This window comes from Ipomoea nil, unplaced genomic scaffold, assembly GCF_001879475.1.
Source record: "Ipomoea nil cultivar Tokyo-kokei standard unplaced genomic scaffold, Asagao_1.1 scaffold1993, whole genome shotgun sequence".
Classification (NCBI taxonomy): domain Eukaryota; kingdom Viridiplantae; phylum Streptophyta; class Magnoliopsida; order Solanales; family Convolvulaceae; genus Ipomoea; species Ipomoea nil.
The window spans coordinates 119,598-179,977 of record NW_017618421.1 but is presented as its reverse complement, the minus strand read 5'-3'; the positions used below and the strand labels follow the sequence as shown (position 1 = coordinate 179,977).

Genomic DNA, 60,380 nt, shown 5'->3' with positions numbered 1-60,380 from the left:
ATACTCCCCCTTTTTGCCAATAAATTGACAATGGTGAACATCTATATTAGTGGATTGAGCCTGACGGAGTGCCCGATTGGACTGAACCTGGACAAGAAAAATTAGAAACGAGAAATGCAGAACTTGATAACAATTTTAGCAAATAACACATAAGCACACATGGACACAAAAATAAAGTTGGAGCAAATAAAGCAAATAAAGCATATCCAAGTAGAAAACACATTCAGGTAAAACACATTTAAGCACAAATTCATATAAAGCAGATTCAGGTACAAATTCATAACAGATAGCACGGAAAACACACACACAAAGACACATATGGTCATGATCGAACCAAACAAATAACACAGAGGAAAAGAAATCAGATAACATAAAAACAATCAATAATTTCTAATTCAGACATCAATCATTGGAGCAGATAAAAAGATACAAAATATTCGATCAATCGATAGGGATATTTAATGAACACACAAAAACATCCAAAACAAATATACACACATAATATCAGGAAAAATCATCTTAGGCACATTTAAATGAGCAGATAATGAAAGCACAAATTGCATACATGAACTTGAAATTGAATCAAATTGATAGAGCAAAAAATAAAAATAAAAAATTATAAGGGTTAGAAGTCAAAACAATTTAAGAATCCCTTAGTTGATAAAGTATTAATCCTATTCCTGAAAAACAAACAACCTTATTAGAAATAACAAATAAAATAAATAGTAAATTAACATACCTGTTATTTTCAATTGCAGATTCATAATTAACAAATTTGCCAATTATCATTTTCCCTTCCTTGAGATCATGGTTGAAAAAATCGCTAGGCGCTCGAGGAGCGCCTAGCGCCTAGGGCGCCTAGGCGCCCATGTTATTTTTATTTTTTAAAAATTTGTTTGAATTTTTTAAAGACTTGATAATTATAAACTATTTAATACTTTAATAGTTAATACTAAAATATTAAATATTAACCTAAAAAACATCTATAGTCTGAACAATTTAGGATTATTTCGCTCAAAACGATGTCACTTTGAGTGAATAAGCCATCAAAAAAAAGGGACCAATAGATAATCGGCCAACTTGGCGACCGAGTCAGTGCTTAGGCGGCGAAGTCGGTGCCTAGCCGGTCTAGTCGGCGCCTAGCCGGTCCAGGCCGCACTTAGGCGGCCTAGTCGGCTGCCTAGCTGGCCAGCCGCCTAGACCACCGATTATGGTGATACGCTAGGGAGTCGACCAACGCCTAGCACCTAGGCGGCGATTAATCGGTGCCTAGGCGGGATTTTTGCAACAGTGCTTGAGATGTTATTGGAATTGACCGAGATACGAAGTCAGTTTTCCTAACCCACACTTATTTTACAAACGGTGCAATATACTTATGGGTGAACTTCTCTCGTCTTTGATCTTTATAAAAGTAAAAGGATTCAGGTCTGATATGGCCGCGCAACCTGCAATATTGACAAATAGGGTTATAATACTTAGAAACATGCTTATTTTGCCATATTATACCACAATTTTGTCTTGCCGAACTGGGCTCAGGAATATCTTCTGGATCTGGTCCAGATGCTTTGACAAAGATGGTTTTGTCTTTGTTGTTGCTATCAGTGAAGCCGGGACCAAATTTAGTAGATGATTGTCTTCTTGAATCGAGAATCTTGTCAAGAGTTGAAGTAGTGTCTATCATTTGAATTTGCTTTTTGAGTGTGGTCAGTTCCTCCTTCAATGCCTTAATTTCCAACGTCAGTTTCTCTTCACGGTTAGCAGCCTCTTTAAGTAACAAATCCCTATCAGCTACTTGATTCTTGTGCACTTTTCTAGCGTTGTCTAATATCCCTGCTTCACTAGACAATGAACGATTAACTTTGCGTAAGGCTTCTCATTTGGGATACAATTTTTTATATTCTACTTCATAAGTTAAAGCAGGTAAATCAAAATCTTCAGCTGAGGTGTATTTGCCTCCTTCTGAGTTAGCGACATCTTCATATTCTGGAAGGATTTCAGTTCTGGCGGTGAATGCAACGAAATTACCAGAAATTTCATCTGCATCAGATCCAGCTACTTCTGACTTAGGTTCATCATCACTCCAGGTTAGAGCTGTCATAGACTTCTTTCGCCTTAGATAAGTGGCACATTCAGCTTGAACGTAACCAAAGCCTTCACACTCGTAACACCTAATCCCCTTATTGTTTGGTTTGTCTTTGGAATGAGCTGGACGAGAGGTAGAAGACTTGTAATTTGACGAGCCAAACTTGGAGCCATTTTTTGATGCATTCGAGCTTGATCCATTTTGAGACTTGTTGTTTCGAGAGTTCTTTTGTGAAACCTGTTTCAAAAATTTAGAAAACTGTTTAGTCAAAAACACAACTGGGTCATCACCTAGTTCGTCTGAATTAGAGGTAGCATCTTGTTCTTCAGCTGCAAAGACTCCATATTTTTTCTTTTTGGTGTGATCGGTAAGAATTTCCATTTCATAAGTTCGAAGGTTTCCCATTAACTAAGTCACTGATATATTTTCCCAACTGTCATGTTCTTGAATAGCGGTGACCTTCATTCTGAATCTAGGCGGTAGGGATCATAGAATCTTCTTGACCAGCTTTGGTTGGGGAAAGGGCTCGTCGAGTACCATTGCACGATTTGCCAATTCTTGCACACGACTATGGAAACTCGTGATGGTTTCATCTTTGATTGTACCAGTTGCAACTTCGATTGCTTAACTGAAGTAGTGCCTTCGTAGGTTGATTAAGTGCTTCACATGCACCTTTTGCTGAATCAATACCTGCAACTAAAGGAAATTGACTTTCATGAATTAATGAATAAATAGTGTCAAGGGCTTTATCATTATATCCAGCATTAGTTATTTTGATTGAGTTCATTCAGTTTCAGGTTTAGTCACTAGTGGATCGTCAGCATTAGCTCCGGCCTTAGTAGGATGCGTCAATCCCGTTAGAACAACACGCAAAATGAGTTCTCCTTGAGCTTTCAGGTGAGTTCGCGCCCGTGCTTTCCAATAGGCATAGTTATCACCTGTTAACTGGGGAAACACCTTAAGTCGATTCATCCTAAAATACTCAACACACCGTGAGATTGAACAAACTAATAAAATAAACAAATGCAAAAAAAGCCGCTGAAAACTTGAGTTCAAGAAGCACGGGATAGTCAGATCGATAGACTAGTAATTTAAGTCTCCGGGCTCTGATACCAATTGAAATTTTCCGTGAATCTTGAATTCAAATTACACCTTAATGTTCTACTTGATTTTAGATTTGATATTGCTGTATCAATTGATGAAGTCATTTAGCAGAATTAAATAACAAAATAAAAAGGCAAGAAATTGAATCAAGTACACCGGAATTGATCACGCAGTTCGGAGCACTTCTACTACGTCTGTGAGGCAACTCACATCTGCCCAATACACTAGATGTTCACCAAGGTTTACAAGGGGTTAGTACACACGGCTAACAGCCACTACAACCAACTACAACCTTCCTAACATCCTCCACGAGATTTGTAAGTGCATGCCTTCATTGACCTCAGTTGTTGATGTTGCTGAACCAGGTCCAAATTGACTGTGCTAAAAGAACTCTCACTTTCAAACCAATATATAAACCTGATTTAGAACTGTAGAGTGTTTGGAAATTATGTCTCTTAAAATAGCCTGGGAGTTCGTGAACTTCAATAAGGAATGCCTTTTCTTTTATAGTAATTCTTCTTTCAACAAACTTCTCCCAAACACATTCTTGTTCACTTGCTTGGGAAATATCACATCCATACAAATTAAATATTCCCTTATTTGTAGTGACCACTTCACTTAATTCATTTGCAGCCACTGAAAAATATATGCAGAAACTTGTCCAAGGTGGAGAAATAATGCCTTTGATGGGAGAGGTTCATATGACACACCTAAAAATAAGTTATAATTATTTTGTAAAATAAATTAGCCAACTTAATGGGTTTTAATGTGTATCAACTTTGTACACTTATATAGTAGCCGTCATCCTTTTCATTGTCGCCGCCTTCTGACCGCCGGGACACCGCCGATTGCATAACAGAGTCCTCCAATTTCGGAACACTCTGATTAACTATCTGAGTAGCGAGGGTTGATCTAAACGCATCTATAACCCCATCTATGGCCTCTTATCGTCCATGCAATGACTCAGACGCCGGAAAAAACTCCCGCGACGAAGTCTGGACCGCGACTTACGACTTCGCATGTGCTGCCAATCGCTAATCTTATATGCTGCCAAAGAACTATGTGGTTAAACGTGTTTGACTTACAACAGTCACAAGATGGAAAGTAAGCATAGTGCAGCGCTAAGATCCATCAAATAGATCAACCTTATTCACCTACTTGTCTTCACCATCGGTCACCATGTGTCACTGCCACGACCCTTCTTTACTAATAAGTATTGTTTATTGCATCAACTTGCATAATAGATAAGGTGGACTAGTTGGTTGTTATCCTAACAACTTGCAAATAAGGTTTGAGTCTTAGTGCCTCTTTCTCTTTTCTGTCCAGGCCCTATGACCCTATCAAGCAATGAACTTTGGTCCAAAACAATATCAAATTATCTAAATTTAGTTAACATATTATATATCTTTGGTTGGCAAATAATTATATAAACATTAGATTTAATTATATATATTATGTAAATACAGCTAACACACACACACACACACACACACACACATATATATATATATATATATATATATATATATATATATTGGGGTGCAATTTCCTTTATCTTCAATAATACTCCGTAGTTTTTAAGGAACAAAAAATATTAATATCGTGCATGTTCCTATTTTACATAAAGAAATCAACAACTAGCGCAGCATGAAATATCTAATACTCCAATTCCTCCGTTTCATTTTTTGTGTCTGATTCGTTTAACAAGATTTAACTGAAGTTATTTTTAATCAAATTTTTCATAATATTAAGTTTAGTATTAGTTTATAAAATTTATATATTTAGAAACTACACTAAAAATACTATTAAACATAAAAAATTAAATTTAAAAATAAGTAAAGAATACTAAAGAAAATAAACTAAGAAGAAAGAGTTGATTTGACTCATGAATAGTAAATAGGACTGATAAAATGGGACCAAGAGAGTATATAGGGAAAATGGTCAAATAGGCCCTCGAACTTTAACTTAAAAGTCAATTATGCCCCTAAAGTTTTTAAAGGTGCAATTACACCCATCAACAATTCATTTAGGTGCAATGAAGCCCAAAAACAAGTTAATGACCTACTATCACAGGTCATTAGGGTTCATGCCACCTTTCGGCGAAATTTCCGGCAAAAAAAAAAAAAAAAGTAACCGGCGAAATTTCCGGCAAAAAAGTGACCGGCGGCGACCGTTCGTCGGTCGCCGGTCACTTTTCTTTTTGCCGGAAATTTCGCCGGTCGGTCGGCGATCACTTTTTTTTTTTTTTTGCCGGAAGGTGGCCTGAACCCTAATGACCTATGATAGCAGGTCATTAACTTGTTTTGGGCTTCATTGCAATTGTTAATGGGTATAATTGCACGTTTAAAAAGTTTAGGGGTCTAATTGACTTTTAAACTAAAGTTCGAAGACCTATTTGACCATTTTCCCGAGTATATATTATCCCCGGCTCATTTAAAAAAAAAAAATCAAATTTTGCTTCAATTCAAGTCTCGAGATCAAAGAATGAGATGAAAAAAGTAACACTAGCTGTACATAACGTTATATATATAATGCAGGAGGCTATAAATGTGTGTGTGTGTGTGGCGGGGGGGGGGGTTATATTAAGCTGGAAAATGAGGAGGTAAGCATATAAGGGATATCAGCAAGGGGCCCTCGTTGTGCTGCAAGCTCATGGATGTCCTTCACAATGTTGAGTACAGCATTTGGTTGTGAGAGTTTGAGTGCGTTCTCAGCCATCCTCTCTCGCTCATCGCACTTGCTGCTAAACCATTCCACAACGATCCTCGCTGTTTCCTTGGGGTGTCGGCTGAAAACACCTGCACCGTTGTCAACTACGTGTGCAACATTTCCCTTTTCCTGCATCCATATGCAATATATAATTAATATCATAACACAATCTCTAAATTAATATAGGGGTGTTTGGCAAATATATGTTAGAGGATTGAGTTAGTGAATTTGGCTGGCAGATAGCATTAGCTAGTGGTAGAAAGATGTTTGGTAAATTAGCTGTTAGTTGATAGTTGATTACATGTAAAAAAGTTAATACCATCCGAGGTTCTCCGAGTATAGTGATTTTGCCACGTTTAGTCCTAAACTTTCAAATTGACCATCTGTGGTCCTTCGACTTTCAAATTTAATCATCCGTGGTCCAAGTTAACCACCCATGGTCCTTCCACTATTAAATTTTAACCAACCATGGTCCTTTTAAGAGGACTACGACTGGTTAAATTTTGAAACTTGAAGGACCATGGGTGGTTCACTTGGACCACAAATGGTTAAATTTGAAAGTCGAAGGACCACAAATGGTCAATTTGAAAGTTTAGGACTAAACGTGGCAAAACCACAATACTCGGAGGACCTCAGATGGTATTAACTCCATGCAAAATGACCTTTTGAATTTTAACGTTTTGAAGCAATAATCTGTTACGACAAAAAGCTTATTAGCTAAACACTCACAGTCTCACATTGGTTGTTTAACCAAGTCAAAATAGCTAATAGTGGTTAAACAAGTCAAAATTGGTTAATAACCTAACTATGTTACCAAAGAGGACCGAATTTAAGAAGTTTAATTACTAACTTGGCCAGGAATGTAATCGTTGAGAATAATGGGAAGCCCTCTGATTAATGCTTCTGCAATTGTACCAGGTCCAGCCTTTGTTATAATGCAGTCACAAGCTCCCATCCACCTTTCCATTTGTTTCTCAAAGCCTCTTATCTGCACACACACACACAAGTGTCAATTAACATCCTTGCTAATGATCACCTACATTATTAATGCTAGCTAGCTTTAACTTAATTGGAATGGAAAAAGCTAGCAGTAAAGTAATAAAGTTGTTGCCTTTAATTTAAATGAGTGCTTTAATTTGGATAGAAATATCTATATATAAATGGATACTGGCCTTAACAGGAATGTTCCATTGATGTTGTTGTAATGTGGAAACAAGGGATTGATTGCGTCCACATATGACCACCATTTGGCCAATTGGCTTCCCAAGCGTTTTATCGAACAATGCTTCTCCAAGTGCCTTTGCAGTTTTCTTCACAGGCCCCATTCCTTCACCACCGCCCATCACCAAAACTGCTGGTAATATTGGATCCATCTCCAGTTCTACTCTTAGCTCATCCTACACCATATATATATATATGTGTGTGGGCAAACATAACATTAACCCAAGGTAAGAGCTAAGAATGTAGGTGAAACTTTAATGGACAAATGGAGGATTATCGATCACCTTAGAGAGAACTGCACGGCAGAATGAGGGCCGAATAGGTAACCCAAAAACTCGTATTTGAGATTCTTCCAAGCCATCTAGCAATGCCCTCTTTGAAACCTCCTCGGAGGGACAATACAACCGATTCACATCTGGGTGGAACCTAAACACAACACAAGCATTTTCTTTTACTTGTTAGAATTATTGTAGTAGTATTAACTCATCACTCCAATAATGTGCCCAGATCAAGGAATGTGTTAAAAGAATTGAATTTACCATGTACGATGGCAAGTATTGAGATCTGTAATGATGGTGACAAAAATGACTTTCTTTTGCAGGCCTTGCCACTTAAGAACCCAGAGTGGAATGTGCTGCATAAGAGGATGGACACTAATAATAATGTCTGGCTTGTACTCCATTAACCCAGCTTCTACCTCCCTTCAATTCAATTCCAAGAAGAGTGGGAAACATGACAACAACTTTTATTTTTGGTGTCAACAATCTTAATTTAAGTTTATGCATCATAAGAAGATCAAAAGGGTGTGTGCGCGCGCGTGCGTGCGTGTGCAAAATCTTGTTTGAGACGGTCCCACCATCAGACGGGTCGGGTGGGTATGGAAATTTAATACTTATACACATAAGTGTCATACTTATATAGTCAAATGTAATATTAATCAGTAATAAAATTTTTGTTAATTATAAGGGTAAATGTAATACTTTTAAAGGAAAATGTAATACTTTTACATTTTAATTTAAAAATATTATATTTTTACCCTTATTATAGAAAATGTAATATTTTTGATAGAAAATTTAATACTTTTGCATCAAAATGTAAAAGTATTACATTTTCCCTTATAATTAAATAAAAATTTTTATTCTTAATTAGTATTAGATTTGAACATATAGATATGATATTTACACATATAAGTATGACATTTGCATATTGATTCGACCCGACCTGATCAAGTCTCACGAATAAAGATCTGTTAGACCTTCTCACACGTGACCCATATGTATATATAGGCGTGTATGTACGTACTTTGCATAGTAGGCGGCAATGGCAGCAAGATACATAGAATGTATCCAGCGAGGTGAGGTGCCATGAAATGCAACCTTCCACAGCTGCACGTGTTTAACCATAAACTTGTATTGTTGCTCCATGTTGTTCAATGGCCAACCCGTGTACTCCTTCCAAACATCCTTAACAAAAACCTGCACAAACATAAACTGTACTATTGACACGTACTATACGCTGGAAAAACAGAACATTTTAATTTAATAATAGAGATTTAATTTGTTGGATCCTAAAGCTAGCTAGTAGCTTGCTGGCATTAGCTGTCAGCATAACAAAAACAAAAGAAACAAAAAAAGACCTTAGCTTTTAGGTCGAAGACAAAGATGGTGTTTGGTAAATGACTGTTAGTTTATTGATCAAGTTAGTGAGTTTGACTAGTTTATAACATTAGCTGATTGTACAAAAGTGTTTGGTAATTAAATGTTAGTTGATTACATACAAAATGATTAGAGGTCCTGTTTGGTAAATGACTGTTAGCTGATAGCTGTTAGCTGATTGTGTCAATTTGATGGTATAACTAGTTGATAACATTAGTTGTTATAGAAAAATATTTGGTAAATTAACTGTTAGTTGATAGGTGTTTGGTATAATTTCTTTTTTGAAAAAGTTGTTTGGAGTAGCTTTTTGAATTTTAATCTTTTGAAATTGCAAAAAACTAATTAACCAAACACTTATATTGATATTTTAACAAAATCAAACAATTAATAGTTGTCAAAAAAGTTAAAATTGGTCTATAGGTCAATTTTTTTTTTTACCAAAAATGACCTCTCTAAAATAACTAATCAAAAAAATTACTTTTGAGTAACTTTTTGAATTTTAATAGATCGGAGACTAAGTCAAACAGTTAATTGTGGTTAAATAAGAAAGAAAGAATGAAAGATGAGAAGTAAAGTGAAACTTATTACATACATTGTATTCATCGCCAAATTCCAAACTGAAAGCATCACGAATGGCCTCGGCCGAAGCACGGTGGCCACCGCCGGTATCGCTCATGAGAATCAACACATTCTTCGTCCTCTCAGCCCCAATCTGTACCATCTCCATGGTGCTTCCATCTTCATCATCAATCTCATACTTGCACCCCTTCTGGCTCATACTCCCAAACACCCCTACTCTTTCAAACACGTTATGAAATGATTTCCTCGGAAAATCCACAGCCATCATAATATGTATGAAAAAGGGTGCCAAATTCCAAGAAAATTGTGGAACCGGCACCCCTTTGCAACCGGCGACGGCCTTTTTGAAAATATGTCAATACAGAGAGAAAATAAAAAGCAAACCCTTCAAAGGAAGGGGAGAGAAAGAGAAAGAGTTTGTTTTCTGTGGTGGGTTTTTCAGTTAAAATACTGAGCGGAATAATGTTATGGCAACAAAACAGAAATGCTCTGTATATATTCGGTGGTCAAGTTGAGGAGACAGAGTGGATTTTCCAGGCGTTGGATTCCGGTTTTCTGTCGGAACTCGGAATCTTCGAATGGGTAGATTCGGATCTTTAGAAACACAATTATGTGTGGGCCACATAGTTGACACAGCAAACTGGCATAGCTTACAGCCAGTTTGTGTGAGCTGGCTAGCTTACAACAAATTCTGTGTTGACCTCTGTTTGCTCTTGACCTGATATTGAAAAGTCGCTATATTTATAATAATTTATTAATTATTGATACATTAATTAATTTTATTACCAGTTAAATGAAATTTTAATTTTAAATGGAAAAAATTCAAATGTCTGTAGTAGTAGTAGTATGTATATATCTAAAGATTCAAAGATCTAGTGAATTTTGCCGTTTTCATCTGAAACTCTCATATTGTCTCTTTGATTATGGTCTAGTTTTTCTTTATTGATGGTTGAATGGTTTCATCATGGATTTATGTTTATTCTTCTTATTATTGTTTTTGTGCGAAACATTGGAGTGGCATATTGGGGGTGTGTGTATTATGGATCATAAGAACTAAAGTGTGGTTGTGTTGGTGTTTAGGGTTATGTTTTCGTTTGTGTATTATGCATCTGATCGGTGTGTTTGGGATTTATTGCATTTAATGGTAGTGTTTGCATTGGTCATGATTGAGGGTAGTGTGATGCATTGTTGCAAAGAGTGAGTGCATTGTTGCAAAGGTGAGTGCATCGTTGGTGAGATGGTTTTGCAACGGGATGGTCTGTGGTTATGGTTTGTTTCTGGATCGTTAGTGCTAGGGGTTATTCATTCTGTTGTGTCATGTGGTGCATATATGGTGTTAAAAAGGAATAAGGGTCAAATAGGCAATTGAACTGCACACCAAAGTACAATTAGGCCATCAAACTCAAAAACAATGTAATTTGGTCCCTGAATCACACAAAATCATGTAATTAAGTTCAAAATGAACTGTTTACCTGAAATGCAGGTTACCAATTTTAAAAATAATTTTTAAATATATTTTAAAATAAAATAATTAATTAAAATTATATAATTAAAAAAAAAACTAAAACTAAAACTGTCGGAGATGAATTCGTCTCCCGCAAGTTTTTTTTTTAATTAATTATTTTATTTAAAATTATATTTAAAATTTATTTTTAAAATCGGTAACCGCCACATCAGCACAATTTCAGGTCAAAATGTCATTTTAGACCTAATTGCATAATTTTGTATAGTTTAAGGACCCAATTGCATTGTTTTTTAGTTCGATGGCCTAATTTCACTTTGATGTGCAGTTCGATGGCCTATTTGACCCTTATTCCTGTTAAAAATAAAAAAGTGTAAATTAAATTTTGATGATACTAAAAGTTAAGAAATTTTAGTTTCTGTTATAAATATATCATAAGTAGACATTATTTCTATAACGGATGTAACGGTCATTATTAATACCATCATTGTGGCTTTTGTATTATATATGTATTGTCATATATTGTCATTTCTTTTTTTTCACAGTAATCACTACCTGAAAATTCTGACCGCAGTTTGGTTAATAAGAATATCTCTTGTCATTTCTTGAATTTTTTTTAGACATAGTTTTGCCCAGAAGGTAAACCAAAAGCACTAATTTATCTGTCACTCGTTATCTTGCCCATCAGTTATGATTGTCACATTGTACTCCAGTAGTAGTACATGACAAAATTATGCTAAGTGTTTGGTCATTGGGCTATTTTTTAATAAGGTCTGAAAGACCCTGAATGGGATTGATCTTTAAGGTGCCTAATGGCTCATGAATGAAGTTTGCATTTTCTATTTCTAATGCTTTGCTACTCTCTAAAAGTCAAAATTGACTCACATCATGTTGGTTTGCCTGAAGCAAACAAATTGTGTTTTTTTTTTTTTTTTTTACACAGTAATCACTGCTTGAAAATTCTGACCGGCGCAGTTTGAAAATTAAATTCGTGAAAAATACTTCTTGAACTCCTTTTGGCATGAAATTTTTTCTGGAGAACCTAGACTTGTGGTATTTGATGTCTGTAAAAAGATTTTGTTAAAAATATACTTTGGTGATTCCAGAAAAATTAAAGTTTTGGCACTGTGCTGTCAATTATTTTTCTGCCTGGAGTAATGTTGGGAAAATTTTTAGAAAAAATACTTCTAGACCTTGGATTGGCATGAAAATTTTCGTGTACGTTCTACTTGCTGAACTACATATCTGCAAAATTTTGTGTCAAAATGTGTTACCGTTTTTTCCCAGAAGATTCAGCAATCCAGGTCAAAATTCTGAAAATTTCTGCCATTTTCAGCTTGTATATCTTGCTATTTTGTGATGTTTTCATGCTTGTATGAAACTATGAGATAAAATGAGAGCTTGCTTGGAAATTAAAAGTGCTGTTTTTCTTTATGAAAATTTTCGTGTACGTTCTACTTGCTGAACTACATATAGCTTGCTTGTATGAAACTGCTGTTTTTGACTCCCCGGCAGCAAACATGTGCTCATTATTCTTCGGCGAACGGTACTTCTCTCATTTTTCTAATTTATGAATTAATAAACAATATCTCTTGTCATGTCATGCCTTGTGTGTACCAAACATGATACTCTTTATTTAATGGATGTGCATGACTCAATTGAGAGTTTGGTGTCCAAGACATAAGGGACAATTATATCACACATTGCATGTGCTTATCTTTAATTGACAACATTTAGCATATAATCTCTTGATTATGTTCATATAAGAGATTTTGCTATTTCTCTTGTTGCCAATTTATGATTTGCTATAGGCCATAGCTATTGAGATTCGTCGCCCAACTTATAAGTGTGGCAATAGTATGAATTCTCAATATGGTTAGGTTGCACCTGTCGTTGCTAAACCTTAGCTTGCATGTGATAACAATTAAAGACTATGATCTGTTTACAGTGCTAGTTTCTACTATAAAAACTCTTTGACATGAGATTTGGGTATATTTATAGCCCTCATTTTTGTATATTTATTTGCCCAGAAGGCAGATTAATGGCTTTAATTCTCTAAGTCACCCTTTAGGATGAACCTTGACGATGAATTCTTGACCAAAAATGGTCCACCTATCCCATCAATCCCCGAAGGATTGCTATGCCGTTACTATGAGTCAAGTTTATTTTACCCAAGTTTAACCCAAAGCATATCACAAATCAATCCCTCAAGGATTGCTATACCCCTTTTTTCACCTAGTACGTGGTTTCAGAAGTAACATTTCCCTATCTGCGTTATTTTTAGTGCGCAGTCTATTTTTATATATCACCACCACAACGTACCTCTAAAAGGGCTATCAGAGAAACCTCCGTCTATCGATTAAATATCAAAAGCCCATGATAGGGGATCAATACATATAATGGGGTACGTTGACTGCATTCCTAGGGGGAGATAATATACTACTCCGTAGCTTTTAATGGAATGCCAAGAAATTTCATAGAATGAAAACATCTTCATTATTTAAATCCACATACTAGTTAGTCTGAACTAGAAGTTCAAAAGATAATCTATTTGCGATATTAGCAAATAATCTGCCAAATACATCTGATCATACCGATCATAAAAAGAGTGACTAGGTCCCATGTACCTTCCCCGGCCAACATGGACCAAATATATCTACCGATACTCCTTGACGCTAGAAGTGTAGGAGATCTATCGACGAAAAAGATATGAATAATAATACTAGATCTAGTAAAGAAACATTGTCACTCTTGAAATAAGCTTGAACAATTATGTCCTGCAGACGTTCGTCCAGATGATGAAAAACCCTAGTAAAATTTATAAGTGCACCAAACAAACATAATACTAGGGATGCGGAACGACCAGATCAAAATATCTTTGGGAAATGTATAGAATCTGGTTATTTAGAAAATTGCCATTAACTTTTACAAGTATGGGAGACATTTATAAAAGGTTATATATAGTTGTCGACAACACAATTGTCATTACAAATTGCTCGTTATATGATAATCTGGATCCAGAGTTAAGCACCGGAAGTGTCATAACTATTTAACGTATAAAGGAGAAATTAAGGCACAGCTCGACTCGCTAAAATGAAAAATTCTCTTTATAACATTACACCATTGAGCGTTAACCCTGAATGTTACAAATGGGTATGAGCATGAAAGAGAAGTAAGAATAACGAGGTGATAAGATATGAAGCGAGTTTGTAAGCTTATGGGTTCACGCAGAGACCCTTAATTGATTTTAATCAAATATACTCTCCCACGGTAAATGGCATTAAGTTCCGCTACATAATACAATTGGCAGAATAATAAATTTAGATATGCAGTTAAATTTATTTTGAGAAATCCCTGATGGATTTATAATTCCCGAAATGAGAATTTATGTGTCATTATTTACTCTTTAAAGGGTTGCGAATGAAGTTAATATCATCATTGAAGGAATAATATGTACCATTGTGTGCTCGATAAAGGGTTGATAATGAACTTATTCATTATTTATTATCTCAGTCAAGATTGATGGTGTAAACATCAATGAAATATATAAAGAGCTTGATAATGTCAGTTCATGTTTAAAGACTGAGACTTTTTGAAATAAAAAGCTTGTGAAAGCTATAAGTATTATCTCGACTTGAAGATCGAGTTTTTCTTTGAAGATTTTTATATATATACACCAGTCAGCCTACATCTAAAAATGCCTTTTCACATGTCTTCTATATGCATATAAGTGTCATGTTTTTATCAAACTAAAGGTTGCCTAATAATCTCTTGAAGCAGATAAGGAACCTTTTTGGACTCGAAGTCCCTTACTTCATTATCGTTGGAGCATCATGGTAGAACCAGAAGTTCTATAATCGCAACATATTTGCGATGAAATTGCTAGCAATATCTAGTGCTCCCCCTATAAATGAAGTACTTGAATAATGATTAACATATCCTTCGGTATCTTCGAGATACAAAGACATGACATTTATGTAAGAAACCATGATACAGTTTTAATAGGCTACTTGGGTACTGGCTGTTTTGTTTGATCCCCGCAATGCCAAGTCCAAACTGGTTATACAATGAATTTCTCTAAATGTTAAAAATGAGGACAATAACACTTGTGTTGCACAAATGTTATATGAGTTCTAGAAGAGCCATAAGATTATTGTACACTACTCTAGTGACAATCCAGAAGATTTGTCCAATCCATCCCTTCAAATTTTGAAATATATGTAGAACTTGAAGATTGTTATCTTCAGGGGGAGACGGGAAGTACATTTACTCGAAGAAATCCGGAAGATTGAACGTAAAATCCTGAAGATTAAGTCATAAAAGACTAACAATTGCGCACTATTTGCAACACAACGGGAAGTACATTTACTTGAATCAATCCGGAAGATTGAACGTAAAATCTGAAGATTAAGTCATAAAAGACTAACGATTGCGCATTATTTGCAATACATAAATGCATAAATATCATGTACTCTTTTCCTCACTAGTTTTCTCCCATTGGGTTTTCTAGTGTGGTTTTTAATGAGGCATGAGTATGATATTAATGATGTAAATGGGAAAATATTGCAAAATAAGTGCTTAAATGGACAAACCTCAGAATCCTGAAGATGATGCAGTTTGCGCCCTGAAGGCTTATGATTGTACTCTTTTTCCCTTAACTAAGTTTTTCCCACAGGGTTTTCTTAAGTTAAGGTTTTTAATGAGGCGACCAAATACAATATATGTTTTTACATATATCATGTACTCTTTTCTTCAACTAGGTTTTTCCCACATGGTTTTCCTAGTGAAGTTTTTAATGAGGCATGAATATATATTTTATTGTACTCTTTTCTTGTCTAGGTTTTTCCCACAGGGTTTTCCTTGCAAGTTTTTAACGAGGCAAGATCATGGTCAAATAATGTCCAAGGGGGAGTGTTATAAATATATTCAATGGACATTTATTTGTAACGGACATAACAGATGATTTTATGGCTCATTATGTTTATTTATGTCATTTTGTATTAGTTATATATGGAAGTGTATTTCATGTATCATATAGCATATGATGAACACACAGATGAATACAAGAGATAATTCTCCCTTTCTCTCTTTCTCCCTTATCTCTCTATTATGATTTTACTTTTAACAGTTTTCAATTTATTGTAGTCTTTTACACTTAGAAATTTATTTCTAATTGAATAGTTTCGAGGAGTTCGAATTGTAATTCTCGAAAAGTTACAATTCGAACAATCAACTAAACTCTCTATGGGTAGTTCAAGCAGACAAGGAGTTACGAAGAATGGATGCTACAAAAAGTGGAAGGATCAACCTTGTTAAGTAGTAGAGACATGAAGAATATCAAATAATAAGGACAACAATTTGAGCGAATGGTTATAAAGTTGAACTACAAAATGTAATAATATTAAGAAAACATGTAGGTCCCGTTTGGTAAATGGTGCGCTGTAAGCTGTTAACTAATTGAGTTAATTAGAAGGTATAACTAGTTGATAACATTAGCTGATTGTAGAAATGTATTTGGTAAATTAGTTGTTTTATTTAATTTAATTCTTATATTTTTATTTTGTTCAATTTAGTCCCTTTACTTTAAAAAATGGTGCAATTAAGGACAATAATTAACGATGTTAATATTATCGTTAATTTAGGTTATATGGTGCTGATGATATTTATATTCCTACACATATATTACTTTATAAATATTCAAAATTTATTATTTTTACCACCAATATATTAAATTAGTATGTCCAAAATAAATAATTACGATTGTTTGTAATGAGATTTGGACAATTGTCCTTTGTTTTATCACTTTTTAAAATAAAAGGATTAAATTGAACAAAATAAAAATACAAGAACTAAATTAATCAAAACACTATAGTATATGGACTTTATAGGTAGTTTGACCAAGATTTGAAAGTTGCTATTTGCCTAAAGAATATTGTTAGGGTTCGATGTGGTGCGGAATTGGTTGAAGAAGTGTCAAGTACGATTCCACGAAAGATCATAGTTAGTTACAGTCTCACAAGCCAAGAGGATGAGGCATCATCCGTAACTTCTCTTGCTTCCATTTCTGAATTCCTCAAAATCTGATATTATATGTATCATGTTTTTTTCACCATCAATTTTAGAATTTCTTTTTCTCTTCTTATTAGCAAACGTAAATTCACCGAGTATTGATGTAGAACACATATACAGTTAAAATTTAATTGTTTAAGGACCATGAGTGGTTAACTTGGACTACGAATGGTTAAATTTGAAAGTCGAAGGACCATAGATGGTCAATTTGAAAGTTTAGGACTAAACGTGGCAAAACCACTATACTCGGAGTACCTCATATGGTATTAACTCTTCAATTATACTACATACACGAAGTTTTACTCCACTATAATGGAAGATTAAAATCAGTTGTAAGAATGACCAATGAATGAAATAAAATAAAAATTGAAAATTGAAAGGAAAGCAATTCAAAATTTTCTTAATAATGCCAAGTTGGTTCATAATATCTGTCAAGAACCCACCACAACTCACACCCCACAACCCATTATTAAAGAACTTTCCTCTACATGGCTGACAACTATGCATGTTTAATTTTATTTTATACTCCATATTTTTTGTACATAATTATTGAATATATAATCTATTAATTGAAAATACATAAAACGTTAAATATAAATAATTCAAATCCCTGCATAGCACATAATTCTCCTGATGAATCTTAATTCATAATATAATAATCGTAATGTTAAACATAAATTGTAGTTCAATAATAATAATAATAATAATAATAATAATAATAATAATAATAATAGTAGTTGTAGAGAAAATAGAATTCTTCAAATAAAATACACAGAGATATTTAACGTGAAAATCAAAACGGTGAAAACTACGAGCTTTTTTGCGCCAAGCCAAGCCAAAATCCACTATGTTGTATTGTATAGTAGGCGTAGTACATGTACATAGGAATGAAAGAGGAAGAAGAAGACATATGTAGAAGAGAGGTTATATATTTAGAACTGAATGAGCCCCGTTGTATGATCCTGAAGCTTTTATATAAAGTAATTCCCTGCCAGTTCCAACTTCCCTTAATCCTCCCTACTTTCTTGTCATGACTTCTTCCTCATTTGACTAATAATAATATTATTATAAATAATAATAATAATAAATAATAATAATGATATAGCATAATATATTATTCCATCATGAGTCCCCCACTTTCTTAACCGCAAGTATTTGTCGGCATAAGAAAGTATAACATCGATGCACGTAGAACCAAACCATATATAACAACACTCGGGAGTGTGACAGGTATAGTTTGGACTACATTTTTGTGCACGGAGCACCTAAAGCTCTGAGCTTCCTTGCTTGGAGCATTGAAGATCATAATGAGAGTCACAGTTAGGTGAGCACCTAGAAGTTCATGACGGTCATTTCTTGAAATTGACATATTACAAATGATTAGCGCAAAAAATACATGCTTTTATGGGTCCTGTAGGGGTTGTGATGTGCTTCCTTAGAGTCCTTTGTGGATGATTTATGTTGGAAATGCTTTGAAAATGTGCTAATGTGGTTGCAAGGCCCTATCAATATGCACACTTTAGTATTATGAAGGTTTTGAGCTTAAAGGAGGGCATTTCGGCGACAGTTCGGTAGTTTGAGCATATCTTGAGCTAGAAGTATCCAAATGAAGTGATTCAATTGGCATTGGAACGACAACTTAAAGGACACAACTTTCATGAAAACCATAAAGGCTAATTCGGACTGTTCTGCATCCACAAACGGATCCATGATCGTGGAGCGTTCGTGGATCGGGAACAGAAAGTTCCACGAAAATGGGAGCTCGTGGTCTGGGCACTGAAGCTAAATTTCAGCACTCTAAATGTGACTTGGTGGCGGGATTGGCTAACTACTTTTTAATCCATCTTTCCAATTAGAGTTTGGTAGCTTAGATATTTCTCTCTCTACGGCAGATCACGTTTGGAGAGATTTTCCATGGAACTTTAGTTCTTGTAGAGAGAGGAATTCCCCTAGAGAATCTAGATCTCAACTTGAAAAATTGATTTCTAAATCATTGGAGGATTCTTGCTTTGCAATTGTTGAAGGATTGGGTCTAGGTTTGTTCTTAATTCATTCAATCATAATCTCTTGCTTTCAATTGCTTTTAATTCCCTCAATTGTTTTCAATTACTTGCTTTTATTTTCTTTGCTTACTTCCAAATTACTTGGATCATGTTTTCATCTACATTCCATTGTTAGAATGCTAGCTATCTACATATGTGCACGCAATGTGTTTGATGAAATGCCTCTTCACTTTCTAGCGTACCTAGTGCTTATATTTCTTGTTATTTCGTTTGTGCTCTTATGCTCAACCACGCACAATATTCAATTCCAATTTTCCATCCTTTGAGAACGACATTCCCGGGAACCTTCATTCCCAACCTTCTTTCCATCCACCACCGCTATCTACAGCTTGTCAAATGGCGGTCTTAGATGTTGTGTTGTTGGCATGAGTTGCACATTTGCATAGGAAGCCTAGATTTTTTTTTACTTGCTCTTTCAATTAGACTTGCTTATTTCATTTTGTTCCATTGTGCTATTTTGTGAATCCATAGTTTTGTTTATATTTCACCATTCTATTGTGTTGACTTGTGACTCCATATTTGTTTTAATCATTGCACATTGTGTTCCTTACTCCTTCTCTTCTTGAACATTGAACTTGAAATTGTATTTGAGCTAACTTGCAACAACTTTTACTTGCAAAACCTTTCTCTTGTCTTTGAGATTGTGATCTTAGGTTGATTTGCAATGATGCATTTTCAACAACAAAGATGATGTTATGATGATTCCTTCCATGACCCTTATCCAACTCAAGCTCCACATATACAACGTGGGTACAACCCACCACCAAACCCCTACTCACAAAGGGCATACTCTCATAACTCCTACTCCTCAAACCTTCACCACCCCTCACCCCTACCATACTCTCAAGAGCCACAAAATTTCTACTGCTATCAAAAGCCTCATCACCCACAAGAAAGTGAGTACTTCATACCTTCTAACAACCATCCTTACCCCCACTCACCTTAATATGAACAACCCAATCATGGCCTCTATATACCACCCAGTGTTGAAAAAGACGCTAGGTGCCCCTTAGGCGCCCATGGGTCTCTTAACGCCCGATTTATTTTTTTTATTTTTAATTTTTTTTTTAATATTTTTTAGTTTTGTTTTGGAGTTATACAAAATGTAAATGTGAGTTTTGAATCTGACTTTGAGAGAGACACGTAGAAAGTAATTGAAAAAGAGAAACATCCCTAGCCTTACAAGTAGACAACGATCTTTAGACTTTAATATCACTATGACACCCCGAAATTTATTCTAACTTCCAAACCAACTCATATGAATATCTTTCTAAGGGAGAATTAATCCTTTTTATTTAAAAACCCAAATTCTCCTATTCAAAATAATCCTAGCCTAGCATTTACCTTAAGCTCAAATATTTCTGTCTTTTATATATATATATATATATATATATATATATATATATATATATATATATATATATATATATATATAATTGGATCCTTCTAAGATTCTTAGTATGGGCTTTAATATATTTCCCTTGCATAAATTTATTTAATTCATTTGACCCAAGCCCATGTAAATATTATTGAATCTCTAATAATCTCACCCATATTATAAAAGCCCATTATTCTAAGTCTTGCATTCCTTATTATATACACATGAATATATACATACTACCTCTTATCCATAAGACATAATAACCTAGACATTTCCACTACACACTCACTTTCCCTCCCACTACTTCTACACGCCATTTTCTCCTTCCCCAAGAATACAAAACTATCTTCCATTTTCCTACTTAAGAAATCAAGACTAAGGTTCCATCTTTATACCCTACAAAGACTAGGAGAGGCAAGACCTTAGTTCTTACATTGTTTTCCTTCTCTATTCCTCCACCTTTATCTAAATCTTTTCTCTTGTTCTATGTTGGGTTTTGGGGGTTTTAAAGATGATCAGGTTGGTGGAGGCATGCTAGGGTAATCTAGAGGAGCTTGGTTTGATTTTACTAAGCTAAGAAGGCAACCCTATGTTCATAATCACTATTTTAAACTCCATTGTATGTGTTCTTGACATTCTTGATGATATTGAGCATAATCTTATGTTTATGCTTGTTTTAGAACTTGTATCTTAGGTGTAAACTTGTGTTTGATGTGCCATTTCTTCCATTCCAAGTTATATTTGTTATTGGTATGTTATTTGTTGAGTTTCTATTGACCATGAAGTTGATATTTGCATTCTGGATATTCTCGCGAAACCTTACCGTTTCCTTCAGTATTTTGACCTAGCGGGGGTATTCAGCGGGCACGGCACACCCGCTTAACACACCCACAAGGTCACCATGGGGGTGTTTGGCGGGGATAGAGGTCCTGTCAAACCCCACCATTTTGTTCGTACGGGGGCACTTGGTAGGCTCTCTGGTCCCCCTGAACCCACCTGCTAGTACACTTCTGTTTGGCTCCTTGAATTGTTTTGTTGCCTCCCGTGCACTTTTGACTATTTGTTGATGTTATTCGGGTCTAGAGCTATGTGTTGTGAGTCTATTGACTAGAATTTGAGCCTTGATTCATTGTAAAGGCCCCATCTTTATATTCCTTTGATTTATTGTTGAAATCCAAGTTGAGAATCCTTTGTAATTCCTTCATGAGTATTCTTGTGAATATTCTATTAATTGCATGCTAGTAATGATTGATTCTTTGATGCTAGTATATTCCTTTTGATATCCATTGTCTTGATTCTCGTTGAGTCGTTGACTTGAGCTTACTTATTCGTTATATCCTTTCTTTGGAACTCATTTGTATTGAGTTATTACCTTTAGATTATTCGTTGTTGTATCCTTCCTTTGGAATCCGTTTGTTTTGAGCTATTGACTTGAGATTGGGCATTGTTGAATCCCTTTCTTTGGAATCCATGCTATTGTCTTTGCTATGTTGAGAATCCTTTGTTGAGTTGGAATCTTTGTTGAGTTTGTTATGCTGGAAGGGGACTGTGTGGGGACTTATCTTGATACTGATATGAGATATAGCGAGCCTCTGGCTCTGTTTACAATGGGTCATCTTTGATGTTGTAAGCCCTTGACAGATCGGTAGCGAGGGAGCTCCGGGTAACCATTGTAGTCTGATTCAGTAGTATTGGAAAGCTACTAGGTTGCTATTTGGATTTTTTGTTGATTTGCGGGGGAATCTGGTAGAAACGTATCATGGGTTGTCGAATCTAGTTCTACTTGTTGGGGCCTGGAGATCCCAACAGGGGTGTATACACTTAAGGATCTAGAGCTGTCTCCACTGGTTACTTGAGATTATGTTTTGTCCCCTGGGTGGACTTGATTGTTGTCTAGAAGCCCTTCACACTGGTTCCACGTTTTAATTATTGAGACTATGATGATATTGTCTCCTGGGTGGACATGAGACATGAGATTTGAGATTGAATACATGATTGAGATGAGAATTGTTCTATACTCAAATTATGTGATTTGCTCTATATTTCTTGCTGTTCATATCTTGATATTGTTATTCCGTTGGTTGAATTCAGTTATTGGAATCATTGTCCTATGATGATTATGTTCAATCATATCCTTGAGTTGAGTTTGGTTGGTGAACTAAGCCATGTCGTTATTGATCTCCATTGAGTTGATTCTGAACTGTCATTATCTTCACTGTTTTACTGAATTAGAGTTGAGTATATATATATATATATATATATATATATATATATATATATATATATATATATATAGTGAAAGGTTCCCGTGCGGTTGAATGCTTCCCGTGCGGTTGTGCGATTATTAATGTGCGTGAGATTTGTACTCAATGTGCGTGAGTGTTGTGTCTAATGTGCCTGAGATTTGTACTTAATGTGCGTGAATATGTAAAATGCAGCAGAAAATATGGATTTCAGCTTCTTCCCCATCCCCAGTAGCCATTGCTCCCTCCCCGATGATGATGATGCCCCTCCCAGATGATGATGATGCGGGGGCGGGCTATTGTGGTTAAGAATTATGATGATGCTGCTGTGCAAATTTCACTGTGAGTGCGTCATTTATATAAACATTCAACTGCACTGAAGGTAGCTGATAATCCAGAATCCATGGCCAAATTGAAGGAAGAAGTAACAAGAAGCTTGGGCGTTAATGTGCGTGAGTTTCTGTTCTGCTTCCTTCTGAGCTCGTAATTCTGAAATACTCACGCACATTAAGCACAAATCTCACGCACATTAAACACAATACTCAGGCACATTAAGTACAAAACTCACGCATATTAACATCACGCACATTAAGTACAAATCTCAGGAACATTAAGCACAACACTCACGCACATTAAGTATAAATCTCACGCACATTTATCACCCGCACAACCGCACGGGAAGCAACAAATGCACCTGATCCCTTCCATATATATATATATATATATATATATATATATATATATATATATATATATATATATATATATATATATATATATATATATATATATATATATGTATGTATATGTATGTATGTATGTATTCCCAAGTCTTAAAACCTATTTTGAGTAAGAAAAGTATACTTATATAGTTTTACATATTGGAGTGGGGTTACATAGCATTTCTCACTAATTCTTTTAAAATATGTTTCAGGTATGGAGTAGATCTGCTTCTGAGAGCGCGGTAGTTTGAGCTTAGCCTCTATCTTCTAGCTAGATCTATTCTTCTTTTGCTTAGTCTGATGGCGTGTGAGCCTTGTCCTTGACTTGTTTTGTATTTAACAGTTTGTTACTAGTATTTTTGGATTACTATGTTGTTATGTTTGAAGATTTAGACTAGCCTTAACATTTAGGTTGTGGTTTAACCTAAATGTGGCATAGCATCCCCGTTTGAAATTATTTAGCTTCCGCAGTTTATTTATATCAGTTAGACTTTTATTACCCATCTTTGTTAAGTTTAATGCTTAATGTTATGTTTAAAATCGGGCGTGTTACAGTTGGTAACAGAGCCTAAGTTTGAACCTAAGATAATGCCTTAAGAACGAGACTTTAAGATATTAAGTGAAGACTTTAAGTGCTTAAGTACCTAGGATATAGCAATCTTAGGATCCACAGTGAGATTATTGTGAGTTTTCTTCTTGTTTTCTGTTATGCTTCTACATCTTGTTCTTTTGATAGCATTAGTATCTTTAAGTTGTTGTGCTTGGTAAGGGTACATCTTGATAAGGTTAACCCGGTAACCAGTATTTGTTCTGTAGAATTCGGGATGGCTTCGCACAGGAGGCGCGCAGGTACACCCGAGACTCCTACCAACGAGCAGCTTGTGACACTCGGTATTTTCCTAAAAATAAATTATAGTCCCGATAATAAATATTTTTAATAAAAATATTAATATAGCTATTTATTTTAAAACAGGCTCGGGTCTACCTATTATGGTGAACCAATATTTTTGTACAAAATATGCCTAAACCCAAAATGAGTTTTAATCCCTAAGGTCTAATAATTATTCTTTGAGCCCAAATGCTTATTTATCCTAAGACTATATATTGTATAAGTCTTGAACCCCCCAAATTGAGCCCATATATATGTATAAATATAAATATTAATATTTTGTGAGCCTAAAGTGTTTAAGCCCAACCTATGTTACCCAACCCAACTTCCTAACCCAACCCATTCATTGAATAACCCTACTATCTAGTGTGTATGTGTATGCATAGTATCATCCACTCTTTGTCCATGATGCAGCCGTGAACTTCCCTTGTTTCCCCTCTTCGACACAACCACAATGGCGGAGTACTATGAACCTTCTAAGACAACACCAACCATCATCAACAATGATGGATATATTGGAAATATATGGCCCAATAATAGGGACCCGGGGTCTAGGAGTGCATAGCCTGAGCGCCCGAGGCCCAGAATGATGGGCCTTGACCTAGTCTCACGGGCTCACTAGGGGGGCCTCGACTTAGTCTTGTGGCCTACCATGACTTTAGGGGAGTTTGTTGGCTCATGTCCTGTATAAATATTGCGTTGTCTTGGCATTACAGATCATCTTCTACCTTTTGTCCTAAACAACTACTTGTAACAACATTACACCTTTGTAATAGCACTTCATACACAATTAATACAATATTAGTCCCCGTGACTATATTCATACCCCTATTATCGTTTAATTATATACTTGTTACATTTATTCGGGTTAATTAATCCGGACCCCCCGGTTTAATTAATTCCATCAAATAACAACCGCCCTCACCTCACTCCTTCTAGACCGGCAACCCCATCCTTCCCCTTCTTCCTTTGGTTTTCCGGCAGGTGTAGCTCAAGAGTTCCGGCAGCGAACAACATCCTTACCCGACAAAGCTCAGCTTCACTTTCGACGAGCTGAGGTAGCGAACGCGTATGACCAAGCCCTCGTTGTCTCCTTCCTTCGGCAGAAGAGGCAGAGCTTCGGCAAGCTGCGATCTTTGGCGAAGCATACCGGCGATGCGGTGGTGGATCGGCGGCGATGGAACGGAGCATGGGCGGCGATCTTTCTCCCTTCGAGCAGAACATCAACACCTCCAATGAGCTCCTCCTCCGGCGTCGTGGTAGCTCCGGCGAAGCAGAGCAGACACGGGTGGTGGCAACACCCGTGTTCTACCCGCTGCCTCCCAGTGTAGAAGACGAAGAAGATGTTGGCTGTTGGTGAGCTTCTTTCTTGGTTTTTGTCGTTTAGTTTGGTATTAGATTAGTTGTGTTTAATTAAGGTAATAAGTGGTTAAGTGGTGTAGTGGTAAGCATGTGATTAGTGTTGGTTGTTGGCCAGGGTTTGAACCCCATAAGATTTAAGTAAAATAAGTAATCCAGTTTTAATATTAATCTTGTTAATGCTTAGTTCCTTAGCTTAGCTTATGGTTTAATAATTGTGATTAATTCACAATAGGATCCCTAGCTTGGTTAATTAAGCTTGTGTTTAGTACTAAGGGTGGCTAGGGTTTGAATCTCACCTAGTTAAATAGTTTTAATTAGTAGTTTTAATATTTGAACTTGGTTATTAGTTTTAATGCATTGATTAAATTACTAAGTTATGCTTAGCCTAGATGGTTGAATTTGTGGGTAATTAAGGAAAGATCTAGGGTTCAATTCCCTTTATGAGAACTAATTAGTTTTATTAGTGCTTTTGTTAATAGTCGAGGATCGGTTTGATTCACAGGTTCCCGGTAGCTTGGTTTTTGTGTTGAGGCAAGCCTATGTTGGCGTTGGTTTTGGTTGGATAAGCGAATGAGGTAACCCATGCTCTATAAAACTTATTTTGCTTACCTATATGTGATTTCTTGGATTCTACTTGTGTTTTGCTATGAAATGTGAGTGTTTATGCATTGTCTTGTGAAAATGCATATCTAGAGCTTGTGTTTAGGGTTCATTTGGGCCATTGCTTGGCATTTCCTTTGATTCAAGTCATTTTGTTGTATTTGGTGAGATTTGGCATGTTTTGGACTTGAATTTGAGTTTGGAGATGAAAATCCCCGAAGGGTTTTGTTTTGGTACATGACGTGTACCCGTTGGCGGAACGGCGGGCGGGGCACCACTCGTCGCCCCACCCGCGGGTACTAGGCTTGTGGGAGTGTGTTCCCGCGGGTGGAACCACAGGCGGGGCACCACCCGTGGGTCCACCCGCGGGGAACAAGTTGGTTTTGATGGGGGGATTTGTTCCCCGTGATTCTTTTGACTCGGTATTTGGTCTTTTGACTTCCCGATGTTCTTTTGAGGAACTATTTGAGTGTCTTCTTGATGTTTCATATGTCTAGAACTATATGGTAAGTATCCATGTAGGTTTTGGTGTCTTGAATCGTGTTAAGTGTTCAACATTGTGTTTCGTTGAACCGTGATGAGTCTTGTGTGTTCTTCGGAACTATCTTTGATTTACCCGTTTGATGAGCATGCTAGTTCGGTGTTTAAATGCTAGCATGTGTGTTGTTTTTACCTTCCTTGGTTGATGATAACTTGTGTTATTCATCGTTGTTGTTGTTGGGCTGTGACCCATTCCTTGATTGAGTGTGGTTTCATATCTTCGTTGTGATCCGTTGATTGATTCCTGTTGAGGTGTGATGTGTGTGTGACTTTACCTGGATTGCACGATTAGTGGTATGGGACACTAGTCACCAAGGTATTGCAGCGATCCTCGTGGTGGCCGTGACGTGATTATGGAGTTGTGACCTTTGTGTAAGGTTCACGCATTTCTTGGGAGGCATGTGTTGCCATGTGTGTGTACGGTACTCTCGTGTACTATGAAATTGGTGGTTTTGTTGGAGGGACTGTTGGAGGGGGAACGACGGTTCCCGGGGGAATAAGGTTGGACTTGGTGTACAGGGGTCCTGGAGGTAAAGGTTGGAACTAGATATAAGGTTGGGGGTAGCCATAAGGTTGGAATAGGGCATAAGGAAGGCATATCAACTCGTGATGGGTGATGTCATGAGGGCTTGTGTAGCCGTTGTTGTGAGTTCTCTTCTTGTGACGTGTGTAGTCACAAGGGCATGTGTTGCCTAGGCATATGTTGCCATCGGTCTTGTCTTTATCCTTTGTGTTGTGGTTATCCTTTATGGTTTTGGGATGTGTTCCCGTATCCTTGTTGAGAGTGTTGAGTCTTGTGTTGACTATTGCTCTTGGTTTTGTACTTATATATACTTATGTATTCCGTTTCGAAAATGGCTTTACAATTTATATCTTATCTATGTATGTTATTTCACATGTATTGGTGGGTTACCAGCATTATTCGCTGACCGGGCGTCGTCTCATGTTTTATTGTGTTCTTTCAGGTGATGTCTAGACGAGTGCGCGGTCTAGTGCTTGCTAGTGTAACTTCTCCCTCTTGTTTTGTGGCCTGTGTGCCAGTTTAGTTGTAGCCCTTTGAGACTATGGTTTAGATGTAAACATTGCAGATGTTGCCGTAGCGTTCATCCTTTTGGTGAATGTGGCATAACACCCCGTGTTTTGGATTTATGTTTATCTAGTTATCTTTTAGTCTTCCGCGTGTTTGTTGTTTAGCTCAGTTATCTGCATGTTTAAGGCTTTTAAATAGCTTGTTTTTAGGGGGTGTTATACAGCTAGCCTAGAACCTTTAACATCTAACTCAGATCACCCAGACTCTGAGCAATGCCCTACTCAACAACAACCATCGTGGCAACATAGATGTAGCTCAGCAAGTGTCAAGACATCACCCGCCTGCCTTTGCAGGGGAGGAGGACCCAACAATGTTGGAGGAAAGGATCATGACCTTTGAGGTTGTGGACTATCCTGAGGAGCGCCAAGTAGAGATAGCCACGTTCTACTTTCGGCAAGAGGCTGATTTGTGGTGGATTCACGAGGGACCGGCTTGTAGGCAAGATCTGGAGTTCAGTTGGGAAAGTCTAAAGGACAAGTTACGTGAGCGCTTTTATCTCGCTCATGTAAAAGCAACTCTATAATATGAGTTCCTTCACATTAAATAGGGATCTTCATCAGTGTTGGATTACCACAAGAGGTTCCTAGAGTTGTCTGGGTTTGCTCACATCTTGGTACCCACCGAGGCTAGTAATATTGAAAAGTTTGTAGCCGGGCTAAACTTTGAGGCCAGGAAAGTCTTGACGGTGCTCAAGTTCAGGACTCTCAACGAGGCTTATATCTGTGCTGCAGACCTTTATCGTGTGCAGCAAATTAAGAGAGGGGTTTAGGAGAAACATAAGAGAAAGAGTGAGGGGAGTAGCTCACAGATGTTTAGGAGGCCAAGAGTGGCTAATACTGAGCCGACAAGGAATGTTCCGAGGGGCAATTTCTATGGGGAAAGAATATACCAAGTGAACCAAGGAGCCATGGGAAGGAATGTTGAAGCCAAGGAAAGACACTTCAACTTTAGGAGATGTGAGAAGGATCACCCAGTTCTGGATTGCTTCGGGAAGTTGGTGGAGTGCTATACATGTGGATGAAAAGGACACAGATCTTTTGAGTGCGGAAACAAGGGTGGGACTTCTTCAAGCCCAAGTTCAAGTGGTGGTATGAGGCCCCAGTAAGGAGGGCAGTTCCGAGGTGGGAACCATAGTGGAGGAAATGGAGGGCCGAATGTGAAGCCCGGACCACCGCAAGGGAAAATCTTCATTATGAGTCGCACTCATGCTGAAGCTGAGGCCGCAGTGGATGAAGGAGATACAGGTATCCCTCTAATCATGAATCTCCCTCTTTAATTGCATCGTTTGGTTTCTATAAGCTCTTCTATGCTAAAAGTCGGGTGCATTGGGAAGTTAAGCCAAGTACCGGTGTAGGGTGAACAAAGTTAAATTTCGAGAAAAGATAATTTTAGAATAGAATTCTAAAATTGGGAGTTTAGTTTTGTATGATAAGGATTGGGGTTTTAAAAGAAAAAGGTTATGTTAAGAGTAAAAGTTTTAAAGGAGAAGAAGAAAGAAAGAGATGATGCATAAACGTTTCAAACCCAAGTTTTCGCAGTTAATAAACCTAATCTCAACCATCAAACCGCTAAGTATTTCTTAAACCTAGGAGCAAAGATGAAATTCTTATAGCAAATGGTAAAGTTATAAAATCCCCCCCCCCCCCCCCCGCCCCCCCCCCCCCTCATCCCTTATTGGTTTCAAATTCCTAAAACCCTAAACCCACTTTCAATTTTTCCCCTTTTTCCCTTTTTCTCTTTCCCTCTCTCCCTCCCGAAACCCCTTGTAGCCATCTCCTCTGCACAGCGAAACTGGCGAGACCACCACCACTGTCTAGCCCCCCGTCACCCCTTTTCTCCACCCGTGAAACCCCCCTGCTAAGACACCCAACACCCCCCGTCAACCATCCCTCTCCCGTTACAACCCCCATTACCCCAAAATCCTCGCATGTCTCCCCATAATCAGTTATGAGCTATATATAAGGTTGAAGGTTGAATCATTAATGACTTTATTTGGTAAACTTTATATATATACATGTACCGTGCAATTAGGGTTGTAAGTAATAATTCGTGATGCAATCTTAATTTGTATACAAAATTATAGATTTTCGTGCAAATTAAAGATGATTTGATTAAGGTTGTAAGTAATAATTCATGATAAATATATAGACTTTGAATAGGCCTAATCAAACTAAGTGATTAATCCCCTCGCTAAATTGTAGGTACCTCTTTTGGGTGAGACAACTGGCCTAGAGATTTAAGGCTGCTCCATTCCCAAAGCCAATGATCGAACCCTTGACCTTTGGTTAAAGATGGATGAGTCGCTTTCAGTCAACCACACTCTCCAGGTTACACTTTTGTTTTAATATATATATATATATATATATATATATATATATATATATATATATATAATACTCCGTACAAATCATCCAAAATTTAATTATTTATATATAAGTAGAAATTAATAGCAATAAAGGCAATTTTAACTCGCAATTGTTATATCATGGATCAGAGTTTATATTGTACTATGAACCTGGTCTAAAAATTATGTGCCTGCAGTTAACACATAATTAAAAACAAGTAGCATCATAATTACAGACACATAAGATGATAATTACAAACACAAATTATTAACGGCATGTATAAAATATGTTAATTGCAGACACATAAGATGTTGGTTAACATGTCATGTGTCTGAAGTTAACATATTGTACTTTTAGCTAACAATTTATTTGTCTGTAGTTATAATGTTTTGTCTGTAATTACCATGTGATGTATCTTTAATTTATTTACATGTACAGAAACGGTTAACTGTAAGTACAAAATGTGTCAACTGCAGATACAGAATCTGAAAATTATTTTTGGACCAAGATCCACAATGCGGAAAATTTTACTATGGACCATGATCCATGTAATAGTGTGGTCCATGAAATAAGTATCATTCTAATTACATTTTAGTTTCATTTGACAATATTGCTCTGTTTTTTAGCTTCATTTTCCACACACACTAGTTTCATAATAGCAATACCAAAGTATCATTTTAATTCTACTACAGTTTCATTTGACAATATACATTATTGTATGAGCTCTATTTTGTAGTTTTATTTTCTACACACACTAGGTTAATTATAATAATGCTAAAGTATTATTTTAATTACACTCCACGTTCATTTGACAATATATGTTATTGTATGGCTCTGAATTTAATTCCATTTTTCATACACACTAGTTTTATTTTAACATTAAAATATTATTTTAATTATACTACAGTTTCATTTAACAATATATACGTTGTTGAGTGAGTTATATTTTTTAGTTTCATTTTTTCACATACACTAATTTCATTTTAGCAACACCAAAGTATTATTTTAATTCTACTACAGTTTCATTTAACAATTATGGTCCATATAGCACTATGGCCATGATCCACTGTATAACAATTGCAACAATTCAAGGTAGACCTAATCCATGATATAAATCATATATTTTGCCTTTGACCCTCTAGTGGACAAATTAAGGTAGTTTCTTAGGCACGAGTAACCCTAGTCAAAATGGCAAACGATCCACATTTGTAATCACAATATGATCCTTTGCCGGCTAGGGGGTCACAACTTCACAAGACAGTTTACTTACACTCAATTTCTGTCGTCATAAAAATAAAATAAATTTACAAAAAAAAAAAAAAAAAAAAAAAAAAAAGCAGAAAGCAGAAGAAAGAAGTCTCTTAAGACAATAGAATCTGCCCATTCGAAATGCTACTCAATTTAACATTACCCATCGCAGCAATTTGTTCCCTATCCAATATGAAATATGCCACGGAGTATTTTATCAAATATCTATTTTAGTGATTTCGGATTAAATTTGCAAAAGAATAGCAGATTAGCCATTAGGCATATTTACCAAACGCCCTATGCCAAATCGAAAAATAAAATGACATTTTTGCCAAAATTAATATAATAATACTAATACTAAGTACTAACAATAACACATCGCCATTTAAGTAACAAGTGTTGAGGCAGTTAAAGGAAGCAACACAAACTATTCACACAACAAAGTCTAACAAACAATTCCAAAGTTATTTTCACCTAAGCAACTTGCAAAACACAGTAAAAAACAAACACATTTACCTCGGCTACTCGCGTTAGTACGTTCATGACCACTCTATCTTAGACGAAAACTAACTTAACGGACCTATACCTACTACTGGATTATTAATCTTCGATGTCAGTCAGAGAAATGGTAACCTGTATAGTTAAATCCTGTCCGTCCGTCCCTCTAGAATCTATCAACCTGATAGTAATGGTGAACACTGGGGACAGGGTGGGTCCCATCTATCTTCATGGGGCGTCCTCTCCTCCAAGCAATCGGCATGGTAAACGTGACCGCAACTTAGAACTGCTGCCACCGAGTGATCGCTGGAATGTACGACGGTTTCAAGAATACAGGGTTTTTTCCTCATGAACTTCTGGCATAAGCTGCATATCAGTTTCCCTGCATCTGAAGAGATCATGTTCAAATTAAAAAGATTGTAACTTTTATTTATCATTTACAGTTTTCGTGAGGAAATTCTCTAAATATTGAAGCCTTACTTTCCTTTTCTTGATAATCTACCTTGAACTCATAAGGAAGTGGTTTGAGAATCACGAGTAACTACACGAAAGAAAGAAAGAAAGAAAGGAACCTACACAAGGCAGATGATAATTATGCATACCTGAATGGTCCCCTGACCCAGAATCTGGACGGTATTTACTAGCCAGCTTGAAGGATGTTTTGTCAACATAAGATGGAGAAAGCTTGTCATGGGAAGTTGATGCCGCAGCAGCATTGTTGGTGGAGTTCCGTCGAGAATAATGGCGGCCATAAAATTGACGATGATGCCTCAATGATATAGCTCGGCTAATATTGCGATGATGATGATGATCAGCAGATAGCTGATGTCCTTTTGTTACCTTAACAGAATTGTCGGTGGTATCTATAATGGACATGAAAGGCGGCTTTATTTCACTGCCTTCACTTTGATGCGAAAGCTTCTGCTTCCAAGCACAACAAAAATTATCCATAAGATAAGAAACAAAGGAAGATCAATCAAGATAACAAAATTAGAATTGCATCACAAGTGTAATTTCTTCCTCTTCCCCAGCATTTTTTGCAAGCACCATGGTTGCAGTAGGCGCTAGGAGCTAGGCACTAGTCGGGTGCCCGGGCAGAGCCTAGCGCCTAGGGGGAATCTAGGCGGCGCTAGGCGGACGCCAAAAAAATAGTGAAAGACTTGCAGTTTGACAATTTTAATGAGGTTGTTTTCAACATTCAATCAAATAACACATCCAAATAAATGAAATAATGATAATTCATAAGTCATAACATCAAAACAATATTAAAAAATAAAAATACTCAAATATGAAATACTCAAATACTTCAATCATCCAAAGATTCAAAGTATCAAACTAGTCTACGGACGACTGGACCAGACGACATCGGACGAAATTGACCGATTCGGCCGATTTTGGCCGATTTCGCTGCCTAGGTACCCGGCCGATTTTTGGGCGCCTAATAGTGAAAGCGGAACGGCCTAGGGGCGCCTAGGCCGATTTTTACAACAATGGCAAGCACTCATACTTCTCATTTTTGCTTTACATGTAGTTCATACTCTTAAATACTAAATATTTACATGTTGTGGCAGCAACCTATTCACACTAAATATACATTCAACTATTCATACTTGTGGCAAGCACTTTGCCCTTATTTGGGCTGGCCCGGTGCGAACTAGGGATTAGTCCGAGTATGGTACGGGCTTAAAGGAGCCTCCTGGCTCCTATAGTTAGGGCCTACTCAGGAGATCTCGTGGTCTAACCCAAAAAAAGTAATAAATAAAAAATAAATAAAAACTATTCATACTTGTCAACCTTGATGAATGACCACTTAAGGAGTAGCAATCATTCAATCAACGCAGTAGTTAAGCATTAGTTGAATTAACTATTAAATGTATAAGGAAAGAAAAAACCAGAGTTGAAAGTATTTGACAAAAATATAAACATGCAAGTAAAATGGATAAATAGCCAACCTGTTTTGTTATTGAATCCATTCCAAGTGGTGGTGGCATAAGGTCTGTGATAAAGAAAATAAAGCTCTCAGTCATCAACTTTGAAGGAAACATATAAAGGTTGTGCATATGCATCAAAATATAACTAAAAACATCAATAATTTCACATGAAAAAGAAGATATGGAAATAATATCGAGAGAGGAAGAAGAGAATGTTTATCACTTAAGTTTTAGCATTATATCATTTCTAATTATGAATATTTTCTTGAACAAGATAGGAAATTAGGAATAGCATTGACAAGAAGTTTCTTCCAGAAAGAATCATCTTGTCTGTTGAGCATATAATATATATAAACATAAATGTGCAATCTAACTATCAGCTTAGGCTTTTATTCGAGATGAAGCACATGCTTCAATTTTGTCAAGGTCATGGACGACTAAAGAGACAGCTATATACTTTAAAATGGAAGAACAATACCAAATAACAATTAGTCTAATATGATGCAAAACTAAAATGATGTAAAACACCGAAACATAGTGGCATACTACAAGCTAAAGATTTGATTAGCAGTTATATCAATTCCAGGTGTAAAATAAGAACGCGTACATCAAACATGACTGAGAATAATTTAACATTGAAGGGGGATGAAATGTTAGAGGCAGCCCAAAGCAAACGAAGTGAAACGGAAACATTTCGGGGATGAAAAATGTTCTTAGCATAGCCTTATCACTTACCACATATATATGAATCCATTTACTAAAATCAACTTTACTTATAAACTCTTCATTTCAATCTGTTCTCTCTTTATTTCTCAAAGTTAGTACTTCTCCTCCAAGTTCAATACAAAGATAGATCAATCATATTTGCTGATAATTTGGAATGATTAAATTAAAAGCCAAAAAGGTTAAACCATTGAGTATAGGGGATTGAAATGAGATATCCTCTACAGCTTAATGAGTTGGGCAGTTATCAATTTTACTAAAACCTTTCCCAAGAAACCAATCTTTATCTGCCTATTGCAATCATAAATAAACAAGCAATTGTTCAAGCCAAATGAAACAACCCATCCCCAAAAGGAAAAAAAAAAAAAATCAAGTCATCTACAAAAATAATGATCATCAACAAGGCAATCGCATATTTGTACAACTTAGAAAACTTCGAAATGAAAAATACCCAAAATAATGGAAACCAGCAGCATGTAAAGAAAGAATTACAGGTTCTATTATACCTGGAGGAGGAGGGGTCTTGTTAAGGTCAGCTTTCCTCTTTCTCTTTCCCATTTCATATATAGATTACACAGAACACAAATTAAACGCAAACAATATACAAAATGTGCGGTGAGAAAATAATAATTTTGAGGAAAATCAGCGGCCGAAAGGATTACAAAATCTTGGGGTTTTGGGGAGGTGGGTTCTGCGGTGTTGCGGTTATACAGCAGCGGATGATGGCTGTTCGGCCAAGGACCTAGAGAGAGAATTTGAGGAGATTTCCGGAAAGAGAGACGGAGAAAATTTATATATATGTGCCATCAAACAGAGAAAGCTTAGTTTATAGCCCCAGAGGGGGGTGGCAGAGAGGGGAGGAAAATAGACGAAGGAAAAACGTGCTATTTGCCTCCTACTCTTCTTCCTTTTACTAGGTAGCGTCGTTAGGCCTGACCTTAGTCCGGTTCGAACTGAACCATACACGGTTGGAACAGAATCGTAACGTCAATTTTGGTTCCGATTCTAGAAAACCTAGAACCAAATCGGAATCGTACGTTCAATTCTGATTCCGGTTAAGAACTGAAACCCAAAGGGTTCAGGTTCTGAACCGTAACTGATAGATACCCCTAGTCGGACACTCAGCTAGGAACAATGTAGGCAGTCACGAAGAGGTGCCTAAGGCACCTAGCAATTCGAGGGAGAAGGCCCCTTGTTGGTCTGACGATCGCATTGCACCTAAGCGGTTCACCAGTCGACTCGATTGGGTGACCAGATTAGGCAGTCGATGTGTCCCCGACCAAGTGCGCGCTCTAGAGGCAGTTGAAGGCATATTCAATGGGGATTCTTCATTGCACGGCAAGTAACTTCTTTTTTTTTCTTTTTTTTTTTTTTTTAACATAGGAAAGGTACTTCATCAGTTTTAGAAGTTTTCCTAAGTTTATTTTAGTTAATTTTTCTTTTCTTGCTTTCTTCAAGGCCATATTACTTGTATAAATATCTCCTGTGTCACATTGTAGGGGATCCAAAATTCAAGACAAGCACCGTCACTCTATCTTATTTTTCTCTCACATATTCTCTCTTTTACTTAGTATTTTACGAGAGTGTTGGCCCGCCGACTGGCTATCCCTAAGCCATAAAACCAACATCAGTGCCGTCAATGGGGATCTATACAAAAGGTTCCGTCTCTAAATGTTGTTAATGGCACGAACTAGACGCAGTCGATGCTCAGAAAACGCCGGCCATGATGCCGACCCACCGGCGGCCAATAGCCACATCGCCATTGTCGTTAATGCGGGAGATCGGCAAGCGAATAGCCGTGCTTCTGTCTGAGATCTTCACGAACAGCTTAGTCGCCATAATTTTGGTGAGAGGTCGGCAGCACGTACCGATGGTACTGTCGTGCCGACCCACGAGACACCAAGGGAGGACCCACCTCCACTGGTCACTCCGGTCGTCCCAATCCTCGCGGAGTTGTTGGCCCATGCGTTTGATGCATATGCATGAGAAGCAGGCTTGGCAGCGAATGTCGCTCAACCTAGGTCAATACAATCGGTTCCTTTGGAGCAAGGTAGGCATGCTGAGTCCCTGGCTTCTAAGCATTCAGTGCGCTCGGAAGGTTGTTCGTTGGGCTACCATTAGCCAGCACGGTCCGTACATTCACGATTAGGGCTCAAACCTCTCGCCTAGTTAGCTCTGGAACGATTAGGCGGCTGAGCCAAACACCACTCACCCACCCGCTCAGCCGGGAGGGGGGTCAGGGAACGATATGATGTGGAGCTATTGCGAGCAGTCATTCAGAGGCGTATATCCTCTCGGCGTAGGTAGGAAATCGCCGCTGTAGACGAAGCGGAAAGTAGCAGAGGGTCATCGGCCAGGCAGTGGTAGCCACCGCCTGGCGTGGCTGACTTGGCAGCCGAAATCAAGGACTTATGCTAGAAGATAGAGGGGAAAGATAAACCAACCGCCATGACTTTGCTGACCGCCTTCCCGTTCTCGGCTGAAGCTTTGGCTTACCGAGCCCCGACAGGTTTTAAGTTGCCCGAGAACCCAACTTACAATGGAACCAGAGACCCTCGCGATCATGTTGTTCGTTTTCAGGCCAAAATCCAGGTGGTCGGGGTTGAGGACCCCATGATATGCAAGACATTCTTTCCCACTATGGTTGGCCCAACGCAACGTTGGCTTTTAACTCTATCTCTGGGCAATTACCAGTTTTGAGGAGTTGGTAGAACGGATTTTGATGCCCTTTTCCGAAAGTATTAAGCCCAAGAAATACATCTCAGACTTGGGTAGAGTGCACCAGGATGGAAGAGAGAGTCTGTGCAAGTACATAACACGTTGGCAGAAGGAAGCCCAGGCAGTTGAGGGTCTGGACGACAAGACTGCCCTAACCTTCTTCATGGAATCCTTGCGTGTGGATCCTAAGACCTTTTCTCAGGCCATTCAGAGGGCCAACCAGCTCGCCGATACTGAGGAGCCAGTCAAGCAAAAGAGAAAGCAGGAGAGTTCCTCTACAAACAAAAGGCCCCAGTCAGATAATTCTCGTGACAACCGACCAGAGGAGGCAAGTGGGTCGCGTGTGAGAATTCGTCGGGTGCAAGAACGAATGGGTCCCCCTATTTAAAGGCCCTTAACTCAGCCCGTTCATGAGGTTCGTGATCAGTTGCTGCCACCGCATCTGGTCAAGCGGGCGACAACCCGCAGGTCGTTGACCCGAGCGCGGCCCCCTACTGCAGATACCATCATACACACAACGGATGAATGTTATTAGAAATACTTTGCATTTAGATTTTGATGATACCAAACTTAGGAGTTGTAACACCCCCAAATTCTAAATACAGAAAACCAAAGAATAAAAGCGAAATATTTCTCAAAATGCGGAAGATAAACTAACAACACGGGATGTTATGCCACACTTAGGTTATTCTAAACCCAAATGCTAAGGCTAAACTAACTTCATAAATCCATACGGTTATTACATCAATCTAAACATACACCAACTATAAAGTTCATCAAGAGATCTATCTAAAATATAAAAGGGTAGGACTACGCCATCAAGACTAAATAGCGTGCTCTCGGAAAACATCTCTATTCCAAACCTGAAAACATATTTTGAAAACATTAGTGGAAGAATGCTAAGTAAATTCCACTCTAACATTTAAAATTACATACATATACTTTTGTATCCAACATAGGTTTTGTGACTGACACACACACACACACACCATATATATATATCCAACCAGGTTTTGGATGGACAAATGGCTAATGCCGAGAGAGCAAGGAGACACCTAACAACTAATGCGTTTTGTGGTTTATGTGCAGGCACGGTGGAGGACCTTGATCATTTGTTTCGACGGTGTCCAGCAGCAAAGGGAGTATGGGACGCAGCTCTGAACCGCCGCAACTTAGAAAGCACAGCGAGACTGAACTGGACAAAGTGGCTATCTACGAACATCAAGGGCGAAGTTAAGCATGGTTTTTAGAAAGGCTAGCCGGAATGGTTCGGCACCAGACTTTGGTGGATATGGCGCTGGAGGAATGATTTGGTCTTCAATTCCCAGACGATGCCGGTGGAGCAGAAGCTGACATGGCTTGGGCGTTATGATGTGGAGGTTAGCACAGCGTTCAAGACGAAGCAGGCAGGCGAGACTGGCAGATGCGGTACTGGTGTTACACATGTGCAATGGGAAAAACCAGATGCTGGTTGGCTCAAGCTCAATGTGGACGGATGCTGGAAAGGAGATGGACGTGCAGGCTATGGTAGCCTGATCCGAGATTCGCAAGGCAGCTAGTGTCGGAGCTTCACGTATAACATTGGGAGGTGCTCGATAGATGAAGCTGAAGAGTGGGCAGTCCTTCAGGGAATTCGAATGGCGAGACATTTTGGTGCCACCAATCTCGTGGTAGAGAGCGACTCCAAAATGACGATAGATAATTTGAATAAAGAGCTCGCTTGGAAGAACTGCAGATTCAACATCTTGAGGTGGTGTGAGCAAGAGGTGGCACATCTGAATGAGGTAGTGTTTCTCCATGTGTATAGGGAGCAGAACAAGGCAGCCGATATTTTAGCCTCGATGGCGCTGAATCACCCAATCGGTTGGCATGTCCACGACGAGATGCCGCAAAAGCTAGAAAGAGATATAAGTCGGGACCGGTTTGGTGTGCCGCATACGCGAAGACAGTAGGCTTAGCTTGTCTTTGGGTAACCCCCTCCTTCTGATAAAAAAAAAATGTTAGAATTGTTCAATATAGCTTAGAAATGATGTATGGAAAGTTTGAGTTACATGTACACGTGAATATCAACAAACCCAGATAAATAAAGTTGTGCAATGAATACTAACTGGGTTAGTCAAATGATAAGCATGCAAAGCAATATAAGTGAGTGCAGTAAATAAATGTGAGAGAGAATTTATAGTGGTTCGGAAGTGGCGTAATCTTCCTAGTCCACTTTACTCCTTTCACTCCTAGGAGTAATTCACTATTTCTTTCACACAGTTACAATAGTGAATAAGTACTCCACAGGCACTTCTTCGAGTGTTTTTCACACAGCTATACGCAACCCCGAGTGTCTCGCACACAGCTACACTCCACCACGAGTATATCGCACACAACTATACTCCTACGCCAACTAAGTGTCTTGCACACAGCTACACTTAGCAACCACGAGTGTCTTGCACACAGCTACACTCTCTAGAGTATTTCGCACACAGTTATACTCTCTCAATTACAAAAATGAATGTAATTGTTCTACTCTCCAACTCTTTTTGAGAATATTCAAACTAAGTCTCTTTTCTAAATATTTCAATGAATATGTTGACTCAAAGATTTTGCTCTTTTGCACTTTTATCCTTGTTGCACTTTTCTTCGCACTTCTCCCATTTTGATCTTCAAGTCTTCATGTCTTTATATAGATAATCAAATATATCTGTTGGAGCGGGATAATTTGATTTTTGAAATTTGAATCTTCTAGCCGTATATTGTTGACAATTTGAGATCTTCCTTCTGATTGATTGCCAACTTGTATTGATCAAGATAATATAATTTATCTCGATTTTCAAGTTGTTTCTAAAAAATATCTTCTTCTTCTTGATCACCAACGTCTCTCTGACAAGGTAAAATCATCTTCTGACTTGATTTTCAAGTTGTTTCTAAAGATAAGATTTTCTCCATAACTCATTGTTCATCAACTTGCTTCTTGTCATATGGATAATATTTAAATTTTACCGTTTTGATCATATCCTCAGGCTTTTTGATTTTTGTGACATGTGTAGACAAGTATTAGTGTCATAACAAATTATAACACTTGTTGCTTCAATAATTCATTCAAATTATTTAGCATTCCCCCTTTCATGATATCTCCTTTTCTTGCTTGATCTAATTTAACTTCTCAAAATAGCTTGTAGTAAATCAACCACATTTGCTTGTCTCAATTTAGTCACACCTTGCTTGTCTCAATTATGCCATATATTACTTCTAGCTTTTTTGACTTGACTTGACCGTGCATCTCATATGTTCTTTTTCTTGTGCATTTGAGCTTCTTGCTTGAAGTCAATAAACCACGTCTTGTTTGGAACAATTTGATCACTTTCTTTCTTTGACCAAGACTTAAGTTATATCTGGCTTCTCAAAAAAAAAAAAAAAAAAAAAAAGCCTTTAAGGAGATTCAACCCTGAGTGTAACAACAAATGCAAAGTCTTCTACCATTATGCCATTAGCTCATTCAATTTACCATTGTAAAAGCAATGATTATCAACTGCTCCTTCAAGCAAATGCTTGTTGAGTCAAAATTAACTTTCCAAATTAATTTTGTTCTTCCATAATTCAAATCTATAGTAGAAAACTTCCTAATTGGCTTGACTATGATGCTTATATTACAATGAATAAAAATTGTGGGGGATCTAAAATACATTTGGTTCATCAAAACTATATTACAAAAATATTCCTATCAAAAATGATAAAAGGTATAAGTTGTAAGAAGAATCCCGCCAAAGCCTCTATTTAAAGCTGCTGAAGTCTGGTTCGTGTACGAGGCAGCGTACGAGCGGACGCCCATCAGTAGCTGCGGCATTTTGACTATTTTTCCCTTGTCTTGCTTCAATATTATCACTCAATTTCTCGCAATATTCAATATTGGTCCCCAAAATATGATTTGTATGAAAATATATCAATTAAGTACACAATTCATACCAAAAGGACTCAGTTAAGGCAATTAAGAGCACATAAACACCCCATAAAAGTAGCACATTTTGGCACTTATCAGTTACAAATAATTTTTCGCTGTGCATAAAACTATGAACTTATAGTTAAGGTTATCCTTTAGGTAAACTTGACTATTTGCGAAGAAATTTTTAAAACCTAAGTGAGTATATTCAACCCCCCCCCCCCCCCACCCCGCCCTTCTAGACTCACACCCTAACCCTACCGAGACTAACAAGTGGTATCAGAGCAATTTTCTGGAATGGTAAACACTCTGTGTATACTGGCTGGTGATTTTAGTTCCAAAATCTTAAATCTATTTTTTGCACATATTTCTATATGAAAATGGATCATCATCCCTTTAAACATCTAATGTTTAATCTTGTTATGTTTGACGAGTGGAAAGTGCGCATGCAGGCACACCTATCTGCCTTACACGACGAGATGTGAGAGGTGATCACAGATGGCCCAATCAAAATTCTGATCGTTAATGGTAATCAGGCAACGCAAGGGCTAAATGCACCCAAGTATGTCCCCAAGCCGAGACAGCAATGGACTTTAGAAGATCGCACCCGAAACAATCTCGACAACGTCTCGAAGGATATCTTATTCAAGACATTGTTTCCCAGAGTTCGCAAGTGCAAAACCGCCAAGGAAATCTGGGAGGTGCTGATGCTTGTAGGTGAGGGCAACAAATAAGAAAATGAGAATGAACTCACAATCGCCATCAAGAACGGTTCTTAGATGATCAAGGAGGTGATGACTTGCTAGGTTGAGAATTTGGAGGTCTTGGTTTGGATAGCTAGCTTGAAGAGATAACCCTATGTCGTGATTCCTGAGCATATTTTGGTTGCATATTCTTGAAATGTGTCTTGTTTTCTTGAGGGTTTCTTGTATTTATAATGTGTCACTTCTTCTACTCTTGAATCCTTATTGATATTATTAATGCATTCTGCCTTGTAAATGAGAAATCGTGATGTGTATTTTGCTTACTACTATTGAATGTCTGAAGCTACTGTCTCGTAATTCTTTTTTACTTAACGGGATTGGGTCACGGGTCCGGGGACCCCGTGAACCAACCTCGCTAGGTGTCAATTTGGGGGAATGACAGGGGCATTGGACCCACCACTCACCCCCGTTGCGGTCACGGTAGAGGGAGGTGGGTCCTCTGACCCCGCCTCTCAGCCCCGTTAGCTCATTGTTGATTCTGTTCCAGTACTGTTTCATTGCTTCAAGTGTATTTAGGTTTATCTTTTGGCTCAAGTCCGATCTATTGTGATGTCTTGTGAATCCCTTACTTTGGTTTTAGACTATTATTCATCTATGAAATCTTATTATCTTGATATCCCTATAAAATGTTTTGAAATCCATGTCTTGAATCCTTTGTTCATTCTTAGAGTATTTGATATCCGTTATGCCGTTTGTATTAATTCCTTGAACCTAGTGTGATCTTTTTGGAAATCCTTATCTTGATATGAGATTGAACCATTACCCTTGATCTATTTATATTTGTATATCTCTTTTGGAATCCTTTTGAACCCTTTGACTTGATAGCATGCCTTTCTTGTGATAAATTCCTTGTTGAGGTTAATATGCTAATTTGGACAGTGAGGGGACTTATTTGAGACACTATTGTGTTGATATGAGATTGGCGGGCCTCTGGCTCTATTTACAATGGGTCCTGTTGGTGTTGAAAGCCCTTGACAGATCGGTTGCAAGGGAAGCTCCGATCAATCATTGTAGACTGATCCGGTAGTATTGGAAAGCTATCGGGTTGCCATTTGGATTATTTTGGGCAACTAGTAGAAACGTATCCCGGGTTGTCAGAGCTAGTAACTAACCAGTTGGGCTTGGAATCCCAATAGGGGGTGTATACATTTAAAGTTCTAGATCTGTTTCCATTGGTTAATTGAGATGTGGTATTGATGTCGGATCAGAAGCCCTCTACACTGGTTCCATGTGATATTTGGTTGTTGTGATTACCTCTATTATGCATTGCTATGGTATTTCCATTGTTGATATGAGACTTGGTATTGCATGCATGATTATGCGATGTTTTGGAAAGTATGTTGATGGTGTGATTTGGTGTGTCTCCTTTTCTTTCTATATCCATATCTTGAGTACTGTTGAATGAGCCTTTCTTTATGAGATCTCATGTCTTATGATGTTGTTATCTCTGGTGTATTGTCTCTAGTTTTACATGTTGGAGTGGGGTTTACTTAGCATTATTCGTTAATGTTTTAAATTATGTTTTCATGTATGGAGTAGAGTTCCTTCTCGAGAGCGCGATATAGTGTGATGTGTAGCTCTACCCTTCTTTTCTAGCTAGTTTGAGTTTCCCTTGCTAGACTTTTGGCTTTGGACACTTGGTTTAGACTATTGTGATGTAATAACTTGGATTAAGTTTGTTCTTTCGGATTATGCTGTTTATGGATTTATTGCATAAACGTTTGCCTTAGCCTGACCTAAGTGTGGCATAACACCCCGTGTAGTTGGTTTTGCTTCCGCATTTGGATATTTTCAGTATTTGAAACTTTACCCCATTATTTCTACCTTGTATTGCCTTTATTTCTGTTCTAGAATTGGGGGTGTTACAGATTCCCTACCCTTATAGCCCGTTTGGTTCACGGAATAAATTTGGAGGGAATAGGAATGTTATTCCATAGGGAATGGAATATGTAAGGAATAGAATAGGAATTGTATTCTGTTGTTTGGTTTGTTGAAGGAATAGACATTGGGAGCTGTATTCCAATGTTTGGTTGGTTAAGAAAGAGGAATAGAATATATGTTTAAAAGATATAAATGCCTTTATTTCTGTTCTAGAATTGGGGGTGTTACAGATTCCATACCCTTATAGCCCGTTTGGTTCACGGAATAAATTTGGAGGGAATAGGAATGCTATTCCATAGGGAATGGAATAGGTAAAGAATAGAATAGGAATTGTATTCTGTTGTTTGGTTTGTTGAAGGAATAGACATTGGGAACTGTATTCCAATGTTTGGTTGGTTAAGAAATAGGAATAGAATATATGTTTAAAAGATATAAATGCCCTTGTATAATAATAATAATAATAATAATAATAATAATAATAATAATTATTATTATTATTATTATTATTATTATTATTATTATTATTATCATTATTATTATTATTATTATTATTATTATCATTATTATTATTATTATTATTATTGTTGTTGTTGTTGTTGTTGTTGTTGTTGTTATTATTATTGTTGTTATTATTAGGCATCAATTAATCATCATTCCATAATCAACTAGTAATTAATATATTATCATGATCCTATCAAGTCAACTTCCTGGTAATCAACATATCACCATTATTCCTTATCAATAATATTAAAATAATGATATGTAAATTATGAAACAAAATAGTCATATAAATAACAAAATTTTTTAAAGAATATTTGACAATATTCAGAAGAAGCATAACATATGTCATTTTTAACAAAATATTGAAAACAATCCAATGAATTACAATGTTCATAAAATATAACTATGAAGAAGAATGATTAATTGATAGCAAGGAATCTTCTGATCCACTGTAATCTTCGATCAGGATTAAGACTGGGAAAAAAAACTACTTTATTAGGATGATCAGTGAGCTTAAACGAAACAAGGTTCATTTCATCATTTGTCAAACCATCAACCTCTTTTAATGCACGTTCAAGCTTCTGAAACATATCCATATCACGATCATATTGAAGACCATCGGACAAATTCTTACCAACCTCTAACATTGTATTGCTTATTAGCTTCGCAGCATTATATTAAGCATATTCTCAGCACATATCTCAATAGCTTCATCATGACTTCTCTTTCTCTTACTTGAATTGCTTCTTTTTCTACCATCATTTTGTGGCTCGGGTTGTGTACTCGTTACATCAATATCATCCAAACCAACAAATGCACTATCTTCCGTGTCAGCTCTTATATCATTCTGTTCTTTAGCTTGTATTTCTTCAACTATGTCATCTGATATCTGTGCATCTTTTCTAGTTGCACAATCTTGAATATATTGCAGATAACTCATTATAAAACCTAAAGCTTCTTGTTCTAAAAGGTGCAGCTTCTTTGTGACTCTATAATAAACATAAATAAATTATTTGTATGTATACATTAATAAAAATAAATGAAAGTAAAAAAAAAAAAAAAAAAAAAAAAAAAAAAAAAAAGGTAAACACTTACAATTAAGTATGATTCCCGAATTGCATCTTCAGCATACACCATGTGCTTTTGCTCATTCCAACCGAACCCACTAGTGTTCTTATCTTGCACCATATCATGAATAATGCTCCATTCTTTTTTCATTCTACCCTCAATATGTGGTTTAACTTTTATGGTACGATTTGGTATTTTGTCCAAAATCATTCTTTAAAGTTCTAATAAATAACATGTCTTAAACCCTGTATCGGAATTATATTTTCCTACATTATGCATTTCGGTCAAACAGGACACTAATATAATGTCTTCTTCTGGTGTCCACTTTCTTTTTGTTTGCTTAACACTTTAAGAGCCAATGGTTGCAGATGTAGGGGGAGAATCCATTCTTAACTACAAATAAATTGAAATAATAAATTATTAATCAAACTCAAACACATTACATTGTTGATAAACCACATTACAAAAAACACCAAATCACAAAATCAAACATCAATGAATATGTCCTTAATTTCTAGATGTTCTCCATTCATTGAACATGTCATTTGCTAATTCTGTCCTCCAATTATTCCAAACTTCTGAAGGCTCTATTTGTGTAACATCATCATCTTCATGTATGTCGTTACATTGTACGAATTCATTTTCCATAGGATCAACAGTCATCTCATTTCTTATAAAATTATGCAACAAACAACATGCAAGTATAATTCTGTTATGTATTCTAACAGGATAAAATGATTGGCTTCTAAGTATAGTCCATCTCATTTTCAATAACCCAAAACAACGTTTTATGACATTGCGAGCATCTGCGTGTTTCATATTAAAGAACTCTTAAGGAGTTGTCGGTTGATGACCTTGACGCCATTCATTTAAGTGGTACCTTTGACCTCTAAATGGTGCCAAAAATCCCTCACTATTAGCATATCCTCCATTAACTAAGTAGTAACAACCTAGAAACATAAGTTTACAGTTTAATAAGAATGCCTATTATATTACATGATATTTGGAATTTAATATTATAATGCTTACCATTATGGACCTAAGTGGATGCCTTCTAGATAATGCATCCCGAAGAACTCTACTGTTTGCTGCAGATTATTCCCATCCCCGAAGAACATACACAAATTGCATATTAGGTGCACATACACCTAATACATTTGTTGCAATTTCACCATTGCGAGATCAATATCTAGGTTTATCTTCTGATGGCACTTGTATTCTAATGAAAGTACCATCTAAAGCGCCTAGAAAATTCTAGAAATAATATCAAATATTATTAAATATATATTCACATTGTAATTAAATTTATAACTCAAGTGTAGGGGATAGGTTTAACTACCTTAAACCATTTCCATCTATGATCTATAGAGGTAGCTGGAACTGGTTCAGGATCTTTGAATAAATGATTTCGGAGTTTCAAAACAGCATTTAATACTATATTAAAGTATCGACTAATAGTTTCCCTCGACCTTTGAAAATTATTTTGAATGATCCTATTTTTTACGTGATGAGTAATAATATGTAAAAATATTGCTACTTGCTCATCAACAAGCATATTTCTTATTGGCCTTAACTCTCCTATAGTTTGTAACATTGCACATAACTTCACAAAAGCATGTCGATTCATCCTAGGTTGAGATATGCATTTTTCATCACACGAATACACCATTCGTAACATATATTCTTGAGATCCTAAAGTATTAATAATATAAGATTTCACTCATTTTTTATTAGAGCACAAAATTGTCAACGTAGACATCAGCATTATAAACAATAAACTCATGGAAGCACACATATCCAACCACACACGCAACACAGCTACACATCTTTTCCTTCTTTTAGTACAGGTTATTAAACGCAATCGAGTCATAACTGCAAATTAAATTTAAAACTTACAGTAATCAAAACCATAACAATAACTCTTACATCTATCAAAAACACATATATTCAAATACAGATTATAATAAATAATATAAAACAACAAAATATATAAATTACAAAAATATAAAACATAAAATATATAATTGATGTATATATTGCTTCATACATATTAATATACTGTTCAGTGTAGCAGTGTATATAAATATATATACACACTGCTGCAGTGTATATATGTATGCCGCAGCCGCAACCAAATATATATATATATATATATATATATATATATATATATATATATATATATATATATATATATATATATAATTTATAAAAGAAATTTAGAAGAATACCTTGATGATGAATTTCAATTTGATGTTGATCAGCAATGGCCAGAGAAGAAGCGATGAGCAATGGCGAGTGAGCGGGAGAAAGATTAACGTAAAAAATTAGGTTAAAGAAAGGGTGAAAAAGAAAGTAGATTATAAAATCTATTCCTAAGTGTTCAGTAATAGGCTAATACCAGGGGGAAGCTTGGTATTAGTTATTACCTTACTTGAGGTAATAGACTATTACTAGGAATATTATTCCTGATAATAAAAATGGTTACCAAATAAAGGAATAGGCCCATTACTGGGAATGTTATGCCATTCCCAACCTACTCCGTGAACCAAACGGGTCGTTAGAGATTTAACACAGGAAACACCAACAGAGTAGTATATGCAAAAAATAGGATTAGTAGTTCAAAAGCATCCAAAACAACGTAGATAGGACATTTAGTGAACACACAGAAAACAACCAGAAAAAAAAAAAAGCAAAGAATAATTCAGGCAAATCAAACGATATAGCAAGTATGAACACTTTAGAGACAGGAAAAAAAATTGAACTTACACATAAAGAGAAAATTTCTAAAAAAAAATGCTTAGAATAACTCAAATTATAATTACCTGAGACATTAACAAACTTTATTAGGTAAAACAATTAAAATAAATAAAATTAGAAATTTACCTGTTATTCTTAATTGCAACCCTTAATCAACAGTTTTCCAATTACTTTTTTGAGAGGTTTTAGAAATTGACTAAGACGGAATCGATTTTCCTAACCCACACTTGTTTTACAAACGGTGCAATGTGTTTATGGATGTACTTCTCGACCTTTTGATCCTTATAAAAATAAAAGCACTCCGGTCTAGTGTGCCAACCTTGCAATAGAGAGAAATAGGATTATAGTATTGAAATTTTGGTTTGCCACATCGTAAATTACCGAATTTTCTCCTCGTTGTACTAGTTTTTGGGGCGTCAAGATCACGTCTAGATGCTGGTTAAGTGCCAAAAGCTTTTACAAATACTATTACAGCTTTGTCCTTTCCACCAGAGAAACCCAAACCATATTTTGTAGATGTCTTTCTTCCAAAATCTAAAATTTTGTCGAGGGTGGAGGTATTGTCCATCATTTTGATCCTGCATTTGAGCATTTCCAACTCTTGTTGAAGTTCTTCCTCGCGTTTGATGCCATCTTTGATGAGGCTGTCCCTGTTAGCAATTTGATTTTGATACACTTTCCTAGCATTTTCTAAATTGCCAACTTGACTAGACAGTGATCAATTAACTTTTACAAGGATTTTGCATTTGTCATACAACTTTTTATATTCTAACTCAAACGATGGAGATGGTAAATCATGATCTTCAGCCGACACATATTCTCTAACTTCTGAGTCTTCTTCAGCTTCTGGGTCAGAATCTGAGTTGGTTATTGCCGTGAATGCCACAAAGTTGGCAGAAATCTCTTCTGTATCAGATCCAGGATCAGGCTCAGGTTCGTCGTCATCACTTCATGTTAGAACTGCATTCATCGACTTCTTACACCTTAGGTATGTTGGACATTCAGCTTGAACATGGCCGAAACCTTCACATTCATAACACCGGATGCCTTTACCACCAGATTTTTACCTGGACTGAGAATTTTGCGATGAAGATGGACAGAGATTGGATGAACCGGGCTTTTGGTTGGTTCTTGACACATTCAATCCTGAACCCTTCTGATTTTGGAACTTGCCACTTCTTGTATTTTGCTTCTGTTTTACCGATTTTGACAATTTAGAAAAAGCTTTAGTTATAAATTCTACAGGATCATCACTTACCTCTTCTAGATCAGTTCTAGCTTCTGTGTCTTCAAAAGTAAAGGCTACATGTTTCTCTTTAGTTTCGTGACCAGCTAGAATTTCCATCTCGTAGGTTTGCAAGCTTCCCATTAACTAAGGTACAGTTTTCTTTTCCCACCCATCATGTTCTTGAATGGTCGTGACCTTCACCCTAAATCATGGAGGTAGTGAGTGCAAGATCTTCTTGACTAGTTTGGGTTGAGAAAAAAGTTCGCCTAGAACTGGTGCACGATTGGCTAGTTCCTGAACATGAGCATGGAAATCAACTATTGATTCGTCTTCGTTCATTTTTAGATCTTCAAAATCAGATTTGACCATTTGCAGTTTGGACTCCTTTACTGAGTCAGTCCCTTCATATGTCGTTTCCAACGCCTCCCATGCATCCTTAGCGGTGTCACAACCTACAACAATAAAGAACTGACTTTCATGCATTAAGGAAAAAATAGTATCTAATGCCTTATTATTATATCCTGCGGTAATCATTTCAGCATCAGTCCATTCTGTCTCTGGTTTAAGGACTGGAGTAGCTCCAGCTTTGGTAGGATGAATCCACCCAGTAAGAACAGCCCTCCAGACCCTCTCACCTTGAGCTCGTAAGTGCATTTTGGTGCAGGTCTTCCAGTACGCATAATTGTCACCTGTTAGTTCAGGAGGTGCTCTATGTCGTTCCATTCTGCAAGACTCAATGCACGGTTAGTACGAACAACAAAATCATAAAATCAGAATAAGGAACAAAAACTGTAGACTTGAGTTCAAGAAACACGTAGAAGCCAGATCTGTAAGACTAATAAGTTAAGTCCCCAAGCTCTAATACCAATAGAAAAAGTGTGGTGAATCTTGAATACAAGTTACTTCTTAATGTTCTACTTGATTTTATATTAGATATTGTTGTACCAATTAATTAAGTCATTTAGCGAAATTAAATAACGAAATAAAAGGCAAGAATTTAAGTCAAGTACACAAGAATTGATCACGTAGTTCGGAGCACTTCTCCTACGTCTGCGGGGCAACCCACGTCTGCTCAATCCACTAGATGTTCACCAAGGAGTTACAGGGGTTCGTACATAAGGCCAACAGCTACTACAACCACTACAACCTTCTAAACATTCCAATTAGGATTGGTACGTGCATGCCATCACAAGCTTCAAGTGTTGATGCAGAACTTGGTTCAGACCCACTGTTCCAGTAGAGCTCACACGTCTAACCAATGTATAAAACAGATTTAGAGTAGAAATAAGTTTGGCAGTTTCTTCTCAATATAATAGCATGGAGATTCATGAACTTCAATAAGGAATGCCTTTCCTTTTATAGTAATTCTTTTTTCAACAAACTTCTCTCAAACACATGTTGTTCACTTACTTGGGAAATATCACATCCACACAGATTAAATATTCCCTTAGTTGTAGATTGTAGTGACCACTTCACTTAATTCATTTGCAACCACTGAAAAAAAAAATATATGCACGCTGAAGCTTGTCCAAGGTGGAGAAATAATGCTTTTGATAGGAGAGGTCCATATGACACACCTAAAATTAAGTTCTAATTATTTTTTCAAATAAATTAGCCAACTTAAAGGGTTTTAATGTGTATCAACTTTGTACACTTACACACACAACAATCATTCCGTCATTTGGAAATGAGGACTCTGTACACTCTTGGAACTTGTGAACTTTATTGATGATATTGCTTGACTTACTTGTGGACAAGAAAGGTCAAAGTGTGGAAACTTGTGATAAGTTCCAAAAGTGTACCCTTTTAGAGGGGAATTCAAGTCATTTTTGCACACATTTAGGCTTACCTTTGTTGGGAAATGAGACAAATGAGTGTGTATTATTAGGAACGATGCATCTAGAGTGTGGGAAGATAAATTGTGCCATTTTGCAGGGAGTTGAGGACAAGAAAGAAGAGAATGTTGAGAAAAGAACAAAGGAGCTTAGCAGAGTCTCGACCACGATCGTGGTGGGCCCGTGATGGAAAATCAGACCTGGTCATGAGTGGGTCACGATCGTGACGGGGAGTGTATGGAAGAATAAGTGGTCTGGCCACGATCGTGACCAGGGGCAATCTTAGGCGCGGAAATACACCTTTTAAGGGGTTTTCTTTGTTGTTAGAAGGGAGACACATTTTTAGATTGTAGGGCTTGTTCTTGTTCATCATCTAGACACCTTGTTATTCTTCAATTGTTAGTGAGAGAAAGCTCTATGATTGATATCTTGGGGTAATGTTTCCTCAAATTGTAGATTAGACTTCTCCCTTGGATTGAAATTAGTATCATCTTTACTTTTTGTACTTTAATTTCCATTTCCATTGTCTATCTTCATTTTGATTTCAATTCAAGTTGCGTTCAATCTACAATGATCATGTGTGGTTAGATTTTCTAGGAATTGGATTGGAATATCTCTAGATTATGCACTCTAGTTATTAATTGCTTCGTGATGAGATTTGGTGCATGAAAGGCATATCTTTGTTGTGACTAAACTTTGATTGATCCTAGCTTTGTTAATGGCCACAATAGGTTAGGAGTTAGAGAAAGTGAAACTTGTAAGAGATTGAGGTCTCATGAAGTCTTGTTAGCTTGTTTTTCCCACCTTAGATCCGAGAAGGCTAAGCCCGGAAGAAGAGATAGACTAGGTGTTCGATGAAATGCTTTAGACACTTAATGATGTCTAAGAGGTTAAGTCTTTCATGGTTTAGTAGTTGTTGCCAATTCTCCCTAAGTAGTCATTCATACACCTCATCAATTCAACTTTAGACATATAATGCATAAGACTAAGAGTTCCCATCCAGTTCCCCATTTCACTTAATTGTTTGCTTATTACTTTGTTGTAGCTTCATGCGTTTGCACCTTTCCATCAATGCTCGCGCACCGAGATAATCCTAGTCAATATGTTGCTTATGATTTGCACTCACTTTGATCTCTCCAAGTTGTCATCCTTAGAGAACGACATCCCAAGAATATTCATTCCCAACCTACTTTCCATCAACCGCTACACAAAAACAACTTTTTAAGTTTCCAACTCCTCGGCTGTTCGGGGCATCTCGGTTGCACTTCGAATGGAAGGCTTGACATCCACAGCCTCTCAAGCATCGACCATTCGGTTCTATTCCCCTTGAACTAGTGACGAATCATCTACCACCTCTCGGTTGGCTGACTCCTCAGCTTCTTTGACTTAGGAGCCTTAAGAACCTTAGATTTTGTCTTCCCCGGTGCTTCTACGGCCAACCACTTCTTGGCTTTGGGCAGATTTGCCGTCTCGACCTGGGAAACAGCCTTGTCAGTGAACTTGGGAATAACACACTTCCCTTTTGGTGCGGGAGGCTTAGTGCGCATGTAATAAGCATTCCGGTGAGCTGGGACACCAGCTCTAAGCATTACTCCCGTGGACCTGAGTAGCTCAGCTACTAAGAACCCAAAAGCCACCTGCTTGATGAGGGGTTTGTTGGCCACGTCCATTGCTTTCTCAACAAACTGTTTGAAAAAGTTGTATACTATCTGTGACCAATCAATCATGTAGTTATTGAGTGAGGGCGCTCATCATTGTGAATTTCTCCTCGGTGATGTCATCGCCCCTCATTGTGAATTTTTCCTCGGTGACATCATCTGTGCCCGCCACTCAGTTCTCTATGATCCAGCTGAGTATGTCGACGATCCTCTCAAACTCAGGCTTCAGTGACTTCTTCTTCAACAAAAACTTCAAGTCCTCATCAGCTAGGTCGCCCTTGACCTCCTGCCATAGGGCCTCTTGGTTGTATGCATGTCCAGAACAGTCAGGTTTTTCGTTCTCCTTGACTGGAAAGTCAAACAGAGCCTGGATATCTCCATGAACAATCGTGACCTTTGTTCCGTTAATCATTGATCTGATCTGGTCCACCCTCTTGCTCAGGCAAGCATTGACGAAGAACTCAGCCGCATCCAGCTGATGGACTGCCTTGTAGTTGTGGTAGACATACTACATTAAGCCAGCATCATCGATGCATTGTAGAATGAATCCTTTCTGTCGTCACCTTGTCCTTGGTCTAACATAAGACCATTTTTTTACCATGTTACTTAGTTTAGTGAGAACTGGCATGTCGTTAACATGGCTAGAGGGGTTGGAGGCACTGTAAGAACTAAAAGACAACATTGATGGAGTTTTGAGGGTTGAAAGATTTGGAGAATTAAGAGATTTTTGGAGAGAAGGGCTTTACTTTTTGCAATTTTCTAAAAAGTAATTTGGAAGGCCGGGTTTTGGGAATAAATACCTCTTGAAATCAGGTCGGATTTAGGGTTTTGAATTCGGGTAATTACATTACGACCGGATAAATACCCTATCTTTTGGTATCATCAAAATCTAAATACAAAATGTTCCTAACAGAGATATAACAATGATCCAATCATTCCACGATACTTAGTTTGGTCAACATATTTTTCTTCATCATCTTCATCCCTTCTTAAAGATGTGCTCATTGGAATTTTTACTAAAGACTTTCCATCCAAACCAAACTTCTTGATTAAATGATTGGTGTACTTGGATTGAGTTTTATGAAAATTTCTTCTTTCGATTGCTTTACTTGGAGTCCCAAAAGTAGTTAAATTCTCCCATCATGTTCATTTCCAATCTGTTCCGCATAGGCTTATAAAATTTCTTAGACAAAGATTGATTAGTACTTCCGAATATAGTATCATCAATATGTACTAATAAAATGTGATCATTTTCTTGTATTCTAAAAAGAGTTTTATCAACAACGTCTTTGATGAATCCACAACATATTAAGAACATTGATAAGGTATCATACCAAGCTCTTGGTGTTTATTTTAATCCATATAATGTCTTCTTTAGTTTATAGACTTTGTCACCTTCACCTTTTACATCAAATCTAGTGAGTTGTTCAACGTAGACTTCTTCTTCAAGTAACCCATTGAGAAATGCACTTTTGACGTTTATTTGATAAACATTAAAGTTCTTATAAACGACATAGGCTAGAAAAGTTCTGATTGATTTTATTTTTTTTTAGAAATAAAATTTTATTGATGCTCAAAAACAATACAGATGACTCAAAAATAACCATTCAAAAATTAAAGAGGCACATGGCCTTACAAGCATAGAGGCAAAATGCCTTATACAACTCAAAAGAGACCCAAAAGCCTAACATTATAAAAGAGGCCCAAATGGCCTTAAACCTACAAAAGGAGGCCCAAATGTCCTTGACCCATCAATCATTAGTTGGGACGTTATGCCATGGAACCGTGTTTACCATTCATGGTGAACACGGTTCCAACGGTGTTAGTACACCGTTATTTTTTTATTTTTTTATTTTTTTTCTTAATTAATTGCGTGACTTTTCTTCTTTATTTTCACATTTTGCGGTTTCACTTTAATTTGAGGTGAACAAAGATTTCGGACATTCATAAATTATGAATTCATGCCTGCACATTCACTTTGGAACCATGCCTACACATTCCCGTCCGAAATCACGGACATTCATAAATTATGAATCCATGCCTGCACATTCACTTTGGAACCATGCCTACACATTCACTTTGGAACCATGAGATTATGCATTTTCTGTTATAAGATTATGAATTTTCTGTTATGAGATTATGAATTTTCAGTTATGAGATTATGAATTTTCTGTTATGCGATTATGAATTTTCTGTTATGAGATTATGAATTTTAAGTTATGAGATTATGAATTTTCTGTTATGCGATTATGAATTTTCTGTTATGGGATTATGAATTTTCATTACATTCATAATTTCGGACATTCATAAATAATGAATTCATGCCTGCACATTCACTTTGGAACCATGCCTACATATTCCCGTCCGAAATCACGGACATTCATAAATTATGAATCCATGCCTGCACATTCACTTTGGAACCATGCCTACACATTCACTTTGGAACCATGAGATTATGAATTTTCTGTTATAAGATTATGAATTTTCTGTTATGAGATTATGAATTTTCTGTTATGAGATTATGAATTTTCAGTTGTGAGAATATGAATTTTCTGTTATGCGATTATGAATTTTCTGTTATGAGATTATGAATTTTCATAAAATTCATAATCTCATAACAGAAAATTCATAATTTGATCAAACGCGCGCCGTTAACTCCACATCCCCGAAATTTTTTTTTTTTTTTTGCCTAAAAACGACGTCGTTTTGCCTTGTGTTCACCATTCTCGGTGAACACGATTCCATGGCATAATTTGCGTCATTAGCTCACATCACACTAAATCGGCAAATTATTGTTTTTATGTGAACCATAACAAAAAGTACATTTTTAATATAATAAATGTACATTATTTTTGTATTGAATATAAATTATATAATATAATGTACATATAATGTACACTCAGTATAAAAATAATGTACATCCCTTGAATACAAGGTACATTATTTTTAGGGTTAATACCATTTGAGGTCCTCCGAGTATAGTGATTTTGCCACGTTTAGTCTTAAATTTTCATATTGACCATCTGTGGTCCTTCGACTTTTAAATTTAACCATTCGTGGTCCAAGTTAACCATTCATGGTCCTTCAACTATTAAATTTTAACCAACCATGGTCCTTTCAAGAGGACCATCGTTGGTTAAATTTCGAAACTTGAAGGACCATTGGTGGTTAACTTGGACTACAAATGGTTAAATTGTCAAAGGACCATAGATGGTCAATTTGAAAGTTTAGGACTAAACGTGACAAAACCACTATACTAGGAGGACCTTAGATGGTATTCACTCATTATTTTTATACTGAATATACATTATTTTTGTATTGAATGTATATTATTTTAAAGTATACAAAATATGGTCCACACATTAATGATTGATCTCACCCCAATCCTTAACATAAATCCTTTGGGCCTCACCCTGTAACTCATACCAGTAGGAGTTCACTTCTTGCAAAGCCTCCTCCACCACTTGGGCCAAATCTTCATCATTACCCATCATAGCCTTTAAATTTTTAGCCCATTCTTCAAGTGTCATGGTATCACTAGCTTTTCCCCAATCGTTATACCGTGCACCACGGTGCATATAGCACTGTGCGTTCCGCACCTCTCAAAACGACGTCGTTTTGTTAAGTCGTTAAAAAAAATTCTCCGTTTCGAATGCACATAAACTCATAACAGAATACACATAATATAACATAATACATAATACACATAAACTTTTTAACTGAATACACATAATGAGATTTGGTTAACATAATACACATAAATTCTTAACTGAATACACATAAACTCATAACGCAATACACATAAACTTTTAACTGAATACACATAATGGGGTTTGGTTAACATAATACACATAAACTCTTAACTGACTACACATAAACTCATAACACAATACACATAAACTTTTAACTGAATACACATAATGGGGTTTGGTCTGTTCGGACGGACAGAGTGACGTCAGCAAGAAATGCGCGCGTTTTGTGTCTGGGCGCACATTGCTATGTGCGCCGTGGTGCACGATGTAAATTGCCGCTTTTCCCTTCTCTTTCTTCTTACCACTACTAGTTTTTTACGCGCATTGCGCGGTTGAGATAATGCCCAATGTTATTTTTTTAAATAAGTACTTTAAAGTGTATTAAGGCAAGATTATATTGGAATTGTTCAGGTATAGGTAATTCTAAGTTTACAAATGTAAGATAATATAGTCAAGATTGATTATAATTGTTAATAAAATACTTGTATAGGTATGGTTGAAACCAAATACAGGACATAAGGGAGAGCAAATAAAAATTAGGGCATAAAATATTAAATATATACTAATATTGAAGAGCTAACTGCTGATTGCCAAACAAGGACATTGCGAGGTAGTTTCCACCTTCAATTTGTTGTGTGATTTGAATACTGTTTTTGTCAATAAAGCCCCCAAGTAGTTAATATGATTGGCTTAATTATATTTTTTTTAAAAACAATTGTTATTATTATTATTATTATTATTATTATTATTATTATTATTATTATTATTATTATTATTATTATTATTATTATTATTATTATTATTATTATTATTATTATATGTATACCCTTAGGTCATTTTACATGTTAATCTAAACAGCTAATTTTTTCAAATATCTTTTTACCAACCGTTGATATAATTCGCTGGTCAAATCCGCTAATATAATCTGCTAACACTAACCGCTAACTGCTGATTGTCAAAAAAGGACATTGCGAGATAGCTCTCACTCCAATTTGTGTGTGATTTGAATACTCTCTTTGTCAACAAATCCCTTAAGTAGTTAATATGATTGGCTTTATTAATTATATTTTTTAAAAATGTTCATGGTATTAATAAAATACTTGGTAAATAAATATATAGCATTATTTTGTATTATAGTTTTGATATTTAATTAAAAAAATAGTGCACAAAAAAAGATAGACAATGTAGTGAATATAATTAATTGATGAATTTAAATGTAAAGAATTCTACGTTGGAGAAAAATAAAGACAATATAACTAATAAAATTATTTCTCTTAATTAATTTATTGATAATGAATCTTTTTTTTTTTAATAAAGACATTGTAGGGACAATGTAACGAATATAATCAATTGATGAATTTGAATGTAAAGAATTTTTATATTGGATAAAAATAAAGACAATATAACTAATGGAATTATTTCTCTTATTTAATTTATTGATAATAAATAATTTTTTTTAATAAAGACATTGTAGACACATAATTCTAAATTAAAGAAATGCATATGTATTATTTTTTGTTGTAGCTACTAAATTATTTATTTAATTTAATAAGAGTAAAATAGAGTACTAAATTTAATAAGAGTAAAATAGAGTACTAATTATGTCAACTTTGATTGGGATGGGGTTTGAACCTAAGACTTTTCTTATTGAAATCAATGAGTAAGTTAACGGTGAACTAACAGAAATTAACGGAAAAGATAATATTTAACGGAAAAGTTAACAGATAATCATATTCATTAAGGATAAATTAGGAAATCTTAAGGAAAAATTAAAATCTGATCAATCTGAGCCGTTCATTTGATTAAAAAATTTAACCACCATTTTTTCTACCCATTACAGGCCTAACTCTCTTGGGCTCTTATTAGTATAGTAGACATTCAGGCCCAACAGACTTACTTGGGCCAATGTCTTACAATCGGGCCAAATATCTCATCAAAATCTATTCATTCTTTTTGTGAATAGAGTTTATCGAGCAACATTGCCTTATTCTTAATAATGATTCCATCTTCGTTTGCTTTGAAGACCCATGCTCTGGCCTTGGAACAAGCTCCTAGACGTCATTTCTTTTAAATTGATTTAATTCTTCTTGTATTGTGTCAATCCAACTCGAATCACTTAAAATTTCATCTATCTCCTTTGGTTCCATTTGAGATAAAAAGCAAGTAAATAATGCGGTCTCTAGTTTAGACTCTTGTCTTTACTCTATCTCTCACATTTCTATGGTCAAATCTTGTGGATAGTCGTTTAGCAAGGTTCGAATGTAGCATGATTGGTTGGACTTCTTGATGGAATGTCTTTTTTTACTCCATCTCTCACATTTCTATGGTTAAATCTTGTGCGTTTAAGATTAGCATTTTGGAGAAAGAGTTTTCTTTCACCAAAACACTTATTTATTTATTTATTTATTTTTAAAAAAATCATAAGTGAGGAGTTGTTTTGACTCCTTAAGCCTTCCGCCCATCCAATTTTCGGATGGGTAAAAATTAGAAAAATTAATTGGAGCCTTAAGGCTCCTCTATATAGGAGCCTCAAGGCTCCAACTTCCATTTCTCCCACCGATGTGGCAGAAGTGGAAGATAAGGAGAACCCTACCGTTCCCCTTATTCTTTGGTTTTGTTTTTGTTTTTTGTTTTTTTTTTAAATTGTTTTAATTTCTTTATAATGATATTAATAATTTTAATTATTATTATTATAAAATATATGTATACCCTTTTAGGTCATTTTACATGTTAATCGTTAACATTAAACAATTAATCTTATCAAACATCTTTTTACAAATCATTGGTACAATCCGCTAACACAATTCGATATTCACTAATCGTTAACCGCTAACACAATCTGCTAATCGCTGATTGTCAAACAGGACCTAAATAACATATGACAATGACCAAGCACCAACCCTACAGGACCAATAATTTGAAAGATTAATTTGGCAAAAAAACAATCATTTTTATGCATTGTCAATTTGGATGAGATCTGGGGAAAAGTGGATGGTGGTAACAGGTCACTGTACACCTGGCACGTGGGCCCCATATTCACTGTGTACCAGCCATGATGGCACAAGCCAGCCAACCTTCAATTCTCTGTATACCCAACCACAAGTCTGTTGTCTCTTACGACTTACATGCCCAAACAGATGAGTGTGACAACAAAACCACAAATATTACAATAAATCACAAAAGCATTAGACCAGCTGTCTAAATCCTTTTTTTCCCCTTATATTAATGTGATATTAAATTATAAAATCCTTAAAATAATTTTTTATTTTGTTGATAAATTATATTGCATTGAGTTTTTCATATACTTCATTCGTTCCTAAATTAGTAATAAATTACATTTCTTTTCAAATAATAACTTTCAATTCAAATCGCACCACTTTTGTCCCTTTTGATTTTCGGTATACGAAGGAAGCAAATTATCTTTAAAATGTAAAGTAATTACAAAGTATATTACCTTTAAAGAATACATTTATATTCAAATCACATTATTTGTGTCCTCTTAGATTTTAGATATACGGAAAGAAACAAGGGAAAATCGCACTTTTGGTCCCTCAATTGTTCCCCAATCTGCAATGTGGTCCCTTACTGTCAATTTCATTCAATTGAGTCCTTCAAACATTTAAATCGTAGTCGATTTAGTCCTCCGGTCAAATTTCTCTCAAACCAGGATTAAATCCATGGATAATTTGGTAATTTCACAATCCACTAAGATTTAGTCCTCCAATTTCCTCCTCGCCGCCACAAGAAACGAGAACCGCATAAGGAAGTGG

The 60,380-nt window shown here is 36.4% G+C and overlaps 2 protein-coding genes across 2 annotated transcripts; both read right to left on the bottom strand.

Annotated features, from left to right (window-relative positions):
• Positions 1 to 5,639: 5,639 nt before the first annotated feature.
• On the bottom strand, positions 5,640 to 9,878 carry LOC109147300 (monogalactosyldiacylglycerol synthase 2, chloroplastic-like). The gene is made up of 7 exons (XM_019294955.1): positions 9,365 to 9,878; positions 8,420 to 8,592; positions 7,657 to 7,818; positions 7,402 to 7,543; positions 7,069 to 7,293; positions 6,747 to 6,884; positions 5,640 to 6,025 (listed from the first exon to the last, which is right to left on the bottom strand). The coding sequence occupies exons 1-7, from the start codon at positions 9,617 to 9,619 to the stop codon at positions 5,765 to 5,767; spliced, it is 1,356 nt and encodes a 451-aa protein (XP_019150500.1). The 5' UTR covers positions 9,620 to 9,878; the 3' UTR covers positions 5,640 to 5,764.
• Positions 9,879 to 31,708: 21,830 nt separating this feature from the next.
• Positions 31,709 to 35,377, bottom strand: LOC109147306. The gene is made up of 4 exons (XM_019294964.1): positions 35,024 to 35,377; positions 33,816 to 33,859; positions 32,466 to 32,784; positions 31,709 to 32,251 (listed from the first exon to the last, which is right to left on the bottom strand). The coding sequence occupies exons 1-4, from the start codon at positions 35,073 to 35,075 to the stop codon at positions 32,040 to 32,042; spliced, it is 627 nt and encodes a 208-aa protein (XP_019150509.1). The 5' UTR covers positions 35,076 to 35,377; the 3' UTR covers positions 31,709 to 32,039.
• Positions 35,378 to 60,380: the final 25,003 nt, after the last annotated feature.

Excerpts from the sequence above, each read along its gene's own strand:
- LOC109147300 (XM_019294955.1), bottom strand. The coding sequence starts at position 9,619 with ATGATGGCTGTGGATTTTCCGAGGAAATCATTTCATAACGTGTTTGAA. Across the intron at positions 8,593-9,364 it reads AATTTGGCGATGAATACAAT|GTTTTTGTTAAGGATGTTTG; the intron begins GTATGTAATAAG and ends ATGTTTGTGCAG. Across the intron at positions 7,544-7,656 it reads AATACTTGCCATCGTACATG|GTTCCACCCAGATGTGAATC; the intron begins GTAAATTCAATT and ends TGTTGTGTTTAG.
- LOC109147306 (XM_019294964.1), bottom strand. The coding sequence starts at position 35,075 with ATGGGAAAGAGAAAGAGGAAAGCTGACCTTAACAAGACCCCTCCTCCT. Across the intron at positions 33,860-35,023 it reads CAAGACCCCTCCTCCTCCAG|ACCTTATGCCACCACCACTT; the intron begins GTATAATAGAAC and ends TCTTTATCACAG. Across the intron at positions 32,252-32,465 it reads TGGGTCAGGGGACCATTCAG|ATGCAGGGAAACTGATATGC; the intron begins GTATGCATAATT and ends TGATCTCTTCAG.